The following is a 57658-nucleotide window of genomic DNA, read 5'->3' as shown; positions in this document are numbered from 1 at the left end:
AAACTATAAAAAGCAAAAACTGTAAATCAAGAAAGAAAGTGACCTAAGCAATCCTGTTGTAACCTAAATGATACAGGCTAGGTGTGAGGATCCGGCTTGTTTTCACTGTTTAAAGGCAGGAACTCTGAAGCCCACAAAGGGCAGCAGAGTAATCTCATGCCACAGACAGAACCAGCAGTTGAAGAAACGTATTGGGGGTGAGGAAACAAGCAGCAGAGGCTCAGAGGAAAAGACCCTCCAAAACCTTAGCCAGAACTCTGGAAGCTGGAAAGCCCAGTCTCCTGAGGGTGGGGGTGTTAAAAACCCCCTGAGGAGTCGGCCTTCACTGAGGGTTGGTCCACAGCAGTTCTTGTTGCGATCTACCTGGCCTTGAGCTTGAGCCAGCCCATCAGCAGGGGGCCTGCTGGTGGGAAACAAATGCTGCAGGGCTTTTGTCTTAAGCCAGGAGTTTGGAGAAGCGCGCCATCTTGGGGATTTGCCACCTCCGTTGCCTAGTCATGGCCCCTGTCTGTCTGCCTCACAGGGAGTCTGAATCCTAACCTCTCAGGCTCTTACCATTAAAAGGCGGGAAACTATAGTGGAAGTAGGGAGTCAGTAGATCGGGAGTGATATGTCAATTAGCTGAATGCACAGAGCCCCACCCCCACCTCCTTCAGGTTCCGCCTACGATCGTCCTAACTACCTCACTAAAGTTAGCCTCTCCCAACTAACTCACTGTCTGTCCAGCGTATTTCCATGTAGTCAATATACTCCAATAAAGGAGCTCCTCTACTGGAATAGTTAATCTGAAACTATTCTGTAGCCTAGCACAACAGAAGCAGTCAGGATGCCTGGATGAATGAATTACTGTCTTTAGCCAGCGGGATTCCAGAAAGCCCAGACTGTATGTCGCATATACCAACCGTACTGCCATAGGGGTCTTTATCTCTAATCCTAAAGCAGTATACAAATCAAAGTTCAGGTTGAGGACTTTTCAGGGTATGTTTGGTGACCCAGGAGTTTGCTTGAAACTGAAGAGTCCAGTTATGAATACTGTGGGCCTTGTTTTCCCTGATACTTGTTTTGAGGACATAAAAAGAGTAACGAATGTTCCTCTTGGACATCTTTAGGCTGTTCCGCGCGCCAGATGTTTCCTTGTGCTAAGATAGCAGCTGCCTCACCAAGACGGTAAGATATATATAGCCACAGTTTCAGAACGGGGATCAGAGTCCAGTTAGTATTGCTCTTTTGTTTCTAACACGATTAGTAAGCAGTCTTGGTTGTACTTGCTGTGCATGCCCTTGACTTCCTAAAACCAGCCGCGTCCCACGTTGCCCCCACAGGTGTGTAGCAAAAACTTGAGAAATCCCCAAGGGGGCGATGAAGCACTGTGGTGTGTCAGGTCTGACCAGTCAAGCGATCCTGCATTGTCTGCCCTGTGGCATCCCTAGACCTGTGGGCGTCCACAGAAGGAAGTTAGAAACTTCTGAGCCATCGAGCCTCAGACCCACGTGTGCCCTGCCATCGGTGAGGGCACTTGTCCATCCTGGTGGCCTGCCATCACAAGGGTGCGTCGAGGAGAGGTGAGTGAGTCGATATGCACTAAGCAAAGAAACCGACGGGACATTTCCCACTTTTCCATTCGGTTTTGGAGGCGTGTAGCACTCTCGGCAGCCACCGACTCATCCTGTGAGCGACCAGCGCGGCTCCGAGAGGAGCCTGCATCCCGGTGTCCTCGGAGACCTGGAGGACTCGGACGCTCTGGCCGGCCGGCGCACGCCTCTCTATGGTGCGGCCGAGGGGCGGAGCGCTGTTGGCTCGCCTGCCGACCGCCCGCGAAGCGCGCTGGGTAGGGCTGAGCTGCGGCAAGCGGGAGGGACGGATGGACTACGCCGCGTCCAGAGGGAGGCCTGAGCTGGGCACAGAGGAGGATCAAGACCCGGGTCAGGGCTGTGGGCTCGGGAGGGAGGAGATAGGCTCAGGGTCGACCCGGTACCTCCAGAGCCGCTCACCTCCCTACCTACCCTGTCCTCCCTCCGGACCCGGTAGACGCTGCTCTCCGGGGCTCGGTACTTTTCCCAGCCTGGAACAGGGAGCTGGTGGGTGGGTGTGAGCAGAAGAGCCCTAAGTGCCCAAGTTAGCTAAGTACCAAGGCTTCCTGTCCAGCTTGACAGTCTACAATTTAGAAATCTAAATTTATTTTAAGAATCTAAAACTTACTAGATCTCACGGATCTCAGAAAAGCATGACTTGAGGAATTTGCTTGATTAGAAACACGTTTAAACGCTTAATTGTATATTTTCTTTGTAGTAGTCACAAGCGCTAAATATTTTACATGCGGGGAGAGAGATCTGATAGAGTTATGGTAAAGTGAACAAGATTTGCCTTTATTCTTTTTATTAATTACCAGCATTAGATATGTTATCTGCTTTTGATATTTTGGCACCAAACTTAAATGTGTTAACTTACACAGCAACTATATATAGTTTGAGGACTGGTTTGTAAAACCTAATAAAGGCAGTTTGGGACGGGGTGTTTTTGTTTGTTGTGATAATGTTGTTTGATGGTTTGCTTTTTGAGACATGGTCTCTCTGTGCCCTTCAGGTTGCTCTGGGAATACCAGAGCTCGTGGTGTTTCAGCTTCAGCCTCCTGAGTGCTGGGACAGTAGACCTACTTCCAGCACTTGCTACTCCCCAAATGCCCCACACATGCGCACACCATCCAACCAACCACTGACCTGCTGATGAGCCAATTAGATTCTTTTTAAAAAGCAGCAGTTTCTAAGTGAAAGGGCCAAATACACAGAAAAGTAGAGGAGAGTGTGAAGACCTGTGGTCTATTTGCCCATACAAGGGTTTGGCTGCCCTTGTGGGGACCCAGGTTTAGTTCCAAGCACCTACATGGCAGCTCACAAGTCTGTGACTCCAGGCCCAGGGGATTCCCATCCCCTCTTCTGACCTCTGTAAAGCACTACAAGAGGCAGACAAATATCCAATACATGAGATAGAAATGTTAAAATTCAGATATGGCACAGCACTGAAACGTTTGACAAATGGACCAACTATTTCAGTAGAATGTGGCAGGTTAGAACTCAGCACAGAATTATGCTTGCCTTAAAAAAAAAGATTGATTTATTTTATGTTTATGAGTGCTTAATTTGTATGTACACCTGCCTGCCAGAAGAGGGCATCAGATCCTATTATAGGTGGTTGTGAGCCACCATGTGGTTGCTGGGAATTGAACTCAGGACCTCTGTAAGAGCAGTAGGTGCTCTTAACTGCTGAGCCGTATCTCCAGTCCCTTTACCTTTACATATAAGCTGAAGGTTTGGGGTTTGTTTGTGGGCAAAAGACCAAAGGGGTGTTTGTTGGGGAGATGTAAGAGTAGCTCTTAGAAGTGAAGGGTGCTCTATAGAAACTAGGCCAGGCTTGAAAACCTTGGACACTGGAGCCAAGGATTTGATGTCTTCATTATTAGCTTTTCGTCTTTGTATTTCTTCGAGATATTTTTTTAAGACAGGGTCTCTCTATGTAGGCGCAGAATTCAAAGAGATCCACCTGCCCCTAGCCTGCGGAATGCTGGGATTAAGGACTTCTCAAGGACTTTCTTATCCCCAGCTGTTTTGTATCTTGAAGGCTATGGCCTCCAAGGGGAGGTGGACCATTCCACATCAGGTTTCCTTAGAAAAGGAGGTTCAAAGGCTTAGCTTGGGTATCCCTAATCACTGCAGTAGACACTGCTGCTAGGGAGACAGGCGCTGGAGTTTAGGTATTGGGACAAGCACTTTTCCCAAAAAGAAGAGACTTTTTTTTTTTTTTTTTAGATTTAGGTATATATTTGTATATGCATATGCACGGTTAGGGTTAGGGCTTGGGTTAGCACCATGTATATCCATATCCATATCCACATCCACATCCATATCCATATCCACATCCACATCCACATCCACATCCACATCCACATCCACATCCACATCCACATCCATATCCATATCCACATCCATATCCATATCACATCCATATCCACATCCATATCCACATCCACATCCACATCCATATCCATATCCATATCCATATCCATCCACAGAGGCCAGAAGAAAGTATCAGATCCCTGAGAGCAGGCATCACAGGCAGTTGTGAGCAGCCCATTACAGGTGTTCCAGGTCCTCTGAGAGAGCAGCGAAGGTGCTTCAGCCACTGAGGCATCTCTCCAGACTTAAAAGGAGACATTTGGTTTTTCAAAAATACAGAAGCGGTTGTTGGGTGCACTGTCCCTTCTTGGGAAGCCTTCCCCCCCAGCCTAGGGTCTTAGGGTCTTTGCTGACTGGGCAGCCTGGAGAGGAGATAAAGAGTGGGTGAGGGGAGAGAGGGAGGCAGTTGATGGTCAGGGGGATTTCACAGCTCTGACTGGCTAGCATTCAGGCCGCTTCTGTGGCTCCGACTTACTAGAAATCAGGCCATTTCCGCTGCTCTGACTGGCTGGCAGCCAAGTGCTTCTGTATTTATACGAGTTTCACAGAACAAAGACAGACGAATGAGTATCCAAGTGGAACAGATTATGTGTTTGATTTTTTTTTTCATTCCATGTCCAGGGTTACAAGTTCAATTACAATTAGAAGATACAGACAGAATATATTTTTTTCTTATTATTAGCCCTATAACTCCAACTTAAAGAATCTAAAGAATGTCTCCTCCAAATCAAATGCATTTATTATAGGACAGCCTGCTTTTAGCTGGCAGTGTTTTAACCACTCCAGACAAACAGCAAATATCTAAACTGGTTTGTTTATGAATAGCAAACACTAATGCCTAATTTATTTTACTATGTATTTCATTATCTATGCTATAAAGTAGGAAAAGTTTATTCTAATCAATCTATCTTATTTACTGTGTTTGATTCCTCCAGAAATGTAACCTCTAGGACCCCCTATCTTTAAACTACATTTTCAGAGTTCTCTAAGCCTATAATAAAAAGAGGCCTTGAATCTGTAACCTTTTCTCCTGGCCACTCAGGGTTTATCAACTGTCTGTCTACCCTGCACCAATCATACTGTTTGAGTTTGCTCAGGGCGGACATCCCAAGAAGACTGGAGTAATGGCTTCGTCCAGCTCTGTGTGTACCTGGGCTTAATGGTCTCCAGGGCATAAAGAAGACTTCCAAATAGCAGCCAGATAAAGTTAACTTAAGGATTTTTCTAAAAAGACTCAGATATAATTTTTTTTTCTCAGAAGACATAAAATGTATCTAATGCAGACGTTCTCAATCATCCAACACTCAGAGGCCAAAAGCCAAAAGTGAGAGATAGAAGGACAGCGATTGCAGCAATCCCCTTAGCTTTACTGGAACTGTGCCTAGCAACTGTGCTGGGGTCCTTACTCTCAGTGGTTATGGCTGTGCCAATGCACAGTTACAACGGATGCCCATGGTCCCATCGTATACATCCTGACAGCGTTCTTTAAATGCCTAGCAGGAATAAATAACATTCAAGAGGCTTTCTGCAATTCTCCTGGGTACTGCATAAACTGTTTCTCCTGTAAAACTGACTTATTATTTTTGGCCAGACAGTATATTGTAGGCCATGTAAGGGACGCGCTGTTTTCCTCTGCTGATATTGGTTGTTTAAATATTATATTGTGATCCTAACTGTCATTTGGTTTCTATTTTAGGATGCAGGGCATGAAAACAAGGATTGCCTGTTGGTTCCTGATGGTTTTTACCATACTGACGCAGTTTATGAGGGCATCCAAAGTTGAGAAGACTCGTGCTTTATCACCGTGCTGTAGCCCAGAATCCCTCATTTCTAGCGTTGGTCTGGGGATCTTCTGCCTAGTAGCTGACAGACTTCTTCGGTTTCCCATAATTCAGCAAAATGACTGGCTCCGTGCTCTCTCAGATAACTTAGTACACGGAGTGATTGGCATGTGGTCGTGGGCTGTCGTCATCGGAATCAGGAAGAAGTCTGACTTTGGAGAAGTTCTTTTAGCTGGGTTTTTAGCATCTGTTATTGATATCGACCATTTTTTTCAAGCTAGATCCCTGTCTTTACAGGTAAGATATCAATGTAGTGAACTTTTCTGGCTTTAACGTCTTTGATACTGCCATGTTGATCCGTATAGCCATCATAAGCTAGAGAGGATGACTTTGCTTTAAAATAGGAAAGCAATTCACTCAAATTTTTTGGGGTGCCTAAACTTCCCTAAAGATACACAGAGACACATCACTAATCAAATTTGCTGTCACAAAGGCCCATATAAACATCATAGAGCAACTGGTAAAGTGAACAACTGTCACATCTAGTCTCCCAGGCCAGTGTTCTGTCCTCACAACCACAATCACTCTCCCCTCTTACTCTTTATGTCTTCCAGTTACTGTGCAACTCCTGTGCGTGCCATTAATGAATGGTTTTATAATTATTCTCGTTCCTGGGGAATGACTTAAGTGGTTTAACTTCTCCAGTCTCACATGAGGCCAGAATAGGCATTTCAACAGACTGGCTCCAGTAGTTTTGCTGGAGAAATTGAAAATCATATTGAGGCCTTCCAGTGTTTAGCTTTGTAATGACAAGCCTTGCAAAGTTAAACTAAACTTAAAATCTATCTCAGTTAATATTTTCTAAACATTATATTTTCTAAATATCAAAAGATTTTCCTGCCTTTTATAGACTATGGTTTACAAACATTTCAGAGAAGAAGTGTAGGTTCAAAGCAAGGATTTTGCCTTGTTAGCCACTGGCCTGGTCCGCCTAGTAAGTGTTCAGTAAATAGCTGCTGATTGGTGGACAAAGTGTCACTTCTTTCTTTCATACAGATACAAAGTATGTGTCAGAGCAGTTGACCCTGAAGCTCAGTCAGGAAGGAGGACTAATTGCTGATTCAAGATAAGTTTTAGCTTTTTCCCCTTTAAGAAACAGTTAATATTCCACTCCCTCAGCTTTAGCATAGGGAACAATAACTTAAAACATAACAAAAGAATCTTTCAAATGTTAGTAGTAAGTTCTGAATATGTTCATGGCTATTATAAATTCTCCCTTTTTCCCTGCATTAATGAAGGAATATGTTATTTACTGTGTGTATATACTCTTAGATGTTTCAAGATGTTCTTAAAAAGCACAAATTATACACGAGGAAGGGATGGAGTGAGGATGAGTGACAGGCCAGGGATGAGACTGGACAGAGGAAGCGCTGTAGTGGACGACGTCCTGATGTCTGTAGCACTGTAGTGGACGACGTCCTAATGTCTGTAGCACTGTAGTGGACGACGTCCTAATGTCTGTAGCACTGTAGTGGACGACGTCCTAATGTCTGTAGCACTGTAGTGGACGACGTCCTAATGTCTGTAGCACTGTAGTGGACGATGTCTGCTTCAGAGTACCAGAGAGTAGGAGTTGTATTTAACACACACACATACACACACACACACACACACACACTCTAATACAATCATCACACTTTATATACCTGTAGGAAATGTCACAATGACCACTTAGACATGTACAAATATCATTTATCAATTAGAACCTTTAAAATAGGACTAGAAGGATGGCTCAGTGGTTAAGAGCGCTGGTTACCCTTCCAGAGGAGCTGGCTCAGTGTCCAGCACACATGTGGCTGCTCTCGTCTGCCTGTAACTCCAGTTCCAGGCGACCCAATGCCCTTTTCTGGCTCCAGGTCAACCTCACTCTCATACACACACATACACACAGAAAGGGAAAAAGTCCACTCTTGGGAAAAACAACTTTAAATCAGGCTGGTAGGATGGCTCAGCAAGTAAAGAAACATATACATAAATATATAGAAATGTTTTTAATTTTAAATATTATTTAAACCTTAATTATATAAATCACATGCTTAATATGTAAATTGTTTGTGACATTTAAAGCAAATACTGAGAAACTTGTAAAATCTGTACCATATTCCTAAAACCTTCATTTTATTGTTAATGCAAAGGATACGCTAGCCATACTTTCATCATCTTACGGGGTTTATTTTTGTTTGGGTTTTTTGTTGTTGTTTTTTTTTTTTGTTTTTTCCAGACAGGGTTTCTCGGTTGAAGCCCTGGCTGTCCTGGAACTCACTCTGTAGCCCAGGCTGGCCTCGAACTCAGAAATCTATCTGCCTCTGCCTCCCAAATGCTGGGATTAAAGGCGTGCACCACCACCGCCCGGCTACATATTTTTTTGAAGTTACAAAACTCACTTTTACTTTAGAATTTCATAGAGAGTGGAAAGAGACGCCACTGACTCGGAAACCATGTGTTAGGCGCGTTGTGTTTTTCTGGCTTGCAGTTGATGCTGTGCATGTTAAAATAGATTTGACAAAGTAGGAAATGATAGCAGCCGCCGCTTCTCCCCTAGGCCGCCTTGACTCTGCCGAGAAGACCTTTCCTTCACTGTTCCACTGTGATACCCATCGCGGTTCTGAGTGTGAAGCTCGCCACGCACTTGTTCAGGCTCAGGGACTCATGGCACTTTCTCCCGTGGGTGATATTCATTTCCTGGACCTCACACCATATCCGCGATGGAATCCGCCACGGCCTGTGGATATGCCCATTTGGAAAGACTCCTCCTTTGCCCTTCTGGTTTTATGTAATAAGCACATTGTCCCTGCCCCACGTGTGTTCATTCCTGATGTATGTAACAGGGACCAGACAAACGATGTCTCCAAAACACGGAATGCGCATTGATATCTGAGATGACCACGCATATGGCTCTCAGGAAGGAACTAACGCAGGTGATGGTAAATGAAAACAGCCACTATTCAAGTGAGATTATAAAACACAGGCACTTTATTTAGTTTTTACAGTTCGTGTGCCCCCTTGTCCGGGAGCATGCTCAGTACTTACGCTCCCTTCTTACTTGGGTATCTAGTGCAATATTGGATTTGCCCTCATTTCATGCGGGGTCCAGTGTTGCTGCTGCTTTATCTGACATTACTGATTTTGTCTTGTTAATATCTAATGCATGGTCTAGACATCTCTCTTGAAAATCAGTCCATCTCCTGATCAAAAAGCTCAAAGTTCTGGCTCACTAATTCATTTGGATTCATATTTTCCTCAAACACTGAGACAGTGAAGAGGGCAAAATAAATAATATCACGATTAGAAGTCGAGGACTAACAACTATTTCATATATGCTGGTCCCTACTGAAGTAATGACATCAAAATGTTTTATGGATAGTAATTATTGGCGATATCTAAAATAATGGCATTAAATCTAAGTAACGATTTCAGAAATCAATTCAGGAAGTGATCATTATCACATTATCTATAATTGCATTCACTGAAATTCATGGGGATGGTTAATGTCTTTGCCCAAGAATCGCATACTTTTCACTGATTTGGAAAAGATAACTGGTTGTTGAAAAATATTTGTTGACAAAGAGTATCAACAAAACAATAACTGGATCATCACTGAACTTAAAACACAAAGCCAGTTCTGAGCAATGGTGTCGCTTCAGGGCAGTGCTGCCCCACTAAAGCTGTGAGAGGGCGGAGACGGTTACATACTAGATGGGCACATACTAAAAGATGTGCGAAACTATTTTTTTAAATCATCTCTGTACTGAGAACTAAAAAACTTTTCAAAATAAAGTCGTTTTGGAAACTTTTGCTGTTTCTTTTGTTCTTTCAAATTAGACTGTTAATGACTTACCTTTCCTACAGAAGGAAGAGCGTTGCTGGAAATGTTATATTTGAACTTTCATATGAACATAATTTTAATATCTTGTCCAGAACTTTGTGGCATATATGATTCCTATTTTCTTAGGATTTTCTTCTTCCTTTCTTTCTTTCTTTCTTTCTTTCTTTCTTTCTTTCTTTCTTTCTTTCTTTCTTTCTTTCTTTCTTTCTTCCTTCCTTCCTTCCTTCCTTCCTTCCTTCCTTCCTTTTTTTCTTTCTTTTCTTTCTTTTCTTTCTTTCTTCCTTTCTTTTTTCTTTCTTTTTCGAGACAGCCCCCATTCCATGCTGCCACCTAACCCTCCACCCTCCGTCCTACGAACAAAAGAAATGCACAGGTTCACCATTGCATCTGAGAACACGTTCCATCTTGTTAGCCCGTGCGTCTTCTCCATCCTCTTCACATGGTCCCTTCGCTGGGGCTTTCCTCACTGACCCATCCTCCCAGGCTGCTCTTGGGCTCCGTTTCTTTTCTTTCTTTTTTTTTTTTAAAGATTTATTTATTATTATTTGTAAGCACACTATAACTGTCTTCAGACACTCCAGAGAGAGTGTCAGATCTTATTACAGATGGTTGAGCCACCATGTGGTTGCTGGGAATTGAACTCAGGACCTCTGGAAGAGCAGACAGTGCTCTTAACCACTGAGCCATCTCTCCAGCCCTTGCTCTTAGGCTCCTTAAGAGTGCTATTCACACAGCTTACTCCTGCTGGCTTCGGGATGGGGCTGTCCACTCAACCCCTCTTTGAGTAGCGCCAATGGGTAGTTTTCAGAGAGCACCTGGTGAACTCTCTGACCCGTGCCATGACTGGAGAAGAGAGCAGACTGCACAGGACACAGAGATGCCCAGGTGTTAGTGGTTTGTATTCTCCAAGTCCACAAACTCATGGCATTTTTACCTAGGACCATGTGTATTTGTGAGAGAATATCTTAAACACACCCACATACACACACCCACATACACACACCTCAAAGACATGACTTCCATGTAGCCCAGTCCCAGACTGGACTGCAATAGCAATTACTCCTACCTTGGCCTCTGAGTGCTGGAATAATAAGCTTGCAAACCCATGCCTGGCTTGGATATATTTTTTACCCTAGGAGTTTCAGTTGGTGAACTTTGTCTCCTAAAGCTACAGAACAATGACTAAGGAAGGTCATTCAGTCCTGTGCCTTCCCTTCAAATCAGACAAGCCCAGAGACAGTTGATGACACTTTTACACAAGTTTAAAAGATAATCTTAGTGCTTTATGCCTTTTATATCTATTATAAGTGAAATAATACTTTATTTCATATCGTTCATATATATGAAGTCTGAATATACAAAGTCTCATTTATGATATAGCAGAGCTATAAGATTCAGTGGCACCTTTACAGTTTTATGGCAACTAGGCAAACAGTGGTATGATAAGCGGGTAATACTCAAACCTCTGGGTCTGCAGTTCTCTAAAAGCCTTTAGATATGACTATGTTGTACTTGAGTGTGCTGGCCTTGTAAGAGTAAATAATGATGTATGTCATGGTGCATAGTAAATTCTCCAACAAAGTTAGATTTGTCAGCCTAACCACATTTAATATGATATAATTTAATATAATATAATTTAATATAATTATAGCTATCATAATGCTGTAAGTGATACAATGCAAATACCTTAAGAAGTCTGCCCACAAATTAGAAATCAGCAGCATCTTCCAACTTGATGGTCTCCTTGATGACAGGTTTAGGGACCTTGCTGTGGGGCTCAGCAAGCAAACACTTGAGAACTGTGCTGGTTTCTTCCCTGTGGGTACAGCTGGGTCTCGCTGGAAAAGTACAGAACTGAGGGTCACTGTGTGTGCTCCGAGGCAGGCACTGCCCACTGCTTTGTACATTTTGTGGCTTTTACAGATGTCAAGGTACACAAATGTAGAGCAGACAGTTTATCAACTAGCATTTCCCTGTGTGTGATATGTCTCATAACTAACCTCATGTTGAACTTAACTCTAATGGTGTCTGCAAACATGGGAAGAGGTGGGTATGAATGTAGTTTTGAAATAAATGTAGAAACACCGAGTGGCCGGGACTTGTTAATTCTACACCAAGAAAGGTTTATTTCAAATATTACATTATGTTATGGAAAATAATCATTTAGAGGGAAATCCCGAGATGTCCAATGTAGTTGTTTTAAAAATAAAAAATTAAAAGGTAGTTTTTGAGTCCCTCCTAGCAGGCTTCTAAAAGATTAGTGATTCTCACTATTGGTGAGAGGTATGTAGAGACCTCCATGTGGTTGCCAAAGGAAACTTGGTACTGTATTTAAAAGTACATGCCACTTTCCCCAGAAATTCCAATTCTAGGAAGTTACTGTAAAGAGCTAAACAGGTCAGCACAGAGGAAAGGGATGGCAGTCAGTGTCTTGAGAAGGCAAAAACCAAACAGGAACTCACTGGTCTTTGACTAAATGATCACTAACAAATTAGCATGCAGGCCTTGAAATAAATGCCTAGAGATTTAAATAGGTAAGCCCGATCTACATGATCTATGCAAACAATGTCCGTCTTAAGTATTTAAAAATTAAAATAATCATTGGAACAGTATTTTTGTAAAGCTGGCATGCATGTGTATATCGATATGTAGAAAATTGTTACTAAACAAATGGAGTAAATTATGGTGGTCCTCTCCAGAGTTGGAAAGTCATGTGGGTCATGAGGAATGTCCACCTATATCATGCTTATAATCAGCAAGTATGTTTTTATATTCAGTAAGAATATTTCCATTTCCTACTGTACGTGAACTTTCAGGCTATGGGTGTTTGGCCTGATACCATCACCTGACATCCCAAACTTAGGCGCTAGTATTATTTGTCCTAGTGGGCAGAAATCTTTGATCAGCTATTGCTTCCCCAATGTGTTCAACGCCTCTGTTGTGCACATACAACTATCTCTATTATCTAACATATAATCAGACATTTATCAGACTCTAGCAATATACCAAGGTATCCCAAGTCAGGAAGTCATCCATTGACCTGAGAAATGCCTTAGTTATTTTGATTTATATTCATACACAAAAGGATAAAACTTGAAGACTGGGCCTGGTGCATGTGCCTTTAATCCCAGCTCTTGGTAGACAGAGACAGAGGGATTTCTGTGAATCCAAGGCCAGCCTCATCTACAGAGGTCCAAATTTCAAGATAAACCTTGAAATAGGGATTTTCATCCTATTCTGTTGGAGGCATGTTTTTTTCTTCACACAAAAGGAAAACCTGCACTTTTGGATTGATTGGAGGCCCCAGCAAAGTTCAGGCATAACCCCAGCTTAGCAGATCTAATTTCAAACTTGACACTTGTGTCTGAGATCACCACAGAGAAGAGGAGCAAAGGCCCCACTGTAAGTGAGCACAACTGTGACAGTGTCCTTCCAAAAGAGAAATTCCTTTTCATAACTAACCTCCAGAGTTCATTTGTACTTTGAATAATTCCAAGGTATTGTCATCAATATTATCCCCTGGTTGGTTGATCAGTCAGTCAGTCAGTAAGTCTGTCTGTCTGTCTGTTTTCTTTCCTTCCTTCTTTTCTCCACCTGAGGCAGAGTTTCTCTGTGTAGCCCTGGCTGTCCTGGAATTCCCTCTACAGACCAGGCTGGCCTTGAATTCACAGAGATCCATCTGCCTCTGCCTCCCAAGCACTGGGACTTCTGGGGTGTGTGACCAACATCTGCCTTCCCTGGTATTTCTTTACTCCACAGGAGAAATGACAGTGACGGAACGGACGGCCAAGCATTCCACACTTCACTTTGCAATATGCTTAATTACATGCCTTGCTGCACCGTTAACGCCGGCAGTGCAGCCTGTACAACCCAGAGTTGCCCAGGAGGAGGGGGTCAGGCAGAGGCCAGCACCACTGTAAGGTGCTCCTCCTTGGCTCTCAGCAGAAACGTTCAAAGAAAGCTCTCCTCTAAGGTCATGAACCTTTATTCATATTCATTTGGGTTCACCTGAGCCTTGCTTGTGCACAGAAAGGAAAGAAAGTCCACTTGGTTGATGCTAAATGAAGAGTAGAATAGTAGTTATATAATGCTGTGTGTGTGTGTGTGTATTGTGTGTGTGTGTGTGTGTGTGTGTCCCTATAACAATGGGAAGGTACTTAACTTGTGAGAGACTGTAAGAGCCCCTTGTTTGTGTAGAGGTTCCATTTGTGCTGAGTCCTCTGTAAACACTAAGGTTCACAGCTAATTGATTTTGGTTTTGGTTTGTTTTTCCACACAATTGTCTCAGTGTTGAGCCTGGTTCCCCTACAAACGGGGACTCTGATGTTTCCTTAACTTCTAACCTGATGGGCACAGGATGCGTTTGTGCAATCCAAGCCTCCACAGAAGGGGGCTTGGGCTGCAGGGCAACTCTTCTGAAAAGAGCTCTGCCCTGCCTAGGTTGTGACATTCATTGGCCAAGCTCCCGGCTTCCTTCTCACCACATTGGCTTAACCCTGGGACCCTTGAAAGGATCAAATGACAACAGGGGAAGAAAGCATGCCGCCTTGGTCTTCGGGGGTCACAGGCTGTGACAGATGTGCTGCCTATGTTACTTGACCTTGGCTTCTGTCATAAGGACACATGAAGGCAAGCAATAGAAAGGATCCGGCTTTCCCTGGTGTCAAACACAGATTGCACCACAGCGTACCCCAGGCTAGCTGTGTTAAGTTCGCACAAGCACTGCACAGTCCGGATTGTGCATCAGTCCTTTACTGTTTTTAGTTATATGGTCCGCAAGACACAGCAACTGGTCACTCCTAATTTGCTTTTCCTGCTACTAGCTGATAGTACCAGAGTACATTCTGCTTCCTGGTGTGTTCACGCCTGTGCCCCAGCACCGTACTAAGATGGAACATGGCAATGACATCGGGATGAAGTCAGATTATTCAGGGCTCTGGAAAACAGAAATGCTAAGAACAGCAATAGTATGAAGTGTGGCTGCCAGTCAGGCAGCTGCAGTGTTAACCAGGAATCTCTGCATGAGGGAAATTCCCTTCCTACTGCTCCAGGCTCAGACTTTGTCCCTGTGATTAGTCCTGCGAGCTTTCCTGTTTGCTTTGGCATTTTATATGCCCATTCCCATCACACATTTCATTAGAGCATAAACCATGAGACATGGTTCTAAAGCTGCCTTAGCTGGAAAAGGCCAGATAGTATATCTGGAGAATACCGTTTTCTGAACTATCACACACAGTAGCTCACCCTTGTCTGCTTGCCCCTGATTTGAACTATAAATCCTTAATCCTCCTTTAATACACACCCTGATTTTACTAAAATATAGAAAATAATCCCTGAGGGGAAGTGAATTTTAAAGCATTATTACCAGAAAAATGGCAAATAGAGGAGGCCAAAGGGGCCAATGAAACCATCAGATTCAGGCCCCTGGGGCGGTTTTCCTCACGCAGGGAAACCTGCTCATTTCTGTTATCCAGCTTACTGTCCATTCACCAAACGCGAAGCATCTATTATTTGTTGAGCACTGGTCAAGGCTTTGGCTATATCGAGGGACATGTTAATGCATCCTGCCTCCTGAGCTCAGCCTATCGGAGGAGAGAGGTTGAGCAGAGACTTTTGCAGGATTGTAAGATAAGTTAGCGATTTATATTAAAAGTGAGTCCTATGGGCGTACATTTTTAGAATTTTGACGTCCTTTCTCTTTAAAATAAAATACGTGTGTGTGTGTGTGTGTGTGTGTGTGTGTGCACTTGCGAGTGTGTGCACTTGTGTGTGCGTTCCTGGGTGTGGCAGGTGAATGCAGTCAGAGGACTACCTTGGATGTTGCTCCTCCACATGGTCTGTGACAGATGTGTTCAATCCTGTGTACACTAAGCTCGCCGGTCCTCTCGTCTCAGGATTTTTCTCCTCCCTCATCTGGCAATAGAAGACCTCTGAGGTGTGATCGTAGATACCCGCTGCACATGGGCTGACATCCAAACCCAAGACCTCTCCCTTGTGTGAAAGCACTTTAACCTGCTGAGCCCTTTCCCTAGCCCTAGAAAATTCCTGTGTCTAAGAATTCATTCAAGAAAATGCCGAAATGAGCACACACAAGTTGCAAGGCTGTCTATCCCCACCCCCCACCCCCCCCCACCCCACCCCCGTTGCTAGAATCATAATACGGGAGAAGAGCGTTTGCCTAGCATACTCAAAGCTGGGAATTTGATTTCCAGTAACATTTTTTTTTAACTTTTGTTTTTCAAGTCAGGGTTTCTCCATGCACCTCTGGCTGTCCTGGAAGTGTCCCTCTGTAGACCAGGATGTCTTCAAACTCACAGAAATCCACTTATCTCTCTGCCTCTTCAGTACTGAGATTAAAGGCAACCGCCACCATACCCAACTAAAAGTTATTTCAGTAATAATCCACACCAGAAAAAAAAAAGCATACAACCAAGCTATATGAACATTCAGCAGTTAAAATAACCAACAAAATAACAAAAAAGTGGGTTTTGGTTGGGTGTAGTGGTGCACACCTGTGGTCCCAGTACTTTGGAGATGCACCCAGATGATCAGAAACTCAAGGACATCCTTACCCAGTTCAAGACCAGCATGGATTACATGAGCTCATTGGTTAAGAACATGTACTGCTTTTTAGAAGACAGGAGTTCCATTTCCAGGCACCTGTGTTTACACATGCGCACACCATATATACAATTAAAAAAAATCTTTAAAAAAAAAACCTTGAAGAGCCAAAAACAATAGACAGGTCTGTGACTTAATACTGTAAAACCATTGAAAGGTAAAAAGCTACAGAAAGGATCATGGAGACTTATTCCTGACCAGTTAACAGAAAAAAAAAATCACAAAACAAGAGGTGCTCTCTTTTTTTGTAAAAATAAAGTATGTTTAAAACACACACACAAAGTCAGAAGGATATACAAACCAATCATTAAAGAGGAATTACAACCGATTGGTTTTTGTTTAAATGCAATGTATCATATAAGTGGTTATAAGTTGATCATCTGGTTAGTAGATTTTTGCATATCTTCCTAAAATGCAAATCTTGATATAAGCACATCACATCCCAACACAGACATGCCCATCAGAATCATCCATGAAGCAACTATGAAACTCAAAAGATAGCTGGGCAGTGGTGGCCCACGCAGTTGGGAGGCAGAGGCAGGCAGATTTCTGAGTTCGAAGCCAGCCTGTTCTACAGAGTGAGTTCCTGGACAACCAGAGCTACACAGAGAAACCTTTTCTTAAAAAAGAAGCAAACAAACAAACAGCCCCCCCCCAATTCAAAAGATGCTGCTACCCTAGAACTCTGGGAGTGTAGATGGAGGTTGGCATATGTGTTCAGATCGACTGCCGTATTTTTAATGGTTTCCAAATGGTTCTGATGAATCCTGCCAACTAGTCAGGACCTCATCAGCTGGCGTAAGGCCACTGATGCTCTCCTGTCTCTGGTAATGTGAGGGAGCACACTGCAGGCTGGACCTTAACTGCCAGCCCGGAACCTGGCATTAAGAAAGAAAGGTGAGATCCTCCCAGGGTGGGGCTACCCTGCCTACTTAAGCTGTTTCTCAGCACCCAAGGACACATTTAGATTTACTTCCTGATCCCACAGCCTCACCAGAGTCATTGCCGGACTCAGCAGGTCGGGCGGGAATGCAGCAAGCCGGACTCACCCTCGTGGCTGCGGCTATGTGTGTGGCTTTTCGAAACTCGGAAGGTGAGTGGGGGGGACCAGTCACCTGTGGCTCCACTGGAAGAGGGGACACCTCCTAAAGTGGGACTGGAAGGAATTTCTGTCTTTCTTGGGTAAGACTTTCCCATTGCTCTCCGATCATTTGGCGAACAGCACAGGTTCAAGGTCAGGAGTTTCTTGGAGGGAAACTCATTACCCCTCCGAGAAAGAGTCGAACATTGATCGACTCTTTAGTGATGAGCCCTTCCATGCAGGTGCGACTCTCTGCTAACTGAATACTAGCTTTCCCAGCTAGAAGCTGGGGCAGAGCCACTCTCTTATCAGGTATGCATGTGGGTGCATGTGTGTGTTCACATGTATCTGTATCACATGTGTGTGCACATATGGGTCTGTGTGTGTGTGCATTTTTTTTCCTAGAGGGAAAAATTGTTGGCAAGTAAGCTGTCATAAGGCAGTCAGCCTTGTGGGTACCAAACTTCAGTCTTGCTCTTAAAAGAGAAAGCATGATCAGGGAGATGGAGCCGTACAAAGTGTACTGAAGAGAATTTAGCCTCTTCTGTGCATTGGAGTGAATATGGGAGATCATATTTGCATTTGGACTGAAAGCAACCTTCTCCTGCATCACTCACTGTAGCATTTGGGAAACCCTCCTCTACCACTGAACTACAGAATCTCACTTGGCAGGCCTGGATGGCCTAGAACATACTATGTATCCTGGAGTGGTCTCAAGAGCATACCAATCCCTCTGCTTCAGGCTAAATCTTGGATTGTAGCAGAAGCCACCACACCCTGCTAGTAGCACTTGTGGCTCGATGAACTATGGCACGAACACCGGCCATAGAGAGTTGAAAGAGAAGGCCCTCCTGAAGATAGAATACAGACTATTAATTCCCTAAAGGGTTAAAAAAAGAAAGACACCCTCAGCATATGGAAAGTTACGGATGACGTCTTTTCTTAAGTGGCACCTTAGACTCTGAGTCCAAAAAACAGGTGGGATATAAAGTTTGTCTGGTCTGCTTTTTAAATACACATGCCAACCTTTCAAAATGAATTTCACAATCACACCTTTACACACACACACACACACACACACACACACACACACACACACACTTAGCTTACAGCTTCCCTTTGAAGGAAGAGTTAATGGCCAACAGTGTGGCTGGGAGAGCTCACCTAGCACTCACATGACCCCCGCCTGCATCTTATTAAGTGTTTGCCTTCCTCCTGTGAGCATTTGCTTAAGGATTTCGACATAGTCCACCAAGATGCTGGGCTTAAGTGAATCAGAAGAGGAAAAATCTGGTCCTCCCAATTGCTATCAATCTGTTTTAACAGGATAAGGAAGGAACCTTTAGTCTTATTTTGTAATAGGTCTTCAGAGAAATTCACCATTGTGCCTGCAGGACTTTCAAAGCCTCTCAGATTTACTGGCTCAGGTTTGGCACCCAGTGTCTACAACTTTACCAAGTAAATTATTTCATACAGTGCTTTGAAACTAAAAAGAGGCCCTCTGTCCAGCTTCCTGACCTGTATCCAACTGTCCCTCCTACAGGAGAAGGAAAGGGTGGGTTGATCAGGAAGAGAATAAGAGAGGCTCTGACTCTTAGAGCACCAACCCTCACAGGGGCCGAGTCCTGGTAGAGAGGGGTAAGAGGCAAACATCTAAACATTTGCGGTGGCAGAAAAGCACATCTAATGACAATAATCAGGGAGCTAAGAGTTCCAGCATGTGGTTCAGCAGGACCTTCTGCTATTTAAAATAAGTGCTGCTCTGTGTGTGTATATATGTGTGTGTGTGTGTGTGTGTGTCTATGCGTCTGTCCCTATGTATGTCTGTGTATTTGTGTGTCTATGTCTCTATGTGTCTGTGTCTCTCCCTGTGTGTGGAGTGGATTGGAGAGATAGGTCAGTAGCTCTTGTAGAGAACTGGATTCAATTTCCAGCATCTACAGGGCAGCTTATATCTCTCTGAACTGTCCGTAACTCAAGTTGCAGGGGATCCACTACCCTCTTCTGACCTCTTCAGGCACTGTGTGTGGGTCACACACACACACAACACAAGCAAACACACATAAACCACCAGGTGGTGGAGGTGCTTGCTTTTGATCCCAGCACCCAGGAGACACAGGCAGAGACAGGTGGATCTCTGAGTTTGAGGCCAGTGTGGTGGTCTACGGAGCTAGTTTCAGGACAGCCAGAACTACACAGAGAAACCCTGTCTTGAAAAACCAAAATAATAATTATCATAGTCATAATAAAATAAAAATCTAATAATAACCTAAGTGATACTGAGTTAAAATTCGTGGAGGTTGAGCTGAGACATTAGGGGGCTAAGAGGGCCCAGTGCCAATACATCCTTCAGTGTGTTTCCATTGCAGGAGGTAGTAGTTCTAAGTGGTTATGGATCTAAGCAGGGTCAGGGGAGGAGGGAGTCAAATTGATCAAGGAAGACATGGCAGTGCAGAGAAGATTGGCAACTACAGCAGACTGGAGGAAGGGACAAGGAAGTGGCCAGTGCCAGTTTGAGACTAGAAAACACATTTTGTTCTTTCAGGGACAATGCTGTTCCATTATCTTGACGGCATCTCAGATTATTATCTCGGTGTGAGGCTTCAGTCATTGGCATTCCCAGAGTGTTCCAAATTAATCAGGAAGCCGGGGACTTTATCCATCGCCTAAACCTTGGACCCTGGCCAGAGGCAGAGCACACCCTATGTCTGTCCATGTGGCTGCTGGCTCCAGGAACTCGTTACAGAGCCCATGAGCACGTCTGCCATCCATGAGCTTGAGCAAGATTATTTAATTCCACAGTCTAGGGTTAGGTCCACTTAACTGATTTTTAAAAATATTTATTACATTTGGATCGATATTTAACAGAGGAGGAACCATGTGGAGGTCAGAGGAAGGCTTACAGGACTCAGCCTCTCCATCTACCATGTGAATCCTGGGGCTCAAACTCAGGCCAACCTCGGCAGCAAGTGTCTTTACCCACTGAGCCGTCTCACTGGCTCCAGGCTGTTCTAACTGTCCTTCGACTCAGGTTGCGCTTGTATGCAAAAGATGCAGGTTATGAGATACAGCTTCATGGAAGGGTGAAGCCTGCTTTCTCAAAGCTGTCAGGATGGCTCTGGAATCGCACAGATACTTGTTATATGCTTGATACCAAAAGCAACAAAACAAAACAAAAAGCCAACCATACCGAATCACTTGTAGGGGGAATTACCAAAATATGTTTCTATTTGGAAAGTTCTTCCATTTCATCAGCAGTGGTCCCTGACATAATGGGCCTGGTGACCTGCTCTCCTTCAAGTTCTTACTGTGTGTGCCCTGTAGTTAAGATATGTTTGTGAATTCCTCCATCCTAGATCATCAATTAAGTGTTGTATTTTGGTTCCTAAAAGTTGCATCCGTTTAATGTAGCTACAGATATGTTTTTCAAAACATATTTTCTATGTTTTCTATGTCCTTTTCTATGTTAAGGACACAGTGTGATATAGAATAGCAGCCTTTTTGCAATGTGAGTAATGTATGGACTCCTCTCAGGGAAGCCCCTTGTCAGCATTGAGTTTTAAATTATCGCACTGTTATTTCATATATAAACAAAACCTGTTATTTCAGGAATAATTGTGCACTGTATAAACCACTTCTATTATGATGCAAAAATGCTTAAAATTTAAAGACAAACGCAAGGCCTAGATGGCTTCAGTATGTTGACCATTAAGAACGTTTGGCTGGAAGTCAAATCACTGCTGTGAATAGTCTAGTCCTTCACCCCTGGCAGAGGTGGCTGGAGTGTGGGTCTGACCCACGTCCTGCCAGGTAGACTGTGACAAGTGTATCCGCCTCACCTATTTCTGCCACCTATCTGAACCACGACAATGTAACTTGGCCTCCCCTTAGTCTTAATGTATTGTGATGTTCAGTCACCTCTTTTCTGATCGGACCAGGACAATGACGGTATTGGTGCACCTGCCAACCTCACTGGCATTACCATGACCCCAGCCAGATTCAAGTGTCCTCAGAGTGCTCCCCTAAGATGTCTTCTGGAAGACTAGAGCATGTGGGTTAAAAGGTCACTGAAATGAGATGTTGAATCTCTGGAGAGTTCACAGATCCTGGGAAAGTATCTTTCTGGCTTTTCCAGAAGTCTATGAAACCCAGTTTTTGAGAGGCACTGATATACTAAGATGTATGAGCTTTGAATTCTGAGACTGGGAATAGGGAAGGTGCTTGGCCTCTTCAAGCTAGTTTCTTTTCTATAAAACAGCATTTCTCTTAGTCTTATGACTAAATGAGATCACGTATATGGTGCTTGGCGCCGGACACAGCCACCTGTGCCTGGAGTGCACTCTGAGGTCAGAGGACAACTCTCTGGAGTGAGGTGTTCCCTTCCACCTTAATGTGGGTTCTGGGGATTGAACTTGGGTTGCCAGGCTTGTGTGGCAAGTTCTTCACTCCCTGAGCCATCTCACTGGCCCCTCTTTAAGACACAAAATAATTGAAGGCCCTTCCACTCTCTAGAGTTTATTCTGTAAGTAGCACATCTGGACACTGGGCAAAGGAGACCCCCCCCACCTCCTTTCATGGTTCCAAAGGCACACAGAAGAGGATTTCAGCACTGCAACCATGTGAATCACAAATGGATGTGTGACAGGGCCCAGCTACTATGAGGACCATTAGATGGGCACATGTGTTTCTAACTTACTGTGCTAGGTTAATTCTTTCGGTGTGATGAAATACTCTAACCAAACACTGCCCTGGTGAAGAAAAGGAGTTGTTTCCTCTTATATTCCAAGTCCCAGTCTCCCACTGTGGGAGGTCAGGCAGGATTTCAAGACAGGAATTTGGGAACAGAAACTATGGAGAAATACTGTTTTTGTGGGTCATCTATTGACTCAGGTTCAGCTACTTTATTTTAATATAGCACAGGGCCACAAGCTTAGATGATGCCACCTGCAGTAGGTTGGGCCTTCTCCCATCAATCATCATTTGAGACAATCTCTCACAGACAAGGCTCCAGGTCAGGCTGATGTAGGCAACCCCTCATTTGAGATTTCTTCTTCCCAGGTGACTGTAGGTTGTTTCATGGTGACACTAAACTGTTAATGAATCATTTAAAAAAAAAGACTTAATAATCTTATTTAATTAATTAATTTATTTATATGAGTACACTGTAGTTGTCTTCAGACACACCAGAAGAGGGCGTCAGATCCCATTACAGATGGTTGTGAGCCACCATGTGGTTTCTGGGAACTGAACACAGGGCCTCTGGAAGAACAGTCAGCGCTCTTGACCGCTGAGCCATCTCTCCAGCCCTGAATTCTTCTTAATATAAATGTAAACAGTGAATTAATCCAACAGCTGTATTTCTTTACCTTATGTTAGTTCCCAATAACTGCACAGAGAAAGTTTAAAACTGCACCTCAATAGTGAGCAATGAAATGATCTCTCCTTACCTTCTATGCTAATGTGAGTGCCTCCCAGCCCCACCCATGATACCTGCATATTGTTATTGATCTGTGCTCTTGATGCTCCCTTGTCATGCTCCGGTTCCTCCATCCTCCTGGAGCACCTGCTCATTCTCTCCTCCCTCTCACCTGCAGACGGCTCACCCCATTCTCTATCCTGCCCAGCCATTGGGTGATCAGCTTTTATTGACAAGGCAGAGAATAAATTATAAGCACTGTTTACATAACCTTGAGATAGGAGATTCTTGGTATAAGCATTACCATGCAGAGTCAGGATCGAGACAAGTTATGCGCAGAGAAATCAGCAGTTGAATAACTCAAGGATAAACTTTACACAGCATACAAAACATCATGCCTACACTAAATATTAACCAGCATGCCGATCACATTCTCAGCACTGTTAATTAACTGACCCTTAGCCTCGGGACACTGAAACAACTTAGTACAGCTTTCCCATTCTCTGTGAGTGCTTTTTCTGACAGTGGCACACACATTTTTATATTTTACTGTTTCTTGGGACATGCTTTTTAAACTGTTTTTCTTTTCTTGTCTCTCCCCAACTCCCTGTTTTTTTCAGACAGGGTCTCAGGTAACACAGTCCAGCCTTGACTCACTATGTAGTCAAGGATGATTTTGAACTCCCAATTCTCCTAGTGCCTCCACCTCCCAAGGGCTGGGCTTACCTGTGGAGACCACTTTTATTTATTGAACTAGAGTTTCATTGTGTACTCCAGGCTAGCCTCAAACTCACAGTCTCCTGTTTCAGCCTCTGGGCTCAGACTGTAGGTATGTAGCACACACCCAGAACACACGGCATTTTTCTTTAAAAAAACAAAACAAAACAAAACCGAAAAGAACCTTTTATTTGTAAGAAAGTTGAAATTATATTAAAACTTAAATAATTTCATTGCACAGTATTTGGTAGTCTATTTTATTTTGTTGAAACTTGGGCTGGAGAGGTGGCTCAGCAGTTAAGGGCACTGCTTGCTCTTCCAGAGGTCCTGAGTTCAATTCCCAGCAGCCACATTCTGTTAGTTAGGGTTTCATTCATTCAACATAAGCCAGGCCCGGTTAAGAAGAGGGAACTTCAATTGAGAAATGCGTCCATCACACTGTACGTGGGCAAGTCTGCAGGGGGTTTCCTTCATGATAGATGCACAGCATTCTGCCCACTGTTGGCGGTGTTACCCTGGGCAGGTGGTCGTGGGGTACATAAGAAAGAAGGCTGAGTGAGCCGTGGGAAGAAGTCCGTAAGCAACGTTCCTCCGTGGCCTCTGCTTCAGTTCCTGCCCTGAGTTCCTTCAGTGACGGAGTGTGACCTGAGAGTTGTAACCTCCCCGAGTTACTTTTGGTCATAGCATTTCATGATATCAGTAGGAGCCCTGACTAAAACACTTTGGGAATGCTGGAATCACAGCATCAAATTGCATTTCAATCATGCTCCTGGGTGCTGTGTTGCTGCAGTTTCAGGGACAACAAAGGAAATGTACAAAAGCTACCAGCCCACCAGAAGGGAAATGTATAAAGCACAGAAATGGATGACTTTAAAATGTAACGTACGTGGGGATAGAAATGTCGTGGGTGTAGAAATGTCCACCTTTATTCCCAACAGTCAGGAGGCAGAGGCAAGCGGATCTCACGAGTTAGAGGCCAGCCTAGAATAAATGGTTCCAGGCCAGGTATGGCAACAGTGTGAGACCCTGACTTTAAAAAACTAAAAGTAAAATTTAAGACAGAAGGCTGGGTGTGGTTCCCAAGTACAGTGTGCTTAGCATGGACCGGTAGGTATATTCAGTCCCGGGCACAGTTCCCTTAAATGAAACTAAGATAAACAAAAACAACCTAATACTGAACAAAAGAAGGTTAGTGTAGCTATGTTAACATAAAAAAGGTAGGGCTTCACAAAGCTGGGACGGAGACAGGAATACAAGAATATACACTCGGCACATACCTGACCAGGCAGGTGAGCGCAGTGCTGGCAGAGAAACGGTAGATTCTGTTTTTACTTAAATGTGTATTTTACTAGTCATTCTTTAAAATAAAATAAAAAATAAAAAAATCCCGCTTAAAAAAAAAAGCATTAGCCGGGCGGTGGTGGCGTACACCTATAATCCCAGCACTCTGGGAGGCAGAGGCAGGCGGATTTCTGAGTTCGAGGCCAGCCTGGTATAGAGTAAGTTCCCGGACAGCCAGGACTACACAGAGAAACCCTGTCTCAAAAAACCAAAAAACCAAAAAACCAAAAAACAAAACCAAAAAAAACCCCAATACAATCCCTAGTCACCTTCCCCCCATAGGAAGCACGAGCTAGTGGCGCAGGTCCCACTGTTACGAGCGAGATACACCATTTCTAGTTGCTGACATCCCAACTGCCCTCTTCTCTGGTTTCCGGCTGGGAGTCTGGCTACTGCCCTTAGCATCCCCTGGCCAGTCTCACCAACTCCAGGGCAGCCAGCTACTGAGCAGAGCAGCAAGACTGAGGTAAAGCCAGCAAGACAGCCGAAAAGCATCGCCAAGTCGTGCTTTCTGGTTTCCTCCAACCTAATTGTTCCAGGTTATTGAAACTGTACTTTTCTATTTGTGTGTATTTTAATAAAAACACCATGAGTTTAATGCATCTTTTAATGTCTAAGCAAATCAAGGTTATAAATGTTTATTATTTTGGATAGGGATTGTGTCTTCAAACAGCATACAATCATAAAACAACTTATTAATTATACATTACGTGCAAACACAATAAGGTGACTATGAAACTTTGTAATAATAAATTTTAAATTGTGGATAAAGAGCAAAATTTCTTTGCAATTATCAATAAGTTTTTGTTGTTGTTTTGGAAACTACTAGAGACTGAACCTAGGGCTTTATACACATAGCAAGACAAGGAATCTGAACTACAGCCCTTTGGTGAATAATTTAAAATAATTAAAAAATATATACTATTCAATACTTTAAAAATAAGCTGGAGTTAAGCATCTTTCTTTCAGACACAAGCCCAAATGTTTTTGGAGATCTTACCAAATATTGAAGAAACAAATAATCCTTATAAAATTTTTCTAAAGAACTAAAAAGGAAAAATCAGAGAAAGCTGTCCAGCGCATCATTGACATGAATATAACCTTAATACTCAAGTGTCCCAAGGATAATATTAGTTAATAAAGGTATTAACTAATTTATGAACAACAGATACAATTTTAAACAACAACAAAACACAAAAGAGTAAATAAAACAAATAAATTATGCCTAAGTACAATTATCCCAGTTGCACAAGGGGAAAAAATAAGTCATATTAACTTAAAGATTGTGGGCCGGGCGGTGGTGGCCTGCACGCCTGTAATCCCAGCTCTCTGGGAGGCAGAGGCAGGGAGATTTCTGAGTTCCAGGCAAGCCTGGTCTACAGAGTGAGTTCCAGGACAGCCAGGGCTACACAGAGAAACCCAGTCTCAAAAAAACAAACAAACAAAAAAAACCAAAAAACAAAACAAAAACAAAAACCAAAATCCAAAAAACCAAAACAAACAAACAAAAAAAGATGGTGTATTAATCTTACATGGTCCAATTACTGTTCTAGACAGCTAGCTGAGTAGCAGATTAAATAGGAAAAGTGTGTCAGTGTGTGTGTGTGTGTGTGTGTGTATGTGTGTTGCTGCATAGCTCAGACTGGCTGGTTCCCTGTACTCATATATTGCCTTCTTATATGTAAAAATAATTATTTTTGAGCCCTATTCAACTAGAGGTCATGACACATGCCTGTAATACTAGCACTCAGGAGACTGAGGTAAGAGAACGGAAAAGTTCTAGATCAGCCTGGGCTACATAGTAAGAACCTATCTCTAAAGCAGGAGCATTCGGAATACAATAAAGCCTATTAGAAACTTATAAATAGACCCAAGACAAAGATGTGCCTAAAATGTATATAAAGAATAAAATACCAAGGATAGTAAAGTAGTGAAGAATAATGTTCAGGGAGAGGTTACTGTATCAGGAATTCAGGAATCAAGATTTAGTTAAAAAAAAAAAACTTAGGTGAGAATGTGGAATTGATCATGTCTTAGTTAGGGTTACACCTGCTGTGATGAAACACCATGACAGAACAGTTCATCATCAAAAGCAATGAAGGCAGAAACTCACTTACGGCAGGAACCTGGAAGCAGGAGCTGATGCAATGGCCACTGAGGAGTGCTGCCTACGGACTTGCTCAGCCTGCTTTTTCATAGAGTCCAGGATCACCAGCCCAGGGACAGCACCACCCACAATGGGCTGGGCCCTCCCACACCAATCACTAATTAGAAAAATACCTCATACCTAGATCATATGGAGGCATTTTTTCAACTGAGTTTCCCTCTGTGGTGGTTTGAATCGATTTGCCTCCCATCCCTATAGATCTATGTGTTTGAATGCTTGGCCCGTAGGGAGTGGCACTATTAGAACCAAAATAACCAAAATAGCCAGGGCTATACAGAGAAATCCTGTCTCGAAAAAAAAAAAAAAAAAAAAAAAACCAAATCCCAAAAACCAAAACAAACCAAAAAAAGATGGTGTATTAATCTTACATGGCCCAATTACTGTTCTAGACAGCTAGCTGAGTAGCAGATTAAATAGGAAAAGTGTGTAAGTGTGTGTGTGTAAGTGTGTGTGTGTGTTTTGCTGCATAGCTCAGACTGGCAAGCTCAGACATCTCTGTGTATGGCCTGGTTGGAATAGGTGTGGTCCTGTTTGAAGAAGTGTGGCACTGGGGGGGAAGGACTTTGAGGTCTCCTAGGCTCAAGGTCTGCCCAGTCTGGAACACAGTCTTCTACTATCTGCCTTGGGATCAAGATGTAGAACTCTCAACTCCTCTAGCATCATGTCTGGCAATATACTGCCACGCCCCCTGCCATGATGATAGATAAAGGACTCATCTCTGAAACTGTAAGCTAGCCAGGAGTAAATGTCGGCCTTTACAAGAGTTGCTTTGGTCAGGATGTCTCTTCACAGCAATAAAATCCAGTTGGTACCAGGGATTGCTGTGACAGGCCTGGCCGTACTTTTGTTTGGAGGAATGTGGATTTGGAGACTTTGGACTAGGAAAGCAGCAGATTGCTTTAAGCGATGCTAAATGGGTCATTGTAGCTGGAACATGAAAGACAGTGGTGATTAGAAGAATTTTAGTATGTTACCTAGAGATTGTTCTTGTGATATTTTGTGGAAGAATGTGGATACTGTTTGCCCTATTCTGAAGAATCTGCCTGAAGCCAAAGTGACGAGATTTAGATTAATTGTATCAACAAAAGAAATATCAAAACAGCCTAGCATAAACTCTGGCCTGTGGTTCACTCTTATGATGAGTATTTTGATCAAATGTAGCAAGATGAGAAAGAAAAAAGTACAAAATATATGGCTCAAGGGTTAAAGGGACACCAGGAAGTGGAGTGTAGCTAAATCTTGTATTTAAAGAGATAAACAGATTAAAGATATTTAATGAAATTAGAGGAATGGTGACCTCAGGGAAAGATCCCATCCTGTGAAAAGGATGTTGAACATGGAACATTGACACATATTCTAAAGTTACTATGCATTTGTGGCTGTATGATAGTTATATCATATTAGGTGTTATTATGACCTGGTTATTGTTTATGCATTATGAGGTTGTAGGAGGGATAATTATATCATAGTAGGTGTTATTATGACTTAGTTATTGTTCTCATTTGGACATAAGGACATATGATAGTGTGTCAGGTAGACAAGGGGTGGATTGTGATGGCTATTTCTGGAATGAACTGCAATCCAGAAATGGAGGGCATATCTATAATCCAGATCCTGAGACAGGAAAGCAACATGACTTTGATCCAGATCTTAAGACTGGAAGACACAGGTTTTGATCTGAATCTTGAGGTGGTATAACACAGGTTTTTTTTTTTTATCTGGATCAACACATGCCTTTAATCCAGATTATAAGCATGGCATAGTGGCCATGCTTATAATGATCTTGTGATGAGTGATCAAAGAAAATGGTATATTCAGGCATGGTGGTGCATGCCTTTAATCCCAGCACTCAGGAGACAGGCATACAGGTTAGCCTGGTCTACAAAGCAAGTTCCAGGACAACCAGGCGGTAAAGAAAACAACGGGAAACAGACAGGTGGTGAAGATGTAATTGAGCAAAGGGGCCTCGTTCCAGTCTCAGCAAGCAATAGAACTTGGCAGCTTCCACCATTTGGTTTTGACTTTAGAATCAAAGATGAGATTTCCCTCTGTGGCTAAAGAAAGCCACCGAGGCCAGGAATGTGTCAGGGATATAGAGGTTCGGAGTGGCCATTGTGTGAAAGCAGGTATGGAAGTTCCCTCCACAACTAAGGATATTTGCTGAGGCCAGGCATGTGGAAAGGGTGTCCCTGCAAGGAGGCCCAGAAAGGCCATTGCTTGAAGCTGTGAAGGTGGAGCCTATATCGCTTTACAGATTCCAAGAGGGTAGAGATGCCAAAACCATGATATATCCGCGGAGGAACGCTTCTAACAGGGAAAGGAACTAGCCCAAGAAAAAAGAAAGGTGTTGCAGTCAACATAGCTGAAAGGAGTCAGAGATCTGAAGAGATGCAGAGTTTGGAGTTTGCACAGCTGGATTTTCAAAAATGTAGGCCAATCCAGGCTGCAGAGTAAGGTCCTGCCCCACTAAAGGAACACACACATCAGTATACATGTTATTATAGTGTTCTAAATGTGAAGGCACAGATTTGCTCACTATGTCAACAAACAAATTCTCTTAGGAAAAAGAAAAATGGTTTCTTAGCTCTTTGTAAATTAATTACAGACAAATATTAATTTATTGACAACTCTGAGACAATAGGTAACCATATTTTTAAAAAAAGAATACTGACTTATACATATATAATAAATGCTGGCTGTAAAGAAAAGTATTTTTGATTATGACAGGATCTTGAAAATAATACACAAATAGCAAACAATAAAGAAAAACTCATAAAGCCAGGCGGTGGTGGTGCATGCCTTTAATGCCAGCACTTGGGAGGCAGAGGCAGGTGGATTTCTGAGTTCAAAGCCAGCCTGGTCTACAGAGTGAGTTCCAGGACAGCCAGGGCTACACAGAGAAACCTTGTCTCAAAACAAAACAAAACAAAAAACAAAACAAAACAAAACTTAGAAAGCTATCATGGGGAAAATATTTTTAATTACTGACAAAAGATCAGTATCTGTCCTGGTGTCTTGGGTGGAACGGCCACAGGCCACTTCTCCAGGCAGGGGATTGGGATGTTGAGCTGGGGCTGAGGCGGCTGAGCAACTGAAGCTGAGGGCAGATTTAGGGTGCTGAGCTGGGCGTACTGGGAAGGGCACGATGGCCACGGCAGATTGGAGACGCCCAGCAGTCTGCTTTTTCTGTTACTATTATTTGATAGATCACTCTGACCAAAAGCAGGCCGGGAGAGGAAAGAGTTTACATGGCCTACAGTTCCAGGTTTCAGGTCACCATTGAGGGAAATCAAAGCAGGAACTCAAGGATGAGCGGAAGCAGCCAGAGGGTCCCTGCTTACTGGCTCACTCTTTGAGTCCTGCCCTGCTAGCTCTTATATTCCCAGAACAGCCTGCCTAGGGACTGCACGGCCCACAGTGGCCGGGGCTTCCTACATCAATTGGCAGTCGAGAAAATGTCTAACAGTCATGCCAACAGGCCAATTTGATCGAGGTCATTTTTCAGTTGAAGTTCAAGTTGCCAATAAAAACTAACCAGGACAGAATCTGTAGTGTGTAGCTTTTGCTACCCTATTTTAAGCTCTGGGAATGGGTAGCACTACTAGCCCCCTCTGCCCAAAGAGTATTAGATGCACGGGAGAAGAACACAGACCTACACACGTTGCTCAATTTCAACCTACCATCTTGTCTCAGCTGCTGGGCGTCTCCAACCTGCCGTGGCCATCGTGCCCTTCCCAGTACGCCCAGCTCAGCACCCTAAATCTGCCCTCAGCTTCAGTTGCTCAGCTGCCTCAGCCCCAAATCAACATCCCAACCTCCTGCCTGGAGAAGCGGCCTATGGTGCTCCACCTAAGAGTCATATATGGCTGGTTGGATTTTCTCCCTCTGAAGCATGGTAAAAACTCCTTGCCTCTATCTCCTGGGTCTGCTAATTTGCCTGCAGGATCTGGAAATCCCACCCATTCCACCCAGCTCATTGGCTGCTAGCATCTTTATTGATGGATCAAGAACCAACTGAGAAATAGGACCTTAGCATCAGACCCACCCTACAAGTATCCAAAATAATTCAAGTTCCTATAAATAAATTGTTTTCTTTTTATTTAAAATTTTGTTAAATTAGTACTTGTTAATTCAAAAGACAAATCTGAATGCTTAGAACTTAATTGATACAAGTTGTTTGTGGCTATATGAATGTGTGTTGTGTTGTGTTTATCCCTCTCCACTTCTTTACATGTAATGGTACCAAAGCAGGGTAAGTCTAACAACTTCAACCATCCACTTCATGAGGTACTCTGCATTTGGGCTAGCCTGCTGCTATTCTTTCCTAACACTTACCCCAGACTTCTCCATCCACAGAGTAGCCTGTTCTTCCTCACTGTGATAAGCCTTGAGTGTCTTTTGGGTTAGAAGTAGTCCATATATTTGATTTATGTTCCACACAAGATACTCTGTTTGGCTAGTAAATGAGTCACTTATTGTCCATTGGTTGCTTTATTTATTTTATTTTATTTTATTTTATTTTATTTTATTTTATTTTATTTTCCGAGACAGGGTTTCTCTGTGTAGCCCTGGCTGTCCTGGAACTCACTTTGTAGACCAGGCTGGCCTCGAACTCAGAAATCCACCTGCCTCTGCCTTCCAGGCGCTAGGATTAAAGGCTTGCGCCACCACCGCCTGGCTGTCCATTGTTTGTTAACTTCTCCCAGGACTGACCTAAGTGTCTGCTTCTCATGTCAGCAGGAAACAGGAAGGTCTCACAAATCACTTTTAGAAGAACATTATGACCTGAATCTGTTATGCCATGTCCTTCCCAAGGCAAATTGGCCGGTAAGATCGGTTGTGGGTAAAGCTGGAGCAGATCAGCTGGAGCAGGACAGTGGATCACAGCCTTCAACTGGTTCACACTTTAGTGTGCTTTAGACTACACACATGTACTGCTTTACACGCCCACTCTGCCAGACTTCCCTCACATTTACATTTTTCATCTGTTTCCCTTCAGATGAGTCCTAACTCCATAATACAGAACTGTGTCTGTGTAACCTATGATTGGAAATGTTTGACCCATTACATTTGGCCTCATACAATGGTGATATCAGTATAGTTTTTAGGGGAAGATATACTGTCCCCAATCTATCATCATCTCTCCCTATAAAGTAAGTAACAGTGTCATCTAAATAAAAACAATGCATCTGCAGTATAATTGACATGTAATTCAACCTTTTGTTAGCATGGATTAATTGTACACATTGTGGATTTTATTACATTTCCATACATGTATATAGTGTGCTTCCATTGATCCAACCCCTCTATTAGCATTTTTTGCTTTCTCCTCGCCTCACAGCCATGTTCCTAGTAGTCCTCTTTACCATCTTTTTTAAATCTTATCATATTTATCTCTTTGTATGGGAGGATGGGTGGGTGCACACGTGCCACGAGACACGAATGTGGAGGTTGGGAAGCAACTTTCAGGAGGTGGTTCTCTCCTGCCACCATGTGGTTCCCAGAGCCCAGGTTCAGGTTGTCAGGATGCCAGCCACTTTACCACTGAGCAGTCTTGGCAGGCCCCTTTCATGTTCACTTTCCTCCTAATCCACTCAGCCGCTGATGTGCCCTGCATTAGTTACCCTTGGTTGCTGTGATAAAACACTGAGACCAAGAACAACTTATAGAAGAAAGAGGGGACTGTTTGGAAAGGAAACCGTGGAGGCAAAGCAGGAAGCGGAGAGAGATTATATCCTCACCTACATACAGGAAACACACACACACACACACACACAGAGAGAGAGAGAGAGAGAGAGAGAGAGAGAGAGAGAGAGAGATCCTCTCAAAGCCCTCCCTCAGTGATACTGCCTCCATAGCAAGGCTCTGCCTCCTAAAGGTTCTACAACCTCCAGCAAACAGCACCACCCACTGTAGGAGACATTTCCATCCATTTCCATTCATAACAAGATAGGACGTAGGCAGATCCCATAACTTGAATGTTGCAAATAGTTCTACAACAAATATGGGTATGTGGAGTATTTCTGTGGTGTGCTGACTTCAGTTCCTTTGGGCATATACCCAGGAATTGTATAGCTGGATCATATAGTGGTTCTGTTTTTTACTTTTGAGAAACCTGCATACCTATTTTTACAGTGGTTGTACTAACTTGAAATCTTGACAACACTGTATGGAGTCTGCTTTCCTTTGTATCTTTATTTATTTATTTATTTTGGCTTTGATTTGGTTATGTTTTTTGTTTTGATGATTCTCACTCTGACTGCCATAAGACATAATCTCATTGTCCCTTTATTTATATTTCCCCAGTAGCTAAAGATGCTGAAAATTGTTCCCATTTATTTATAAATTAGTTTTTCCCATCTGCCCATTTGTTAATGGGGTTATTTATTTTTTTGGAAGTGTTTTGTTTCTTTCAGTTCTGTATATATTCTGGATATTCTATGAATCTCTGGCAAAAAGTTGTTCTGAATCTGAGATCTGTCTCTCCATTATTTTTCTTTGGCATGAAACTTATGAATTTGCTGCAATCCATCCAATGTCTTAATCCTTGCTATTATTCCTTGAGCAATATTGAGAAACTCATTGCCTATTCCTGTGTCTTGATGTTTTCCCTCTATGTTTTCTACTAGAAATTTCAAACATAATTCTCTTCTTCAGCCTACTTGATGCCTCTAAATCTCTCTTACGTAAAAATCTGGAGTCGTGACTGAAATCAAAGTAAGCCTTAGAGTGGAGAGTCTTCCCCCCCCCCCTCCCCTTTTCGGGAAATGTTGGCAGGACTTTGCATAAGAGAACCTCTAGGGGGCAGTGCCATCCAACAGAATCATCCACTCTATCCTGTTCATTTTTCACCACCCAAGTTCCAATGCACCTCTTCAGAGTTCTTTCTGGCCTTTTGTATTTTGGACCATATCAAAACATCACTGGTCATAACTGCCAACATATACCAAATGCTTAGCTGCTTATGGCTTTGTAACTAAGTAGTCTCACCGATCAAGTCTTCTCCAGATGAACTAATCATACATCTTTATATGAGTAGTGCATCTCGGTTTTATGAAACACATATAGGTCCCTGAGGCCTTTCTGATTTAAGATTGTTTCTTGAGTTGACTCCAGATCTTGGGTAACTAATATTCCTTAGCTCAGAGGATTTCGGTGACTCCTCATCCCCATGCTTCTCCAGGGCACAGCCCGCCATGGAAAGCTGCCTGGAACGGATAAGAGTGTTCTGAAGCCAGCAGGCTGCATGGCACACCCTGGGATGGCTGTATAACCAGACAGTTTTTACTGCTCCTGTGATGAGCACCTGAGAAACACAACTTAAAAGGAAAACATGGTCATTCTGTTTAAGGGTTTCTGAGATTTCAGTATGTAGTCCTTGGCTCTGTTGATTCTGGACCTGTGACAGACATGTCTACAGTGGAACCATGTGGCACAGGCCACTCATCTTGTGGCCCACTAAAAGCAGAGAAGACAGGATGCCCTCAGTAACCCACTTCCTCCCACTAGGTCCTCTCTCCTAAAATCTTCATCACCTCCCAAAATAATGCCATCATCTGGGGACCAACCGTTCAATACATAAATGTGTGAGGGATACTCTAGTCGAACCATAGCACATATAGTGAGACAGATAAGTATGTGGATGGATACGCAAGAAAACTCAGTATTGTAATTTGGGATAGCAAGAGTCTGACTGGGAGAATAAGCAATTAGAAGAAGAAGTGATTTTGGGAAATCAGTGTATTGATAAACATAACTACAATTAATGTCTACATACCAACATTCATCAATTTAAAATGCGACTCAGAGATTTTTGATATAATCACATTTGTGAGTCCTTCATCGCCCTAATTATAGCATTTTGTTTTATCATAACGAAAGGATATCCTGTTCCTGTTAGCAACCGTTCCCACTTCCTCCTCCCAGCCTCTAGCGACCACGAATCCACTTTTCCTTTCATAGCTTTGCCTGCTCTGGGCATTCCGATATAAACTGGGTTCTGCATTGTATGCATGGTTTCCACTTTTGTTTCTTTCAGCTATGATTCAACGGCATTTTGAACATATCTCACTGAGCACTTTGTTTTGCTAGGGATAGAAACCAGCATTTTCTAATAGTAGGCAAGCATTCTACCAGTGAGCTATGCCCCCTGCCCAATACTCATTTAGTAGGTTATAGTAATTTGACCATTCACCAGTCTCCTGATGGACAATTGGGCATCGTAGGATCAGATATTTCAAATTGAAAGTCTGTCACATGGTGGCCACCTGAAAAATATTTTCTGGACAAACTTTTTTCTACTTCTAGAACATTTGGTTGACTCTATGCACACCCATGTGCCTAGCAAAATGAAAACCTCTGACTAGGCATAGAAGACTAGAATAAAGGAAGATCCAGGTGCATGATGGTCTACTCTGGGAAACGCTCATCTTCCTCCCTTGAGAAGTGGAACTGAGCAGAACAAATGCTTTGCATCACTTGTATAGTTATAGTTCGAACACAGTTATTAACTGGAATGCATAGTTTACACATTTTTGAGGACTTTTTGTAAATAGACTTACATAGATACATAATTAGGATCTTTGGGAATACTTTGTATAACCTATTTTCCTGGGAATATAAAAATACATTAAATTGAAACTTTTACTCCCCCGGTTCTTTGCATGTATTCATTACATGTTGTAACGTATTTCATTCTGACACATATGTTTGATTATATGCATTCCCCCCCACCTTTCACTTCTGCTGCTCTTCAGCCTCATCCAAGTCAGAAGCCCCTTCCCTGTCATCACCCTTTCCTTCTGTGGTGCTTGGTTATGACTCGGTGAGTTTCCTTAGGGATCTTTATATAGAACAATGAGCACCTTACTAGTGGCTGCCCCGCTGAAAAAGGTGTCTTTCCTCCCCCGGCAACCATTAACTGACTATGGGTCCTCTGGGAGGGATGAGGCTTGTGGGCCTCTCCACTCTTATGCCAAGATGCAAATGGGCTTTCCCGAAGGCCTCGTGCTTTTCTCTGCATTGCAGACATTAGTGTTTGTGAGTGTATCCATATCTAGCACATCTGTTACTGCACTCGGATGCGGTCCTGTTTATTGAGCTATTGGTGGGCATTGTGGGTAAGTTCTTTGAGGTCTTTCTCTTTGACTGTAGCTGCTTCTTGAGACAAGCTGTGATGTTTGGTGATATTCTACAAGTTAGGGTTTGTTGTAGTGTTTTCTTTCTCTCAAGATATTTTCTAGTTCCATTATGATTTCTTTCTTAGCTCAAAAGCTGTTCAAGTGTGTGCTATTAAATCTCCTTGTATTTATCCATTTTCTTGTTTAATACTAGAACCATCATAGGGGAAGGAGAGAACCATCTCCCAGAAGCTTAATTACCTGGGCCAGCAGGACTGTATCCTAAGAATTAAGTTCCAAATTGCTTTCCTATATACCCTTGAGTATAGGGATATACAATTTCACTTATTTTTTGCATCTCCCATTGACGAAAATAATGTTGGAAATGGTCTAATCGCTAAAAAAAAAAAAAAAAAAAAAAAAGTATTTCACTTAAGGATCAAACGAGCAATCACTAAACAAGTAAATTAATGGCAACAAAGTTTTGATGCTTAGAAATCAGTCATACAATGTTTTAAATTTTATAGTAAGTTGCTTCCCTCCCCAAAGCTTCAGGTAGGCCTAGGTCTTTCACGTGGGTTAGACATGGACACTCAGATCTTCCCTTCTCCCAAAGGCAGCTACTTCTACTGCTTCAAGAGACACCGTGGAGAGGTCTGCATGTTCTCGACAACTGTTGATTCATTCAGAAGCTCGCGTCTGTCTGGTTTTGGGGCTGCCACCTGTGCTCCTGCTCATTGTGATTTCCAACACTGTTTTATAGATATCCAGTTGGATTGTGTGTGTGTGTGTGTGTGTGTGTGAAGTAAGAATTTGCAGCTATTTTAATATGAGGAATGCATTTTCAAATTTGTGCCATGTCAAATGCCTCCTATCTTGACAGTCTGAGCTCATATATTGACAGCGTAAGTCACCTCCCACAAATTAATATGTCTTCATTTTGCCACAAGATGGATTTTCTCAATCTTTATCAAATAGTGATCTCCTTTTCACAGAAGCTAAGCCTCCTTAGACGGTCATTTGAGGATTTAGTGATGCTGGTTCAGCATTTCCTGAATCGATTTTGCCAACACTGACCTTGCCTGCCTACTTGGTTCAGAAAAGGCACCCCAAACTGGGTCATGTGCTTTGGTCTCAGAATTTTTTAAAAATTTGTTTTGTTTTTGTTTTTGTTTTTTTAGATAGAATCTCACTGTGTAGCCCAGGCTGATCTGGTTTCCAAATGCTGGGATTACAGGTGTGTGCCACTATGATTCTTATTTTAATGGTGCTGGAGACTTATTTTAATGGTGCTGGAGACCAAATCAGTAAGCTCATGTATGCCGGGTAAGCCAACTCCTTCTAACATATAACATCAAGCCTTCACCCGAGGTTCTTGAGGCCTCTCTTTTTCAAAATAAACTGCACTGGACACCACTGACCTCAGCCTTTCCATCCTCCACCTGCGGCCCTGTCAGTCAGCATCACTGGCCCCGCCCATTCCATCCTCCATGTACGGTCCTGTCAGTATCACTGGCTGTAGCTTTTTCTGTCTCTCACCTCTTTTGTCATTTTGCCCAGATTCTCATTTTCTCTCTCATAATGCAGCTTAAATTATAGAAGGTGGAGACACGTCCTGCCCTTGTCTACTCCCACGAAAGCCTGAGAAATATTGCTTGAGTAGATTTACCATCTGTTTCCCCGGAACCTTGAAGAAGAGGGCAGGCTGGTATTCTCCGGACAGTAATGTTCTGCGCACAGTAATGCAAGCTCTCCCCTTTCTTGTAGCCATACTTCCCATAGCCTCCAGCTGTTGTACTGAAGTGTCTCATCATGTTTCCAGAAGACTTCTGGAAAGAGTGAGTTCGTGCAGCATCCAGAGAGCAGACGGGGACTGTGACCTGGCTGCTGTCATGTGAGTGTCCCTCAGCAAGGACATGGGAAACCGGATGCTCATTATCTCCTTGTCTGACAAGCAATGGCTTGAAATGCTGTATCTGACACACAACCTACCCACCATTCAAACAAGTACAGGGAGAGCAACTCTTCTGTCCTTTGAGCATCAGGCTACCTGGAGTAAACACACAGTCTCTCTGTGCAGGAATGCCGGGAGTCCTACACTCACCCTCAGCCACCCAACAATGCTGTTTTGGGGTGACATGTCCTCAGTCACCAGAAATCATTGGTAACTTTACTAAAAACAGAGCAATCAGAAATGACAATGTCTGTCCCAGCGTTAAAACTGTAACTTCCCTCGGGCAGGAGACACAGGAATTTCTAAGATTTGAAATGTAATAGTCACAGGACCGCATGCAATTTACCTGCAAATGCTCTCATCTGCTTGAGATTTTAGAATATTAATTCATGGTGAACCTCCAGGTCCTCCTAGCCCTTTAACACCAACCTTACCCCCCACCCCACCCCCCAGAACTGGAGGTGGAACATGTGCTTTCAACAACAACAACATGAGAGGAAAGCAGAATTTGTTTTCCTGTCATGCAGAAAAACCAGTGGGTAAGATGACATAGCTCAGCAGGGCAGTGGTGGCCCACACTTTTAATCCCAATGGGGGGGCAGAGGCAGGAGGATCTCTGTGAGTTCAAGGCCAGCCTGGTCTACAGAGTTAGTTCCAGGACAGTCAGAGACAAACAGAAACCCTGTCTCAAAAAAACAAACCACAAACAAAAGAGATTATTTGCTATGCTATGGTATTGCTTGCAAATGGCAGGAAGGATTCCATGCAGCTCTCTTGTTTAAGAGCACTGTACATCTTCCACAGTCACTGGAAAGAAAGAGCGAAGCTCACCATAACTCCGTCTTTCCAAGGTCAGGTATACGGCGAGGGTAAGGCAGATGGAGCACCATTCAAGGTCAGCCTGGGTCACACTGGGATAGTTTATCTCAACAAAGACAAGTCTTAGCATCTTACGCTCTGTTATACGAGGTGTGGCTTTCTCACTGGCATGCAGAGTTTAACACTGCTGATGCATCTGAGTGATGCTGGTGAGCCGTTTGACATGCTTTCCTTGGAATATAAAATATTAAAATATAAAACACACCGCTGCTTATGCCAGAGCTCTTGAGACACCCTGGAACCTTTGTTCTAGTAAGACATTTGACAAGAAACCATGAACTGAGGCTACAGCGGAGACTCAATGGTCTCTGGTCTTCTGCAGTCTCTAAGAGATTTTATCTTGTTGCATTCTCTTGGCCCACAGAATAAAATTCTATAATCTGGCAGTTTAAGTCTACAGTTACATTCGAGAGTGCACACACACACACACACACACACGTGTTTTCAAGAGAAAGGGGAAATATAGAGCTTAGAGTGTGCCACATGCCTGGTTACTGCTATTTTACTATTAAAATGAAGGTAATGAATTGAGGATTTTTCTGTATCTTTTTAGAAATACCCACTGAGTATAGATGAGAAACCCTTATCTAAGACAAAGGATTCTTAAAATGACAGAGCAACAGTGTATAAGCTATTCATTGACAGACAACCTTCATGAGAGGGGCATCAATTCCTTGACATTTTTATGTTATATAAACATGTTCCCTGGGAGAAGGTCTGCTCCATGGGTTTTATAAGATGCCTAAAGGAGTCAGAGGCCTATATTAAGTTTTAAAACTACACTTGGAATCTAATGCTGAACAACAAATGATTATTTGTCCAAGATTAAATAATCTGAGTGTCTGTACTGGAACACAGAGGGTGGAGAGGTGGAGAACTCTCTCAATATCTCCTCAGTTTACATACTACTCTAAATGCATCAATGTGGATGGTTTAGTCATTGGGAACCAGCATAATCTATGTCTAGAAGTCCAGGGAACATACTGTAAGGTAGCTTCTTCTAAGGGGTACTTCAATTTCCTAACATTTGGACAATCTCTGTACCATAGTTTGAATACAATAGGTTTACAGGCTTATTACAGAATGACTGATCTACAGCTAGTGCCACTATTCTGGGAGGTTTGATAAACTCTAGAAGGTAGGGCCCACAGGAGATAGTGGGAGGAAGTGTGTCAAGAGGTCCTGCTTCCTGCCCATCACAAAGTGAAGAACCCCTTCCACCACATAATCCCACTGTGGTGATGTCACCAGATGCTCAGAGCCAATCAATCAATCATGGACTGAACCCTCTGAGACCATGATCCTCCCCTAAATCTCTCTTTTAAATAGTACTCTAAGACTAATATAGTATACCTGATGGAAATTCTGCCAGTATTTTTCTTAATCTTAATAAACATCATTGATAATAGTTGGCAAATCAAAAATCCATAGGCCGTTGATAGCAGCTTAATCATCTGGATGTTTGCATTACATCTGTACTACTGAACCAAATTGACCACGCCTGTTCTGGCTGCTCTGAGAAACTCTAACCTTCCCACTGCTCACCTCAAGCCTTTCCACATCAGTGACATGCATATCTGTCATTGCAACCTGACTGGGGCCTAAGAACATTGACCAGGAAGTGTCAGGTAGAATTAGAAAAATAGAAAAAGATTACCAGAGAAAACCATAGATAATAGGATTTCAGTTTCGGGGAGGGGAGTGGTTAATGGATGTCAGAGATCTCAAAGGCATAGAACAAAAATGGTGTAAGCTCTTGTGTTAATTTTGTATTTCTCTGACCGAATCACTTAACAGAAACAGCGTGATGGAGGAAAGGTTTATTCCGCTGGTGCTTTCTGAGTGTCCCAGTCCATGGTGGTAGTCAAGACAGGGTGGAGTTCATGGTGTGAGGCTGCATGTGGCAGAGGCTGCTTACACCATGGTGGACCAGGAAGCAGAGAGTGCAGCCAGATCCAAGTCTGGAAGGGGAACACTTAAGCCAGCGAGGTCCCGGCTCCCAAATGTCCCTCAGCATCCCAATAGGAACACAGCCAGGGTGCAGACATTTAAAACATTAGCCCAGGAGGAACATTTCGGATTCAAAACATAACATCCTCACCTTGATAAGGAAATAGGATCAAAGGATTAGTCTCTTAGTGTTTAAAAGGACCAGCTTCTATTTAAAGAGAAATTATGGAGTCAATCACTATTTTTAAACATATTTAATTTATTAAAGTATAAATCTGTAAATTGAACTCTGTGCTGAGAAGTTGAAAAATACGGGGCAGCTGTGATTTGGTTTCAAAATTAGGTTTTGTATCTTTTAGTGATAAATTACAGACCTTGTCTGCTATGTTTTCTAATACTCAATATAAGTAGTATTATTTTCAGATCATTTCACTACAGAGCATTTCTGCACCCCCAACTGTTGTATTTTACCATGACGGTTATATAAAGACTCTACGATTTGAGACCAGTGTTTAAGATACAGAAAACATCGTTTGCATTACAAATGTAACTCACAAGCATTATATAAGCTACAATTAATATTAATCAATAGAAATTAAACATCCATGACCTTACTAGACTCTTCCCTTCCATTTTCAGCCCGGAAATAAATCCTTTGTTTCTGGCCCTATGAATAATCCTTGTCCTTTTTGATCTCTGAGACAGCAGTTTGCTTGTTTGCACCCCTCTACAGTGACTTCATTAAGAAGCTTCCAGAAAGACAATAGGAAGCTGTTATTCCTGGCAGGGGCTGCGATCTCCTGCACTACACAGAGATTCTCTCTTGGGTAGAAAAATCTGGTTGTTGTTTTCCTCAATGATGTCATTCAGAAGGTTAGATCGTCTCAGAAATAAATTTGAAACAGCGCTCTGAGGAACAGGAGGGAAAAGAAACGTTAGAGAATGAACCTAGGTCTAGTCTTCAGAGCAGGAGAGCAGGGTCAGGGTCTTTACATAGCCCTGGCTGTCCTGGACCACACTGGCCTTGAACTCAGAGATCCTGCCACCTGAATTCTGGGATTAAAGGCATGTGCCACTGTGCCCTGCCCATGGGACTATTTAAGTACCCTCCCTGGGTAGGAATCAGGAGGTCTCCCTGGTTTCTGATCTAGAAATTCAGTGAGGTATGCTGGTGCCTGTTAGGGATTATGAAACTTCGGGTGTCTGAGGGAGTGTGGGGGAAGCCACCTCCTTTCTCAGTGCTGCCTCCTCTTTTAGTCACAAATGGAAGAGCAACAGGACACAGCTGAGGTTCAACCCGTTCTACACCTGAGGATTCTAAGCACTATCATAGAGTTGCAACCAAAGTTGTGGCCTTACCAAGCTGGCCATAAGACAGGCTTCCACATGGCTGCCTGGTCCTTTAGCTTCTTTGCAAGTGTGTGTTTCTCTCCTTTGGGCATGTTGGGCGGAGCTGCATTTTTGTCCCCAGCTCAGCACTGCTATAGCCAGGTTTTCTCCCACAAGAACAAAGCAACTGGCTTCTAAGAATCAGCACTGGTTCCGAAGCCGTTTCCATGTACGCATAGAGAATATGCTGTCTTCTATTAGGTTGTCCATTCCTTTCGAATTGATTTTCCTCTACAGACTGGATGCTAAAGCCCACACCCTTCCACATTCTCCTCCCCTGGTGATTCCACACATTATCTTATAACAATTCCTCTTAGGAGAAATGGTAGCCTATTCCCTGACTCTTCATCTCCTTGTGAATATCAAGCTTGAGGGTTTCAATTTATCAGGACACAGCTACATTATACACACAGATACAGCAAGATTTGCCACATTTCGTATCTACCTGGCACCTAGTGGAGAGTTAAAAAGTCACCTGATTATTTTATTTTTTAATTTTTTTTTCCAATACAGGGTTTCTCTGTATAGCCCTGGCTGTCCTGGAACTCACTCTGTAGACCAGGCTGGCCTCAAACTCAGAAATCTGCCTGCCTCTGCCTCCCAAGTGCTGGAATTAAAGGCATGCACCATCACTGCCTGGCGACTAATTTTTTTTATAACAGAGTCTTCTAGTTATGCCAAATTGTGTGTACTACCACATAGAAAATTTGGAACAAATTATGAATTGTAATTTAGAACTACATTATATTAAGTTTTATTAGACACCAAAATATTTTTGTAGATTTTTTTATTGGCCAGATTTGACTTCATATCTGTAATGAGTTAGTGAGTTCCTACTATACATAAGGGTTTTTCAAAATTATATCTAGATTTGGAGCTGGAGAGATGGCTCAGCAGTTATGAGTACTGACTGCTCTTCCAGAGGTCCTGAATTCAAATCCCAGCAACCACATGGTGACTCACAACCATCTGTAATGGGATCTGATGATGCCCTCTTCTGGTGTGTAGCCACAGCTACAGTGCCCCCATATAAGTAAAAAAATATTTTGTAAAAAAAAAATTGTATCTAGGTTATTGCTCCATCAAGATGTAATGTCACTTCAGTGGGAGAAATAAAACCAATTACTAGAAAAAAAAATCAATTACTAGAACAAAACTGAAATTAAGGACCAGCAGAGGCATAACCTCAATGCAGACTCACAGGGAAGCAGGAGGGTCTGCAGCTGAGCGGTCCGGACGAAGAGGTCCAGGATGCGCAGTGAGGATAGTTGGTTTTTATTGGATGAAGTTTAAACATGAAAGCGAGTTATTTTACCTGGGTCTGGTATTATTGGCTTTCTTTTCTCCCTCTTTTTCTCTCCCCCCTTCTCTTTCCCTTTCTCTTCATCGTTTCCCCCTCCCTCATCCTCAGTTTAATACTTTCTGCAGACATCTAAAGACAACAGAGAACAAGGGTGAAAATAAGGATTTATCTTCTTGGTGTTCACTTTGAAGTCACTACAAATGCAATGTCCAACAAGTGGGGGCTACCTCCGGGCAGTGGCAGTGCACACCTTTAATCCTAGCACTTGGGAGGCAGAGGCAGGCAGATTTCTGAGTTTGAGGCCAGCCTGGTCTACAGAGTGAGTTCCAGGACAGCCAGGGCTATACAGAGAAATCCTGTCTTGAAAAACAAAACAAAACAAAAAAAGTGGGGGATACCCACAAGTCACTAGTTCTTTTGTGTGTTTGTAATTCTTTTGTTTTTCTTGTTTCAGGCAGGACTTCTCTCTGTAGCCCAGGCTGTCCTGGAAGTCACTGTAGAGCAGTGTGGCCTGGATTTAGAGAGTCCCCCTGCCTCTGTCTCCCCAGTGCTGGGATTAAATATGTGTGTCACCACACCTGGCTTATATTTGTAAATTCTGTGAAGATTCATTTTTTTTCCGTTTTCTTGGCAGCCTTCATGTTAAACGTAGAAGAATCTGCGTCAGCCCGCACAATCGTACTTTGAAGCAGTGGATGAGAGCCCCAGAGGTGAAGAAGAATGGCAAAGAAAACCTCTGCCCCAGAAAGAAACAACCCAGTAGGGTGGACAGAAAAGGGCACACCCCGAGAAAGCATGGGACACCCGGAACGGAACGCGAGGCCACGAGGCCCCTCGTTAGAACAGATGCGTGAACCTACGGTGAACCGCTCGAGTGAACTGGCCCATGGTTGGTTATGAGTTTCTCAGCTGAATCTTCCTCATTGACACCTAACGGTGCACGGTGTAGGCTCAAGCCCAGCACCAAGAGCAGGACAAACAAAACTGTGCACACGTGACCAGTATAGCTAACTTTAAAACTATGTGATATCCATCTTTATATATACACGTCTTAAGTATGTAGAATTCCTCCAGCTTTTTTTATTCAAGTTCTCCAGTTCTACAGAGGAGTTGAAAGAATGGAACAAGGGTTGTACCCATGCCTGCCACCTACATTGGTCACTGTTAATCTCTCTCTCTGCCTCTGCCTCTCTGTCTCTCTGTCTCTCTATCTCTCTCTCTCTACATATAAGAACTTTTTCACTAAACCATTTGAAAAGTTGCAAACATCATGACCTATGTCTTAATCCATTTCATGTTACTAAAAGAGCACTTCTGATCAGGTAACCCCTAAACAATGCGAGTTTATTTACTCAGGTTCCAAGGTGAGAAAGCCCAAGACCTTGGCACTAACATCTGGTTGGCATCTGGTGAGGGCCTTAATGTGACAAGGATCCTCTTCCTTTTCCAATAAAGCCAGCTTCAAGGAGACTACACCCATGTAGCCTTGTGTACCCCCTAACTATAAGGCCCCACCTCCAGATGCCAACATACAGATTTAAGGATACATAAACATCTGGAGAACACATTCAAACCAGAGCAACACTTCAGTCCTAATTTCTAGCATTATCACATTCTCCTAAATAACTACACTAGCAGTTACATACCTGGAAAGCAAGCAATTTCATATTGCCTATATTCAAATTTATTTCCAGATCACTTTATATAATTTTCAGTCTAGCTCACATATTGCCCTTTATGTTGCTTTAGGATTTGTTTTGTATGTTTGGTTTTTCGAGACAGGGTTTCTCTGTGTAGCCCTGGCTGTCCTGGAACTCACTCTGTAGACCAGGCTATTCTCAAACTCAGAAATCCACCTGCCTCTGCCTCCCAAGTGCTGGGATTAAAGGTATGCACCACCACTGCCTGGCACTTTAGTATTTTCAACATAAAATAGTATCTCAGGCTTTCTCTTTCCTCTCCTCCTTCCATCATTCCATAGCACAGACTATTAGAAAGAATAAAGGTTAGAGCTCGCTCTGCATCCCAGGTCTTTCTGACTGGTCCTCGTGATCACACTTTGCCATTTCAAGCTTCCTTGGAAGATCTGTACACTTGTTTCTTTTGAGGTTCTGCAACATCATTTTCTAAGCAGGAGAGTTTAAGCCAAGTTGCACTTAAGAGGTTTGTGTAGCTATGATCTTGTTGTAAACTCTAACGCTGAGAAACTCAGCCTCACTGAGAAACTTCTCTCCTGTTGTGGTTCTCAGAGCAATGGCTGTATTACAAATACAGGGACGAGTCCTGGATTGGTGGGAAATTTTGTATTGTTCTTAAGAATCTCTCTCTCTCTCCTCTCTCCTTTCCCCCCCCCCTCTCTCTCTCCCCTTCATCTCTGTATGTGGTGTGTGTGTGTATGTGTGGGAGGGTGGCAGTCTGTGTGTGGGTGGCAGTGTGTGTTGAGAAAAGCTCATGTAGAGCTTTTCTGGCCCAGAACCAGCTAACCAGACCAGGTTGGTCTCGAACTCACAGAGATCCACCTGTCTCTGCTTCCTGAATGCTAGGATCAAAGGCATGCACCACCACACTTGACTCTAGATGCCAATTTTTTAAAACTCCTAATCCATCTCCATGTTTTCTGAGTTGATTCACTTTGGAGGAGAAGTTTAGATACGTGGTAAAAGCTCATTCACCGTGACAACCATTAGAGCAAGGGCCGTTTTTCAGGGTGTCAGGTGACCTTCCGGCCCTGGGCAGTCCCTGGCAGTAGTATTACAAGATTACTTGGAGGTACAAATGGGACACAAAGAAGTGTCCCATTCCTGGACTCTTACATGTTCGCCCCAACAGTGGGCTGAGTCAGGTGGCCATGATGGTAGGAAGGGAACTCTGTCCCTGGTATTCCCAAAGTGTGAGGGGACACATGCTGGTTTATAGCATAAAAACATCTGCCACCAGCACTGTGGGTGATGACTATTGGCGAAAGCCACATTCATAGACCAAAATGGGCCTCAACCTGATCCACCTGTGCTCTTTACCATACCCTCAGAGTGGAGGAAACTGTGAGATGCTTTGTCTTGGGTTTGTGAAATCTTTTTCATCAGGTCAGTCTTAGAAGCTATCATCAGATTTTGTCCAGAAGTACTGCATTCCTCTGTTCAGTTCTGGCATGCCTTTGAAAGGCAATTCTTGTGCTACCCAGCACCATCAAAGTGCAGGCCTAAATGCCGAAGAAAGCAACACTGAATTTAAAATTGTAGTAAAATACAATACTATAAAATCAAAGCAAGTCACAAATGTTGTTAGTCCTGATGGCCATGCTGAAACGTTAAAGCCAAAACATTGATACTTGAGCATTTCAACTGATTATCTGAGTCATATGTTTTCTTTCCTTCTTTCTTTTTTTTTGGGGGGGGGTTTGTTTGTTTTTTCTGGGACAGGGTTTCTCTGTGTAGCCCTGGCTGTCCTGGAACTCACTTTGTAGATCAGGATGGCCTCAAACTCAGAAATCTGCCTGCCTCTGCTTCCCAAGTGCTGGGATTAAAGGCATGCGCCACCACCGCCCGGCCATATGTTTTATTTCTGCTTGTAACTCACATCATCAATAATCTGATACAATTTGGAGTTGATATAAATGACACTATTTTGTATACTATATTTTAAAAATCGGTTGCTATGGTTTGGGTAAGTGTTCTCGAAGGCCTGTGTACTGAAGGCTTGCTTTTTCGTCCTGTGGTGCTCCTGGGAAGCAGGGGAGAATTTGGAATGTGGAGTCTAGTGGAATGAGCTTCAGTCTCTGGGGTGTGTCTTGTCTTTGTTTCACACCACCAAGAAGCAAGCAGCTTCCTTGTCTCGTATGTCCGCCACAAACTATTCTGTCTGCCACAGGCCCAGTGGTAATGGATCACAGACTGAAACGTCTAAAACCAAGAGCCAAAATAAACCTTTCTGCTTTTTAAGTTGATTTGTCTCAAGTACTTGTTACAGAAACAGAGGGTGAAGGCAAAGGTTTTACTGTAATGTAAATAGCTAATGAGATTATTAAAATAAAAAAGCTCTTAGAGACTATCATGTGTGCTTAGTAAAAGATCAGTTTTATTATACCATGTACAATGTTGTGTTGTAAGTACTGTTACTATACCACAAGTTACTTAAAGTACTAAGTCACCCAGATTAATCTGTAAGCCTTTTAAAAAAAAATGTATTTGTATTTCTTATTAAAAACTATACAATTATTTTAAATTGTTTTCATTGTTGATTTTTTTGTGTTTTTTTTTGTTTTGTTTTTTGGGGATTTTTGTTTTTGTTTTTGTTTTTGTTTTTCCGAGACAGGGTTTCTCTGTATAGTCCTGGCTGTCCTGGAACTCACTCTGTAGACCAATCATTGTTGCATTTTTAAAAACAAAGGAGCTCAAGTTCCTGCACACTCTGCCTATTCTGAGACTTAATTCCTTGTTAATGCTTTTTAAAAAGTTTTAGTTCTTTTAGGGGATTAGTACCATATTTCAAGTGAGAACTTAAAGTGTCATTTGATTGTGCATTTTAGCCACTATCTATTGCTTTCTATCATCCCCCTTCTCCCTCCCCTTCCTGGTTTAAGCATTTTATTCTGTTATTTGTAAGCCTGGTCTGTAACAGCTTGCTCCCACTTCTTAGTGCCCTGACCCCACCTTTTCTTTTCCTACTCTTTTTCCAGCTCTACTTGCGCACTTATTTATATGCCTGTGATTGGATACTATAAATTCATAGTATACTAAGAATTGTCTCCATGCTGTCTCCTCAAAAGGGTGTCCCAGCCCTGACGGTTCTGACAACTTGGCTGGATCATTGTGTGTTCGGGGGAGTTCCCCTACAGACCTCTTCTATTCTTGTTCTGATGACTCACCTGCTTGAGGTCTCAGGACTACTCAAAAGACTGCAGAGAATTCTCCGTGTGTACATGGGAAGATGCTCACCGTTCCAAAAGTGTGGAGACCTGAGTCCATATCCACTGTAGGAAGGTTGTGTCCTTCCATTCAGGCAGCACCTCTGCCCCTACATACTAAGTAGCACTAAATGTCTCTGGACGCTACCAGACATCTCGGGCAGATGAAGCAAGATTATCCTTTCTTCAATTATAAACTACTAGCCTTAAATCTGAAGTGGATTTTAACTTAGAAAGCCAGTTTAACTGAAGAATGTGTAAGATGGCCCTAAAATGTCTTACTCTGGTAGACACATACCAGCCTATCTAGCACATCCAGCATACCCCAGGTTCTGTAATGAAGGCTTTTTGCATCAATAACTAAGGCCACAGATCAGTGACCTTAAGATACAAATTATCTAGGCAGGAATGACTAAATCATTGGATACCTTTATAGGTCTTAGTCAGAGAGGGAAAACAGAGAGATTCAAAGCAGAAGGTATTCAATGCTCCTGTGTTCATCATATTGCTTTTGAACTGGGTAAGACCAAATTCCTAGACAGCTTTGGTGACCCAGAATTCCCAGAGGGTTTATGTCTGGCTCTTTGTCAGAGTTCGCACAGTAAATTTACACTTTCTTTACCATCAGCCAGGCATGGCGGGTGTTCCAGATAAAGATGGCTACAGTCTGGTTCTAAATGTCCTCTGCGGTGTACAATGAGTGAGCAGTGAGAGCCAATCTACCCGGTGGGGCATACTGCTGGCCTTGGCTACAAGTCTCCTACATGGAAGCTACTGGTCAGGAGTCATCTCTTCAGTCAAGACATGCTTGTTACAGCATTGTTACAGCAATTTTGGATACTGCTGCCAAAAAGCAGAGGAACTCGGCTCGTGGGAAGGTCAGAGCGCAGGCTGGCCCAGGAAGTGCTTCACCATAGTCTAGGCTGTGGTACAGCGTTTGACCTTCCAAGCCCTGGAGGGCTGTGGCTCAGAGAACTCACAGTTCACTCACCACTGTGCATCCAAGTCATTATCACCACAAGGACGTGTACAGCCAGCCCAGCATATCCGGATGTTATCTGCTCTTTCTATGCGCCAACTTTTGTGACCAAATGTCCCCTCTTCTCTAGAGACAGTGGCCACCAGCCATTCCAGATTAAGATCCACCCCAATGATTTCATTTTGCAATGAGCCCATTTCCAAATAAAGTCTCACCTTGAGGAACTGGGAATTAGGATTTCACTGTGAGAACGTGGTTGGGTACAGAGGCACAACTGAGCCCATCACGGGGAGGAGGAGGGAACTGAGGACTGGGGAGGAATTTAACTTCCAGGTTCCCAATCAGGTGGCTGAACCCGGCATTACCCCTAAAAATACCACTGGCTAGTAACGAACTGCACCATTCCACTTCTGAGATTCGGACAATACACATCCCAGCTTGTAGCTGCTGCCCTGTCATTGCTGGATGAGCAAATGGGTATCAGGAAATGTATATTTAGACGCAGAACAGTTGTTTTAAAAATATTATGAAACAAAATTAACTCCCTTCAAATGGCAGTAATTACCCTTTTGTTTTGAATACCATCGAACAAACTAGAAATGTTATACTTGTCCTTAGGATAACCCCAAAGCCATCTTCCCCTAGATATTATGAAAGGGAAAAGCCAAGGAACAAAGAAATTAAACAATTCACGCAGAGGCAAACCTGTTCCGTGGGAGAACATGGGACCCAGCCACAGATTTTGTCAGGGCCAAACCCTGACCCATTTCTCTGTATATCACTTAGACTGTCAAGTGGTTTCTAGCAGGTTTAGTCATTCTGGTTCAAGACTTGAGAAACTACCTCATTGCTGCCAGGGTGGTTACAGCATCAAAAAGCAGGACCTTTAAGACAAGACTAGATCCGTGAGACTGCAGAGATGGCTCAGGAGTCAAGAGCACTGGCTGCTCTTCCAAGAACGCAGATTCAACTCCCAGTAGCAACATGGCAGCTCACAGCCATCGGTAAATTCAGATTCAGGGGAGCTGACACCTGTGCGGCCACCAACCACACATGGAGCATAGACATACTTGCAGGTAAAATAACCATATGTATAAAATAATAAAAAGTGACTAGATTACAGCTATTAGAGAGGTAGTCAGTTATCATAAGAGTAGTCTCCTAGTAACAGTGAGTCTGACCTGGTTTCTCTGTCTCACATGCACTTCCTTTGCTCTGTGATACCCTCTGCCACATTCCAAGGCAAGAATACTCTTGACCAGATGCCAACACGTTATTTTTTGAACTTTTAAGCCTCAATAAGAGTAAGAAATAAAGCATCCTTCATAAGTTACCCGGTAATGGTTAGTTTTGATAATTGACACAGTCTAATTTCAAATTGTACTTGTGTATGTGTGCACAGGTGTGTGTGCATTCATGCATGTGTGTGCATGCAGGCTTGCTTTTTGCTGGGGCCTTAGCATGTGGCAGTCAGAGGTCAACTTTGAAGAGCCAGTTCTCTCCTGTCACTCTGTGCACTCTGGTGACCTCAGAATGCTAAACTTACCTGTAAGCACCTCCACTGACAGAGCCATCCCACTGTGCAACTTTGCCTCAGTATAAAACCACTTGGGAAAAGATTCAATGAAGGATGCCCTGTGGGCGTGTATGGTTTGTACGTTGAACTTCTTCTTCTTCTTCTTCTTCTTCTTCTTCTTCTTCTTCTTCTTCTTCTTCTTCTTCTTCTTCTTCTTCTTCTTCTTCTTCTTCTTCCTCTTCCTCTTCCTCCTCCTCCTCCTTCTTTCTTTTCCTCCTCCTCCTTCCTCCTCCTCCTCCTCCTCCTCCCCCTCCTCCTTTTCCTCCTCCTCTTCTCCTCCTCCTTCTTCCTTCTTCTTGCTCCTTCTCTCCCTCCTCCTCCTTTTCCTGTCCTCTTCTTTCTTTTTAGACACAGTCTGACTATGTTACCTTGGCTGACCTGGAATTCTCTATGTCGGTCATCCTCCTGTCTCTGCTTTCCAGGGCCTGGGATTACAGAGGGTCACACCATTGCACCAGTCTAAGGAGGTTGTCTTGATTAAGCTAATCGAGGTGGTAAGACATGCCAACCATGGGTAGTACCATTCCCTAGGAAGGGCTCCTGACCTATGTTAGAGTAGAGAAAGTAACTGAGTGTAAGCATGACTGCATTTATCCTATCCCAGTCTTAACTGTGGACATGACCAGCTGCTTCAAGTCCCTGCCACCTCGACTTTCCCACAGAAATAAACTACAACCGGGAATTGTGAGCCAAATACAACTATCTTCTTTACGTTGCTTTTATGAGTGTATGTTATCACAGAAAGAGGAAATAAAACTAAAACACCCAGTCGCCAAGTCTCAGATATTATGCTAGGGCAACTGAAAGACTAAGACGGTGACCTACATAATACATGATACATAGTCCCCTGCCACAATGCTGCTTTTATAGAAAATTGTTGCCGGGTGGTGGTGGCTCACGCCTTTAATCCCAGCACTTGGGAGGCAGAGGCAGGCGGATTTCTGAGTTCGAGGCCAGCCTGGTCTACAGAGTGAGTTCCAAGACAGCCAGGGCAACACAGAGAAACCCTGTCTCGACAGAAAAAAAAAAAGATATAAAAGGTTATATATATATATATATATATATATATATATATATATATATATATATATATATATAAGAAACAGCCTTTCCCTTAAGTATCAAAAGGAGGTCCGTGGTTTCATATTTCTAGCTGAGAAATCAGAGGTAATAAGGACTTAGTAGATGGCATACACTAACCGAAGCCAAAATAGCAACAATGACTTCTGTAGAAATAAAATAAAACATTGATGTACTTGAGCTTAGTGGAGTTAGCAATAATTAATTAAAACACATACAACTTAAAATAGGTGGATTTGTTTTATATGTGAAAAATATGAACTATAGGGCATATACTTTCCAAAATGTACTCAAATTACAAGTAAAATAAGAAATGTGATGAGATAAAGTGTGTGTGTGTGTGTGTGTGTGTGTGTGTGTGTGTGTGTGACATCAGCCATCTTTTTCGGGTGTCACTCTCCATTTCATTTGCTGAGGCAGGCTCTCTTGCAGAACCCAGAGTTCACCGATCCAGTTGGTCCAGCTAGCTAGTTTGCCCCAGGCAGGAGTCCTCCAACTCCACCTTCTAAGAACTGGGATTAATTACTCTTGCCTGGTTTCTACATGGGCGCTGAGAATCTGAACTCTGGCCCTCATGCTTGCACACAAGCACATTGTCTACGGGGCCATTTCCCCAGCAGCACACATTCGATTTAAAGATTATGTTGATATTTGAGCTTTTATTTGTGCAGCATAGTCAGACAGAAAAAACAAAACAAAAAAAATGCTGTTGCAGCCAAACAGGCCTAAATTGGAATCCCGGCAGTGACCTTTGATTTGTTTATCTGAAAATAAGAGATTGAAGAAAAACAAAAAACTAAAAAGTTGTTGTGCAGATTTAACATATATTCAAAACAATCGGCGCTCCGTACAAGAGGCAACAAGTGCCCTGAATTCCTAGCACTTGAGCACCTGTTAAATACTGCAGCACGGCGGCTTCGGAGTCAGTTTGGAAAATTGAGGAGTCCATATTTTGTACTTCAAAACAAACAGCTATGGGAGGAGTGGTATACTTACAAGGCCTGAATAGTGACATCAGGGACTATCACCAGTAGGAACGGGGGTGGGGGGTGGGGGGTGGGGGTGGGGGGTGGGGGGTGGGGGGGTGGGGGAGGGTGGGGAGGGTGGGGAGGGTGGGGGGGTGGGGGGGGTGAGCCTCGCTTCACATAGGCCATGGGCAGCTAAGACAAGAAGCCAGAAACAGGCTTGTTTGGTGAGCACAGTTGGGATAGCACCCTTAGATCCCTAGAGGTCACATCGAATAAAGATCATTTTTGATCACTAGGTTGGTGATACCTCAATGGAGCATCAGGATAATGTGTTTCCATCTTTCAGGCACAGATATTGTTAGTGTGACACTAACTTTGTTTCTCTGAGTTGGATTCAACTGTGAAGACGTCTGAAGCAACGTTAAAAACTTCCCTTTTCTTCTTGTGCTTTCCACCCACAGAAATATTTGAGCTTTAGAAGGGCATGAGCAAGGAGGGAGAGAGAGAAAACACAAGAGCTGTCTGTGGGGAAGAGGGCCAAGGTGGAACAATCGTCACAGCCAGGGGGTCATGAAATAGGGGAGGTGAGAGGAATGCTCCTCAGGTGATGCCGCCCTGTCAGAGAACCTGTAGATAGTGTAAGAGCCAGAGAGGCCGAGAGATAGCCAGAGCACTCACTTATAGAGCAAGGGGGGGGGGGAGAGTTAAAATACCAAGGAGATTCTATACAGCAAGAATTGCGGGTGGTATGCATGAAAATCAGATGAGTTTCCAAGGTGAACCCTAGAGTTAAGATGTTTCCCATCCCAACCCCCAAGAGAGGTACAATGAATCTTATGTGTCATCTAGAGGACATTACAGTCCCTGGTTATTCAATCAAATGCTAATGTACATATTTATTTTTAGATATAAATAAAGAGGACAGTTGGGTAACATAAAAGAAAATTATAAGGTAAGATACTACATAAGCCAATTCCTTGAGGTAAATCTCTTATTATGCACCTGAGGAGTGCTTCAGAGATAACTGGGTGAGGAGCCAAATGAGGAAGGGCCTCAAGGCCCAGGGAGGGTTGACACAGGTTCCATCAAGACAGAGGTCTGAAGTCAAAGTTGATGAGTTAGCTGCCTACAACGGGGTTTAGATGCTGGGCAGTGAGGACAGAACAGTCTCTGGGCCTTAACTCTGTGTTTGAATGCCAGCCTGGTCTTACAGAGTGAGTTCCAGGACAGCCAGGGCTACACAGAGAAACCCTGTCTCGAAAAACCATATATATATGAAACAGTCTTTCCCTTAATTCAGTCTCAAAAGGAGGCCCATGGTTCCATATTTCTAGCTGAGAAATCAAAGGTAATAAGGACATAATAGTAATAAGGCATACATTAACTAAAGCCAAAACAGTAACAATGACTTCTGTAGAAATAAAATAAAATATTGAGCTTAGTGGACTTAGCAACTACTTAAAACACACACAACTTAAAATATGTGGATTTGCTTTATAGGTTAAAAATATGAACTCTCTAGATGGGAACATTGGGCAGCAACTGCTCTTTGGGCAGTGACAGTCTCTCTCTTCCTCTTTTTCAGAGAGCCACCGCCTGATCCAAACTACATCTCTCCTCTCGAGTAAGTCTCAATACAAGTTTTGCCTGACCAATCTCACTCCTACCATCTCTGGGCCTGGGCACTAGGCCCAAGTAACACGAAGACAACTGTTCCCTTGTGAAAACCAACCATAATGCTACTACATGTGTTTCCTACACATATAAGTCTATAAAGATAGGACGCCTAGCACAGAAAAAGAATAAAAACAAAAATTTGTAAAGTGGTAAAAATCTAGCAGCTCATACCAGTATATGAAGACAGCAGAGAATGTAAAAATTTACCTTGATTTTCAGGAGCCTTTGGGTCAAAACAGAAATCTACTACTATAATATTTGGAATTTTCAAAAGCAGTTGGTAGTACCAGAGAATACATGAAGTGGATAGCCTCATCTAATGCATTTGAAGCAACATCGAGGTGTATTGCTTAGGGATTTGTTGCCTACAGCTTGGGAAACTTTCAAAGGTTCCCCCCCCCCACCCCTCCACGCCCTTTTGTGATCTGTCCTTGAAAAATATACACAAAATTCAGTGTAAGAGAGTTGGGCTAAGGAAGGGGGGAAAGTGACATAAAGAAGATTGTGTGGCTTGAATGTGACCTATCCCCCAGAGCTTCGTGTGTCTGAACAATTGGTGCCTAACTGGAGATGCTGTTTTAGAAGACGGTGGAACCTTTAAGACGTGGAGCCTGTGGGAAGAACAGGGTCACTAAGGGGGTTTGAGATGTCATGGCTTGAACTCACTTCCTGTCTGTTCTTGACTTCCCAACTGCAGCTGCGATGTGACCCATGTGCCTGCTGCTGTGCTTTCCCTGCCTCGAGAAACCATAACGATCCATCTACTGAACACCTACTAATTCCTAGTCATTGTGATGGGTATCTTAGGCACAATATAGCACTCATTAACCTCCAAATGAATACCATTCCCAATTCGCCACTGAAGAACCAAACCTCAACAACTTCAAGTCGTTTGCCCACAGAAGCGACAAAGCTAAGATTTAAAGCACACCTCCTCCGGGCTCTTCCCTGTATTCTGTTACACCCTATGGAGAGCACAGCTGGTACCGGGAAGGGGTGGGGTGTGGCGGGACATTCTGAAAGAGATAGATGAGTGAGTACTTTGCCCTTTCAAGCCTTGCCCAACAGACTGCTTTTCTGAGAAAGTGATCATGGGTATTGGTAGTTTGCCTGAGGGCTTAGTAGACAGCTTTTACTAAATAGGCTCACAAGTAAATTCTCATCAGTCAAGTTTATGATCCTCATTATGATGCAATCAGAATGATGGCTTCAAATAGGATTGCCTGGGAAACTACAGGCCAACAACGTGCAGAACTAAGAATGTGGGCCACCACAAACATCTTTCAAATTTTCCTTTTTAATATTTTCTGTACTTTACTTTAATTTTATACATGAAGATAAAATGAAGGTTATAAAAAATATTAATGAACAAAAGAAACACTGACAGGTGCTTATTGAAGATATCTTGTACAAGCAAGTATGGTTTGTCAGGATTTAGAATGTGCTGTCCTTAAAGGGGGACAAAAGTGGATTATCACGCTTCCATAGCTCCAGCCTAACAAATCAAAAATCGCTTTGAGACTTATTTTAAAATAGTAACTTTTTATATTCAAGCCCCAAAGTTCACTCCCAAAATGACTACTATATAATACTAAATGTTAAGACAAAGAATAGTTATAGGTTGTCATGCTCAACTAATTATGAAAATATAGTTAATAATGCTGAAGACTGAACAAGAAAGGAAGGGAAAGTGAAGGCTTGGCTGCCATCTTTCATACTGGCTGGAGGCTCAGTGTCAGCTGAGGATATTCCAAATCACTGCGTCTATATACTAAGCAGTTCTACCTTTAAAAAGCAGTGAAAATGTATGAAATAGTGCGGGGACCTTAATGTCTTTTTTGGTTTATTTTTTATGTGATTCGTGTAGTTGGAATGGAACAAAAAATTGTTTTATTAACTTCTTGATAATTATTTAAAAACAGAAACCACAGCCTATTTTATTCGTGAAACACTGCGCTAACTGCAGGTAAGCCAGGTAGAGTGTGATTGGCCCTATTCTGTACATTTAGAGAATTTCCTGAGAATGTTTTTTTTAATGCTTTTTAAAAAATTTTTCTCTCTGTGTGTCTGACTCTGTCTCCCCCCTGCCCCAGTGTGTGTGTGTGTGTGTGTGTGTGTGTGTGTGTGTGAGAGAGAGAGAGAGAGAGAGAGAGAGAGAGAGAGAGAGAGAGAGAGGAGGGGGGAGAGATTTCAAGCACACTGTATGCACACACAAGGTCACAGGACAAAATCATGCTCCTGCCTCCCACTTTGTTGGAGGCAGGGTCTCTGGTTATTCACCACTGCATATGACAGGCTATCGGGCCTGAAACTTCTGGAGATTCTCCTGCTTCAGCCTCTCATCTCACTCTGGGACTACTGAGCTTACAGGCCTGGACCTGGCTCCTGCTTCCGGCTTTCATGCAACCCAAGGATCTGAACTGGGGTCCTCACACTTGCACTTTATCTGCTGAGCCTTCCTCCTCCCAGTCCAGGATGGTTTTTGGTCTCTTCTTCCCACAAACAGAAGATCTAAGCAGCAAATAATCTTTCATGTCGCTCCACAGGCTGAACAAAAGTGTAACTGTGGCTTCAGCAGTCAGATGCTCTGCCTCAGCTTCTGAGGCAGAGAAGCAAGGCAGTCTGGGAACATTTTCTCACAGTAACTGAAAGATCTAGAACCGGTGACCCTAACACTCTCCAAGTCTCTCCAGCCTTTTCCAAATGGTCTGAGGTGCTCCGCATTACTTCAGTAAATCTCCTTTCTGTTTAAACCAGCCAGAGTTAGAGTCAGCTACAGTGAGAACTCTCTATGGTTATATCTATGTGCTCAGTTCCATGTTAAATCAAAACAGCCCCGACATCATTTCATCCCATACACTGACACTGGGAGGTTATGAACATGGCATTTTATGTAAAGTGTGATAGCATCCAACTGTGAG

General features: G+C 43.0%; 2 protein-coding genes across 5 annotated transcripts; both read left to right on the top strand.

Annotated features, from left to right (window-relative positions):
• The first annotated feature begins 919 nt into the window (after positions 1–919).
• Tmem267 (transmembrane protein 267) lies at positions 920–9585 on the top strand. Of its 4 annotated transcripts, none has more exons than XM_052159763.1 (3): positions 920–1562; positions 5647–6028; positions 8334–9585. In XM_052159763.1, the coding sequence occupies exons 1-3, from the start codon at positions 1360–1362 to the stop codon at positions 8667–8669; spliced, it is 921 nt and encodes a 306-aa protein (XP_052015723.1). In that variant the 5' UTR covers positions 920–1359; the 3' UTR covers positions 8670–9585. The 4 variants fall into 4 exon arrangements, with proteins under 4 accessions (XP_052015723.1, XP_052015726.1, XP_052015724.1 ...); XM_052159766.1 differs by lacking the exon at positions 920–1562 and adding an exon at positions 1778–1828; XM_052159764.1 differs by lacking the exon at positions 920–1562 and adding an exon at positions 1839–1922.
• A 7682-nt stretch (positions 9586–17267) lies between these two features.
• Ccl28 (C-C motif chemokine ligand 28) lies at positions 17268–44408 on the top strand. The gene is made up of 3 exons (XM_052159631.1): positions 17268–17331; positions 37847–37973; positions 44189–44408. The coding sequence occupies exons 1-3, from the start codon at positions 17268–17270 to the stop codon at positions 44406–44408; spliced, it is 411 nt and encodes a 136-aa protein (XP_052015591.1).
• Positions 44409–57658: the final 13250 nt, after the last annotated feature.

This window comes from Apodemus sylvaticus, chromosome 16 (assembly GCF_947179515.1).
Source record: "Apodemus sylvaticus chromosome 16, mApoSyl1.1, whole genome shotgun sequence".
NCBI classification, from domain to species: Eukaryota; Metazoa; Chordata; class Mammalia; order Rodentia; family Muridae; genus Apodemus; species Apodemus sylvaticus.
The sequence above is the reverse complement of the archived record's forward strand: the minus strand, read 5'-3'. Positions and strand labels throughout refer to the sequence as shown.

Bases quoted from the DNA above. Each gene is read 5' to 3' on its own strand.
- Tmem267 (XM_052159763.1), top strand. From the start codon at position 1,360: ATGAAGCACTGTGGTGTGTCAGGTCTGACCAGTCAAGCGATCCTGCAT. The intron at 1,563-5,646 runs GTGAGTGAGTCG...TTTCTATTTTAG, and splicing joins CAAGGGTGCGTCGAGGAGAG to GATGCAGGGCATGAAAACAA. The intron at 6,029-8,333 runs GTAAGATATCAA...CTTCTCCCCTAG, and splicing joins CTAGATCCCTGTCTTTACAG to GCCGCCTTGACTCTGCCGAG.
- Ccl28 (XM_052159631.1), top strand. From the start codon at position 17,268: ATGCAGCAAGCCGGACTCACCCTCGTGGCTGCGGCTATGTGTGTGGCT. The intron at 17,332-37,846 runs GTGAGTGGGGGG...CCTTTCTTGTAG, and splicing joins GGCTTTTCGAAACTCGGAAG to CCATACTTCCCATAGCCTCC. The intron at 37,974-44,188 runs GTGAGTGTCCCT...TTTTCTTGGCAG, and splicing joins TGTGACCTGGCTGCTGTCAT to CCTTCATGTTAAACGTAGAA.